The 60,948-nt window shown below is 46.9% G+C and overlaps 1 protein-coding gene across 2 annotated transcripts; it reads left to right on the top strand.

Annotated features, from left to right (window-relative positions):
- Positions 1 to 357: 357 nt before the first annotated feature.
- On the top strand, positions 358 to 58,213 carry LOC103642489 (protein FORGETTER 1). Of its 2 annotated transcripts, none has more exons than XM_020545728.1 (32): positions 358 to 1,091; positions 5,536 to 5,601; positions 5,727 to 5,900; positions 5,996 to 6,126; positions 6,236 to 6,312; positions 11,722 to 11,900; positions 12,044 to 12,121; positions 12,576 to 12,708; positions 15,912 to 15,972; positions 16,196 to 16,277; positions 28,141 to 28,269; positions 28,988 to 29,131; positions 29,261 to 29,363; positions 30,707 to 30,835; positions 34,676 to 34,746; positions 38,319 to 38,491; positions 38,587 to 38,680; positions 39,890 to 39,987; positions 40,059 to 40,194; positions 40,274 to 40,380; positions 40,770 to 40,865; positions 40,960 to 41,047; positions 41,143 to 41,260; positions 49,425 to 49,536; positions 49,620 to 49,743; positions 49,823 to 49,900; positions 54,376 to 54,494; positions 55,339 to 55,392; positions 56,107 to 56,209; positions 56,669 to 56,797; positions 57,006 to 57,117; positions 57,726 to 58,213. In XM_020545728.1, exons 1-32 carry the CDS (start codon positions 486 to 488, stop codon positions 57,755 to 57,757), a joined length of 3,936 nt encoding a protein of 1,311 aa, XP_020401317.1. In that variant the 5' UTR covers positions 358 to 485; the 3' UTR covers positions 57,758 to 58,213. The 2 variants fall into 2 exon arrangements, with proteins under 2 accessions (XP_020401317.1, XP_020401318.1); XM_020545729.2 differs by having other exon boundaries at positions 362 to 1,091; positions 34,679 to 34,746.
- Positions 58,214 to 60,948: the final 2,735 nt, after the last annotated feature.

The raw sequence follows: 60,948 nt of genomic DNA, 5'->3' as shown, positions 1-60,948 counted from the left end.
AAAGTATTATAATTTTTTTATCTCCACATTTATGGACCGTGAAAACCATATACGTATTGTAATTATATTTTTTTTTGTTTGAATTAGTAATATTATTATTTTTGTGTATGTATATGGAGAAGATCTATTCTATTCCACTCTATAACTGAACACAGAATGAGTTGTTCCATTCTACTTCACTCTAGAACCAAACAAAAAAATAGAGTGACTCTGTTTTAACTGCCAAACACAGAACGGAGCCATTCTGTTCTTAGAATCTGGAACGGAGCCATTCCATCCAAATAGACTCTGGAACCAAACACTACCTTAGTATCTTTAACCCCTCGAGTTTTGTAAACTAGCCTACGCGGAAGGGGAGACCGGATGCCGTTGCAGGTAGTCTAATGAGTAGCAAGCCAGAACCCCAGTAAACCCAAACCCAACTCCTCCCTCCCCACTTCCCCAGTCCCCAGTCCTCGCGGCCGAAACCCTTGCTCCCTTCCGCGATGGCCGGCCGGGGCGCCTCCCCGGCCGCGGCGGCCGCCGTCCAGGTGCGCTGCGCCGGCTGCCGCGGCGTGCTCGCCGTGGCTCCCGGCATGACCGAGTTCATCTGCCCCAAGTGTCGCATGGCGCAGCGCCTCCCGCCGGAGCTCATGCCGCCCTCCCCGCCCAAGGCCTCCCCGACTCCGCCTCCCTCAGGTCCAACTCCGCCTCCACCACCTCCACCTTCGCTGCCGCCTCCGCCTCCGCCTCCGCCTCAGCCAGTGCCGCACCCTCTGACCCGCCGCTCCGCTCCCCGGGCGCAGGGCGTGGACCCCACCAAGATCCAGCTCCCCTGCGCGCGCTGCAAGGCCGTCCTCAACGTGCCCCACGGCCTCGATCGCTTCCGCTGCCCGCAGTGCGGCGTCGACCTCGCTGTTGACTTGTCCAAGCTCCGCCATTTCCTTGCATCTGCTGGCCCAGGCTTTTTTCCGCCCCCACTCCCACCTCCCCCACCCCCGCAACCCCCAGTGCCAATGCCTCATCTGCCCTTTCTGCCGATGATGCCACGCCTTCCATTGCCCATGCTGCCGATGCTCTCTCCTGCTGAGCTACCGGAGGAGATCAATGAGGTACGGCTCTGCTGGTTCATCAGTATTCAGTAATTGCTGTGCTGTGAGTTAGACTACCGTGTTGCAACTCAGATGCGACAATGACTGACATGATTTAAGGTCAAATGTCAAAGTTGGTTTGATTATGAGTCAAATAGCTTCTTTCCTTTTTCAACTAGGCAATATCATATGAGAATTTGTTGCGTGCATGTTTGGATGCTATTATTCTGGTTATCAGGTAACATTTGGACTTCAAATTACCAAAATCCTTGTAAGCCCAATAGATAGTATGCCAAGGGGGAACATGGAACACACCTTCAGCACTTGTGAGCATTTCAGTTCATCAGAATCTGAACTTACATGCAAGAAGGCATGTATTCCTTTTGCTTTTCCAGTTGTCTACGGATGCAAGAATTAGCTAAGCTAACCTTTGATTTTGTTCGTCATACATCCATGATGATGGATGGTTCCCTTTGTGACCTTGACTTCTATGTAAGATTTTTTCCACAACGGACAAATCCAAATTTCATTACTTGAAAGCAATGAAATCACAAAATTTTAACCCCACATTATCACTAAGGGCCAGTTTGGTTCGTGCCTAACTGCGCCACACTTTGCCTCAGGTTAGTCGTTCAAATTGAAGACCTAACCTTAGGCAGAAAAGTTAGGTAAAGTGTGACAAGTTAGGCAGCGAACCAAACAGACCCTAAAAACATCCAAAAGCCCGCTAAGTTGGAATGAACACACAAGGTTCAACCAACAGGCAACCACTATCCTATTCAAGCTCTATGTTCCTTACCATCATCAAGTTTCAACAAACCAACCAACATTTAACTTCGCTTCGCAAAGCTACCCTTATTAGTTAGCATGCACCTAGACTAGTGGAAGCAACACTGTCTGGAATAGGGCCAAAATCATTGTCCAGCGTTCAACTTCTCTATAAGATAAGAGTTGAGCTTTTTGGTTGCACAAGAAAGTAGAGTACCTGATGGAATAAGTCTTGAGCATCTAGAGGACAACCTGCTTTTGACTGTCCTCTGTAGTCCTTTAGCATCTAGAGGACAGCTTGACTGTCCTCTGTAGTCTCTTTAGCATCTAGAGGACAGCAGTCACTTTTTGACTGTCCTCTGTAGTCGCTTTAGCATCTAGAGTACAACAGTCGCTTTTGACTGTCCTCTGTAGTCTCTTTAGCATCTAGAGGACAATCCTGTTGTGTAGTGTGTGTGAGAAGGTGTGGTAGTGCAGCCCCTAGGGCTATAAATATGTGTCCCCAACCCCTCTAAGGGTATGGCAGTGTGTAGTGTTTGAGGAAATAAACAGAAAATTGCCCCAACTCTAGTGTCATCCTCTTGATGAGAGTTAGAGTCCCTCTACTTACAATTGGTATCAGAGCCAAACTATCCTGCAGCCTAAACATCTCGTGCTCATCTCCTTCCCGCGCCTCTCCCCACACTCAGTCGGCAGCAAGAGCTCCAACTGTTCCTTCCTCCCCTGCTCAGACGAGCAGCCTTTCGTCCGAGACAGCCTCTTCCACACGCAGCGACCCCTCACTAGCCCACCATGTCCCTACGCTCGGCCACTTCGAGTGCGCGGCGCCAGCAGGAGGCCGAGGTCGCCGCGGCACAAGAACGCGAGCGAGCAGCAGCAGCGGCTGCAGCGACAGCGGCGAGGGCAGCACGGTTGGCGGCGGCGGAACTGGCGGCGGCGGAACTGGCAGCGGCGAGAGCGGAAGTAGAAGCAGCGGAGGCGGCGGATGCTGCACGTGCGGCGGCAACAGAGCTCGAGGTTCTGCACGGCAGTAGAGCTGGCAGCTCTGCTTCTGTCGACGACAACACCGACGAAGAGCTCATGCTGGCGAGGGAAGCAGCGTGAGAGCAGGCGGCACAGTGGGCAGTCGCGCATCCCCATGGGGGCGCGCGTGGCGGCAGCCCGGATAGGCGCCGACGCGCCGACGGCGCTCCAGGCGGGGGCGCACGCGGCGGCAGCCCAGACGGGCGTAGACGCGCCGGCGGTGCTCCCGGCGGCGGCGACCGAGTCGACGGAGATCGCGGCCTCTACAGGCGGCGCGGTTCTCCCTCCCCGGATCGATACCATGGTCGCCGCATGGCCCAGGCCATTGTCAGGGACATCGGTCCCGGTGGTGGGTGGCCTACCCTCACCAAGACCAACTATGTCGAGTGGGCCGCGGTGATGAGGGTACGGCTCCAGGTTCGCCACATGTGAGAAGCAGTTCGTTACGACGACGTCGACTACCACGAGGATCGGCGGGCGCTGGATGCCCTCATTGCTGCAGTCCCGCCCGAGATGCAGTTTTCGCTTTCCCAGAAGCGGACTGCCAAGGAGGCCTGGGACGCCATCGCTGCGACCCGCATCGGCAGCGATCGTGCCCGCAAGACCACACTGCAGGCACTTCGCAAGGAGTGGGAGAACCTGGCCTTCAAGCCAGGTGAGGATGTTGATGACTTTGCTCTCCGCCTCAACACTCTGTTGCAGAAGATGGTGCAGTTCGACGACGACACCTACGATGAGGAGAGAGCTGTTGAGAAGCTCTTCCGTTGCATCCCCGAGAAGTACAGGCAGATTGCTCGCTCGATCGAGTCTCTGCTAGACCTCTCCACGATGACGATCGAAGAGGCGATTGGTCGCCTCAAGGTGGTCGACGGCGACGAACCACAGGCTCTCTCTGGGCCTATCACTATCGGCGGGAAGCTACATCTCACTCGGGAGCAGTGGGAGGCCTGCCAGGGTGACAAGAAGAAGGGGGAGTCCTCCTCGACACGAGGCCGCAAACGCGGCAAGCCGCGCAAGGCGCGTGGAGGCGCCCAGGCCGGGGCGCGAGGACATGCTGAGGGTGGTGCACGCCGGCAAGTCGCGAACGAGCTTGTGGGCGGCCGTGTCAGCCTGGGATGCGATCACACCGTCCTGTGCGTCGGCGGGGAGGCTGTATGGGCGGCCATGGCCGGTAGTTGGGGCGGGCCAACTAGGAGGAGGTCGCCGGCGGGAGAGAAGGTTGGCTGGCGCTGGGGCCGGAGGAGGCGTCGGTAGGTAGACCTGGCCACCGCGGGTGTGGCGAGGACGGGCGCGGCGAGTGCATGCGCATTGGCCTCTGGAGGAGCTTCAGCAGCCAGGGCGTAGGCAGTGGAGGGAGGGTGACCAGTTGGTGGCGCAAGGTGGAGCACGGCCGCAGGCACATAGGGAGGGGCGCCGACGAGCAGCGTGACCGCGATAGAGGGAGGCAGCGGTGCAACGGCGGGCGAGGCCATGACCGCCCAGCTGCGGAAGAGGGTGGGGAGGGCCGGAGGGAAAGAGAGGAGGGAGGAAGGAGTGTCGTCCATAGCTGGGTTGTTGGTGGCGGCGAGGCGGGCGGGCGGCGGCGAGGGGCCAGGGGTGGGAGGGGCCGACGACTAGGGGTGAGGGGCCCTGCGGCTGTGGGAGGGAGGGAGAGAGGAGAGAGACCTAGCTAGATACCATGCTGGAATATGTGAAACCCTAACCCTAATCCTGGGTTGGGAGTGTATTAAATAGAAGAGTTAGGTGGGTCAAAGCCCATTACAATAGGGGACAGGGAAATACAGGTAAACCCTAACTGTAGTCTAACACTTTTTAATTAGCTTATTTGGTGGAATAATCTGCCTCAGTGCTAATCAGACAAGTCAAAAATACTTCCACACACTAGCAAATTATTTGGAGTCTTTTTATCTGTCTGAAGTTATCTAGAACCCTGACTAGCAGTTCGCTTAGCTATAGTAGCCATGTGTAGAACACATACAATTTGGTGCAGTAGTTAGAGCATCTCCAACAATGCCTCAAACTGGTGTCTCAAATTGAAATATCGGGCTTTACGCAGAAAAAATTACTCCAACGGTGCCTTATTTTAAAAAAAATTGGTCAAAAAGTTATAGAGCACCATCTCAAGTGCCTCAAATGTACTACACCTTATTGGGCTGCTCTATAATCTAGATTTGGGGCTTTACTCTTGGAACCGAATATTTTGTTGGTGCCTTAAATCCTGTAAAATATACTCATTTTTAAATTATACGGCATTTTTATAGGTCACGCTGTTGAAGTTGCTCTTAGCTTATGCATGTGCTAAACACTAATTTCACTTTGCATTTTCTTATTCATTTTAATCAAGTTCGGTTGTTGAATGGTGCATGTAAACACTGAGCAGTCAACAGTCCCAAGCATTTTATCAATTGTCTTGTCATTTAGAACCTCATGCAGCAATGGCTTCCTGTTACTCCCTTCGTCCTAGTATATGAGGCGTAACCACCTCTAGTTCAAAGACCAAGAAATGTATTTAATTCTCTCTATCAACACTAGTACTACTTCATCGATGTAGCATGTCTAGAGAGAGCATGCCTTATATTATGTGACTTGAATAAAAAGTGGTTATGTTATGCCTTATATATTAGGACGATGGGAATATGCTACTAGCTTTATAACCATAATCTGTTTTAAGTAGGTTGCAGTTGATGTTGAGCGCGACGAAGATGAAAGTGGCACTTTTGGGGAAACTTTCATTGATTATGTAAGGTTTATGTTTCATTTATTTTCATGAAAAAGGGAGAGCACCTTTGTGCTTTCCTAGATCCCTTCCTTTTTTCACCTCTATTGTTGCTTTGGGAAATTTACATATGCCTATTCTATTTCCAGAGACCTCCCAAGCTATCTTTTGGTTTTCCTCATCCTGACCCTGTAGTAGAAACATCCTCCTTGTCAGCAGTGCAACCTCCAGAACCTACTTACAAGTTGACTATCATGAAAGAATTGGATGAAACCAATGCATTATCTTCCTTACAGATTGAAACAATAGTGTATGCTTGTCAGGTCAGTTGCCTTTTCATTGTTGGACATCATCTTTTTCATGAAGTTTTGTATGTATAATGCATCATCTCATCTAAGTCTACATCCTTGTATGGCAGAGGCATCATCATCATCTTCCAACTGGAGCTAGAGCAGGTTTCTTCATCGGTGATGGGGCTGGTGTTGGTAAAGGACGTACCGTTGCTGGATTGATCTGGGAAAATTGGCAGCAGGGAAGGCATAAAGCTTTGTAAGAACTTAGCAAGGAAAAGGAATTCTCTAACCCCCTATACATTTTTTTGTTGTACTTGCATTATTTATCGCCTGTTTGCATTTTTAATGAGTTATAACTTATTCAGGTGGATATCAATTGGTTCAGACCTGAAATATGACGCTCGCAGAGATCTGGATGATGTTGGTGCAAAATGTGTGGAAGGTGCGAATCTGCAAACGCACCAGTTTTTTGGAGTCATGTGCAAAATGAAACTGCAATTCACTCACTCTGAGGCCATCTCGTGCAAATGAATGGAATTGGGACACATTTTGAGAAAGCGCAGGAGAGCTGCGATTCATTGAACAGAGAGAGAAAAAGAGCCCCCATACAACCCCAGTCTCTCATACGGGGGCAAGTATGAGGAGGGGGGGGGGGGGGAGGAGCGTTGGTTCCTAAGGTAGCTGGCCCTCGACTCCGCAACTCGTAGTCTCGGTCCGTCTTCGCCGGCAGGTTTATACCCCCTAGTCGTCGGCTTGATAGGGAAAGAGGAAGAAGACTGGATGACTAAATTCTTGCTTAATTCCCTCAAGTGCCGGTTACAGATATATATAGCCTTGGCTTGCAACAACTTCTCCTAAACTTTAGGATCTAGTTCTTTATCTTTCTATTCTAGCCACTAATCTGTTTCTGAAACAAACTCCTAAACTTTAGGATCTAACAAACTCCTCCTAAACTTTAGGATCTAATTCCTTCTCTTTCTATTCTATCCAATAATTTGTTCCTAATTTCCTTCCTGGGTGTTGGACCTGGACGTGGCGCGCTCAGCGGCTCGTCGAACGTCACTGCCGCCGTCTTCGGGTGTAGGGGAGACCCCACATGACAAACGCACACACCCAAAACTCAGGAAACTAAAAACAAAGATACCCTGACCTTTGGGCTAAAAAACTGCTCCCATGCCCAGGCCCTGGAGCTTCTTTGCTCCTGCCAGGCACCACAGGCTGTGCTCATCCCTAATAGAATTCATAATCAAGTTGACAGAGGGAGAGGCAGCGTTGAAAATACAAGCATTCCTATGCTTCCAGATAAGAAATTAGGGAGTTCATTCCCTTTCGATCCTCTTTCCTGACTCTTCTCAAATACCTTCTCCACCAATCTGCAAAATTGCTATCTTGCGGTCTGGGGGCTAAGGCTGAGAGGTTCAGAGAAGAATAAGGAGAACCAAACTTGTCTGGCGACCACATAAGAAATTAACAAGTGTTGGATTGTCTCATTTTCTTGATCACAAAGAGGGTACTTATCTGGATGAGGCAAACCCCTTCTAGCCAAACGATCAGATGTCCAGCATCTATTTCTGACAGCCAGCCACATGAACATCTTGCATTTGTTCGGTGCCCAAGATTTCCAGATCCTCTTCAATGGTTCAAAGATAGCAGACTCCTCAAAGAAGGCCCTATATGCTGATTTGGAAGAGTAGCAGCCATCTGATTCTAATCTCCAAATGTGCTGATCTTCATGTTCTGATAACACAATATCTTGAACACAATCCCATAGCTTAAGAAATTCCATGATACTCTGCCAAGAAAGCCCACCCTGAATATCATTAACCCAGCTATTGTTGGCCAGCGCCTCTGCAACAGTTCTTCTACCCCTGGTTCTGGTTGAAACACTTGCAAAAATTGAGGGAGCAAGGTAAAGGACAGAGCTGCCATTTATCCACTCATCAGACCAAAAAAGAGTGCTGTTTCCATTTCCCACTACTGTCTTGACTGCTGCTACAAAAAGAGACCATTAGGATGCGAGGGAAGCTCCAAATCTGCCCAAGGTCGATCAGCCCTGGTCTTTTTGTGCCATTGCCACCTTAATTGCAAAGCCCAAGCCATGACTTCCAGATTAGGAATTCCAAGACCCCCCAACTCCAATGGCCACGCAACCTTCTCCCAAGGCACCAGACAACAACCTCCTTTGCCCTGCTCCTTTCCTTTCCATAAAAACCCCTTTCTAATTTTATCTATCACTTTAATGAACCATTTGGGGGCAGAGATAGCAATTAACAGATAAACAGGCATGGCAGACAAAACATATCGAGCCATGGTGGCCCTCCCAGCCCTGTTCATGAGAGAAGCTTTCCAGGAAGGTAGCTTATATGCAATCTTCGCAATCCAGGGCATAAGATCAAACTTTCGAAGCTTCTTGTTAGATAGAGGCAAACCCAAATAAATACATGGAAATTCAGCCTTGTTAGGGCTTGTTCGGTTAGCTCTCAATCATGGTTTTTAAAGCGGTAAGGCGGTCCAAGGCGTTGGAGCACCGCCTGGACGCCTAGGCGGCGCCTAGGCGACACCTAGGCGAGGTAGGCGGGCAAGGTGCCTAGGCGTTAGACCACCGTCCGGACGCCTAGGCGACGCCTTAAGAACAGAGCTCTCAATCCATGTGGATTGAGTGAGATTGGATGGGTTTGAATCCCAAACAAGTCAAACTTCTCAATTTTTTCCAATCCCATCCAATCCATGTGTATTGGGAATAACCGAACAAGCTCTTACAAGGTAGGATATCATTTGACATAGCTGAAGAAACTTCCTCACAAGAGATGTAAGTGAGACTACTCTCGTGGAGGTTTGTCTGCAAGCCTGAGACTTCTCCAAAGATACTCAGAATGTCTTTAGTGATCAGCAGCTCTTCATTCACTGGTGTGATGAATAGAGCAACATCATCAGCATAGAGAGAAGGTCTCTGACCAGGAACCCCTTTGGCAAAAGGCTGCAGAAGACCTTCATTTTCTGCCTTTACAAACAAGCTGCTGAGGACATCCATAACAATTATGAATAGCATAGGGGATAAGGGGTCCCCTTGCCTAAGACCACGTTGATGGTAATTGACCTCACCTGGTTCACCATTTAAAAAAATACGAGTCTGAGGTGGCTAATAAGCTTGAAATCAGGTTACGCCAAGGAAGGCTGAAACCCAAATGTGTCAATACTTCCAACAGAAATGCCCACGAAACAGAATCAAAAGCCTTTGAGATGTCCCGTTTAAGGAAAAGGCTTGGAACCTTTCTTTTATGCAAAGTTTTCACAATCTGTTGGACTAGAATGAAATTATCATGCATACTTCTTCCCCGGATAAAAGCACTTTGATTTGTAGCAATCATAGAGTTAAGAAGGGGAGCCAAACGATTAGCTAGAATTTTGGTTATCAGTTTAGCAAAACTGTGCACTGAACTGATAGGCCTAAAATCCTTAGCCAATTCAGCATCTTTTTTCTTAGGGATCAGTGTGATATATGCTGCATTTAGAAGACCCAGCCCCTATCATTTCCTTGCTGCAAGGTGATGATATCAGCCATAAAATCAGACTTAATCACAGTCCAACATGCCTTGTAAAATCTGCCAGTAAATCCGTCAGGACCTGGCGCTCTATCCATAGGTAGAGCCTTAATAGTTGACCAAACTTCCTCATCGGTTATCGGACTGTCTAACTGAGAAAGATCCATGTCAGCCCTATGGAAATACTGTAAATCCAATGAAAAATGCCTGGTCTGAGAGGTTCCAATCAGATTATTGTAAAACTCATATTAAACATCTTGCTTATCCTCTTGAGAAGTGACAACCCGCTCACCAACTTTGAGTCTGGTGATAGTATTTATTCTCTTACGAAAGGAAGCTTGTTGTGAAAGAAGGAAGTGTTCCCATCCCCATCCTTTAGGAATCTAAATCTGGACCTTAGTCTTGCAATGGTTCTTTCAAAGGAGGCAAGTCTTAGACAAAGTTTATTCAGCTCAATTCTCAACCAAATTTCATCTTAGGAGAGCTGTCTCAAGTCCTGTGCCACTTCCAATCTGTGCAAGACCTCTCTAGCAAGAGCTAATTGAGTCTTGACGTGGCCAACATTTTTTGCACTCCAGGACTGCAGGGCTTTTGCCAACCGTTTCAACTTGATAGAGATACGCTCCAGCGGGCACACATTCCTTACAGGTTGTGACCAAGAGATGTAGACCGTGTCCATGAACCCTGGGAGTTTTGACCAGAAGCTTTCTAAATGGAACCTTCTCTTGCTCTTCATCCCATCTTTAAGACCCAGCAGCAAAGGGCAATGGTCTGAAATTTCTGAAGCATGGCTGTGGAGGAGACATTCAGGGCAGATATCCTCCCAATCACCTGTGCACAAAACTCTATCCAGTTTAACTAGAGTGGGGGATTCTCTCTCATTTGACCAAGTGTATCTGCGACCTATCAGAGGTATTTCCTTGAGCTCTAAATCATTCACAAGAGGTCGGAATCTACCCATCATTGCCCTATTCACATTGTCATTGTTTTTATCCTCAACACTATAGATCATGTTGAAGTCGCCCGCCAACATCCATGGTCCACGACAAAGACTTCTTACTTCTCTAAGCTCATTAAGGAATGCAGCCTTATCAGCCTCTTGATGAGGGCCATATATACCAGAAAACCACCAGACCTGTTCCCCCTCAGCTTGCAGCCTAATAGTGTCAGAATGACGAAGAACTCGATGGCTGTCCACATGGAAAACATTCTGTCGCCAGGCAACCAGAATCCCACCTCTCGTATCTAGAGCAGGAAGGTAAACAAAAGAGCTAAGTTCTGACCCAGAATAGATAATACATCCCAATGGGATGGATCTTTGTCATGATTCCTGTTGTCAATGTTGAAAGCTTGTATGAAAACATTTAGGCTGATACTTGTGTCAAATATTATGTGAGTGCATATAAGAAAGTATTATAAATCAAAGATAAATATCAATGATATTCAACAATCAACAGTATTGAAGCTTTGTTATTTTCCATTTTTCAGATGTCTTTATGGCAGTCTTGATGAGAAACTGTAAGATAATCTGTTGCTGTCCTTGCTTATTTTGCTGCAGCAGAAGTTAGGCAATAGGTCAACTCTGCTGTCCTTCTATCTACTATAGCAGTACGGCAATAGTGCCAAGAAGTGTCTGATCTCAGCCCAATAGTAGATGTGGTGTGTGCGCGTGCGTGCGTACCTGTTTGCTTGGCAGTAGAAGGTAGTTCAGTTAGCTGCACCTGCAGACTCGTGTGTGCTGTGGTGTGCTCTGTTCTCAATTTCAGCTCATCTTCCACGTAGCCGTCAGTTGTGAGAGTGTGTGAGCTGATTGCTCACCCTGTGCAGGTGGCTTGATTGCCAACAGAAACAAGATTAGCAATAATCATTAAATACTTCATCTGATCTGAAATATAAGATGATTCGTACCAATATGGTCTTCAGTATGACACTTTGACTGGCAATACATATAAAATCATATTATCATAAATGAAAAGAGTTCTACATTATGAAAGTGTTCAATAATGAATCTAGCAATACCAACCTTATGTTGCCAATGTGCATAGAGTTTAGATATTCATAGTCCCAGGTAAAAAGGAAAGATTACTTCTATTTCCTATCGGAGGACCAAACCAATAGACTTATATTTCATAATGGAGGGAGTGCTTAGTATATTTCATTGACCAAATGACCTGTCTGGTAGTTTAATAATCGAGTTGAAATGAAGAACTCAAATTTTAACATCTATCTGGTAAATACATCCATTTTCCATTCATGTATGTTGCTGATATTTGTGACTGACACAGTGACACCATATGCTTTTTCTGCAGTGCACGCTTTAAATAAGCTTCCATATTCTAAGCTAGACTCTAAAACCTTTGGGATCACAGATGGAGTTGTTTTTGTAACTTATAGCAGCTTGATAGCATCCTCTGAGAACCGTTCCCGTTTGCAACAGTTGGTACAGTGGTGCGGGTCTGAGTTTGATGGTCTTCTGGTGTTCGACGAGGTAAACAAGACTCGCTTGAATTGCGAGTCACCTACAAAAGGAATAATATCTATTAAATGCATTTGGCATCTCCTAGAAAACATCCATTTATTTATGCAAGCATGATGGCATTAATTAATGTCCTCAAATGATCTCTGTTGTAGTGCCACAAGGCCAAAAATCTGATTCCTGAGGCAGGGAGCCAGCCCACCCGCACTGGTAAAGCTGTTCTTGAGATTCAGGTGCATGTAGATTCATGCTTGGTGATGTTTCCTTGTTCTGTTATTGTTGTCAACATAGAACATTTCTGCTGCTATGGTGTTATGTGTCCAAGTTCTTGAACATGAGCTGTGGCTTTTAAAAGCAAACATTTTGTATATAAATTACTGCCTGCTAAAATATACGTTTAAAACCATATGCCCGAATTGTCCTGCCATGGGAGCATAAACCTTGTAAAATTTTTGTCAAGGCAGGTTAATTTTGCCACCATAGCTTAAGCTTACTATGGCAGTTGCTGTGACTTTTGTAATTTCATGAAACAATATTGATGGTCATGTCATTATACATCCCTTTCTGTGGAACAAAGATCCTTTCTAGGAGTGGTCGTATTGACTGTCAGTCTAGCTGATTTATTTGTTTGTGACAATTTACTTTTCCGACAAGGTGTTGATACACTAACGGCATGAAACATTACAGGATATGTTACCTCAAGCACGGGTTGTTTATTGTTCAGCGACTGGTGCATCTGAGCCTCGAAATTTAGGTTATATGGTTCGGCTTGGTCTCTGGGGAGATGGAACATCGTTTGAGAATTTCAACCAATTTTTAGGTTAACGTTTATCTCTCCTTTTTTCCCTGCATATTTTTTCCTTTGGCTTTGTCTGAATTCAGAAGGGCAGGCCTGGTGCAATGGTGAGAGCTGTCTCACTGAGTCACCAGGTTGCAGATTCGAAGCAGTCTCTATGCATTTGCGAGGGGAAGGCTTGTCTATGTTCATCCCTTCCCCAGACCCTACTCATGTGGGAGCTTTGTCTGAATTCACATACAAAATGATTATTGATCCATTGATCGTAACAACAATTACAATACTTTTTCTCATGGCTTCTAGCATAACTACAGATGATAAAGAGTAGTAGTTTACTTATAGCTGTCTATACTCCATATAAAAGCAAGATTTACAGTACTTGTACATTTTGTTGTGCAATATAAGGCTTGGAAGCAATCAGATAGAGAATCTCAGTATTATGTGATGTCTTTGGTGTTAGCATTTAAAGATGGCTTCTTCCCAAATTAGGAAATGAACTGGCGCTTGATCTGCACTTTTCTTTACTTGAATGATAGGACATCGCTATTTGCTTTTACTGTTCACTAGCTGAATGCCCGTGCGTTGCAACGGGAATATATAATACCAGTATACTACGATAACTTATATACAAAATGTGTGTTATACCGTTATGAGAAAATGTTTCATAATCAATTTGTGATTCTGGCCATACATAAATTTTGTTATTTATAATCTATCTGTTTCACCACTATATTGCAACCATCAGTATCATGCAGACTTCGATATATGTCATGATTTGCATGGTCTCATCATTGGAGAGCACGTTCCACACATACCGAAAGAAATTCCCTCGTACATCGTTAGTCATCAGACATGTACCACCATACGCTTTTGCTTAAACAAAAAAAGGCAAGTGTGTGTTTGCGAAGAGAATTAAACACAAGCCGGCACAAAAGTTACCCCAACGGTAGCGAGGATGACGAACTGGTCCTCCTCTGCGTCACCTCTGGCGCCAAGATGACGCCACAGTCCTCGATATAGTAGTCGTCGAACGCGCGCGACATATCGAGTACTGATGACTCTTGGCTGAGCTGTAAAACGAAGTGCACCCCGGGCTCATCAGCAAGGTAGTACCCCTGGCCGTTGCACCACCGGATGAGCTACTCCTCTATATACATCGTGTTCGAGGACACTCATACAACGTCAGCAACAGTCATCGTCTCAGCGCACAAGAATTCATGGGCAGTCAGTAGTGACTTACGTGGCAGGTTGAGCTTTAGGTGGACGATGAGCTGGACGACGTGATGACGTCTTCGTCGAATGCGGTGCCCAGAACAACCCGAGAGTTGCCGACGTTGGCGATGACTATGAGGTCCCCCTGCTTGACGATGGATAGCGCGGAGCAGCCACTCTGCACCACGTCCAAGCGGCGGCTGCGCCGGAGCTTGTCGTACATAGCAGCACATGCGACCACGTACGACTGTTTCTAGAGGTCGAACTGGCAGTCGCCAAGTTTCTTCTTGTCGTCGATGAGCGACCCCAACGCGAGTGCCTCATGCTAATGATGTTTGTTCGGGGTTTTCAAGTAAGAAACATGGATTCATGTTTGGCGTTGGTTTATAAAAATGACTCACAAGTCAGATCCATGGAAAAAATATTACGAAGAATAAATGTCACGCATGTAAAAAAAAGAATTTAAGTTGAAAACATTATTCAAACAAAAGAAATTGCATGCAAGGCTCTTCTTTAAATACTACTCCTTTCATCCAAAAATATAATTCAAGAATCTCGGTGATACTTATCTACTACTACGCATTGTGCAAGGATAGCAGGTGGGCTTGGGGAGAGATATAGTAGATGTGTTTTCTGTTATAGATATAAACATAAACACACATGTGGTGTAGTGGTAGCTACTGCTAGCATTTACTTGAGAGGTCGTGGGTTCGAATCCCCTTGGGGCCATGTGTATTTTTTTAATTTTAGCTAGGCGTCGGCTGTACGGGGGAATGAGAATAAGAATGGGCTTTGCGGGGAGGGGGAATGAGAATGATAGATATAGAATGGTGGCAGAACATGAGAATGGACTGTGCACGGGGAGGAGGGAATCGAAAAGGCAGAACACGGAATGGGCAGAACAGAGAATGACAGAACGCGGAATGGCAGACTACTATTGCAGCCTTAATAAGTAGTAGAGATTTGATTGTTCCAAAAATGTTTATAGATTACCATGTACTAGTGTAAAGCAGTCCCAAAACAAACAGCCAAAAGGACTGTGTCTCAAGCACTGCATAATGGAAGTTGGGTTCAAGATATTAAGGGAGCTCCTACAGTAGAGGTCCTGCTTGTTTACCTCCACGTTTGGGATTTTGTGGATGGATTTATTCTGCAAACTGGGGTTCCAGATAACTATAGGTCTGCCTATGCGGCCTTTTTTTGTGGGTTTCATCAAGTTTGGACTGTGGATAAGAATTTGGAAAACCTGGGCTCCACAGCGTTGTAAATTTTTCATCTGGTTAGTGTTTCATAACAGGGTTTGGACAGCTGATCAGTTAACAAAGAGGAATCTGCCCCATCCAGAGTTTTGCCCCTTTCTTGATCAGGTGGATGAAAGTATGAAACTATACACCATTTGCTAGTAGGCTGTGTCTTCTCTCGCTATGTCTGGAATCTAGTTTTGCAACAATTAGGGCAGCTGCAGTTGGCACCGCAACCTACTATAACTCGTTTTTCAGGGTGGTGGAAGAAATCTATTGCATATGCCCCCAAAGAAGCGCGTAAAGGCCGGCCTCAATTCCTTGATAATTCTGGTGGCATGGGATATTTGGAAGCATCGCAACACCTGTGTCTTTGACAATAAGAGATCAAATGTTCAGGAGGTTCTTAGGGCTGTTAGCACGGAGGGAGGCCTTTGGCGCTCGGCATGGACCTCGAAACTCCAGGAACTTGTTTAGAACTTTAGATCGCTGCCTACCGGAGCTTAAAGCTCTGAAACTTCTGGTCGTTTTTGTTCTTGCTGTGGCGTGTATGTATCTTAATGAAATGATGCGCAGTTCTCCTGCGCCGTTCGAGAAAGAAATATCCCTTTGTCTTAGCAATAATGGACCTCTCAGTTTTAGGCACATATATATTCACAATAGTAAGCATTGTATCCCATACTACTATGCTCCATTAGATTCTGTCAGAAACTTACCCTATGAATTTGAAAGAAATAACAATGATGTGCTCATGCTTCGATGGATAATTTTCAGGTGCTCTTGAGAAAGGAGGTGTGGGTGCTCTTGAACTTGTTGCTATGGACATGAAAGCCAGGTTAGTGTTTGTGGAACTGCTGAATTACCAAGTTCTGCCCAATATGTGCACAACTGCACACTAATTGATATAGACAACACAAATGCTTCGATGCCATATCTATCATCTAATGTTCCGTGTATACTGCACACATAGGCCACAAAGTTATCCTGCTGCTAAATTCCAAATCTAGTCCTTTTGCGCATCATTGTTCAGTAATACTGCTTTTGTAAATCTTTCACAGGGGAATGTATGTTTGCCGTACTCTAAGTTACAAGGGTGCTAACTTTGATATCCTAGAATCACTTCTGGAGGAAAGAATGATGGTATTGATATACTATTTTTTCCTTTTTATTTGGTGATAATATTGTTTCTCTTTGAAACATTTTGTTAGGATATTTTTGTTAGTATGATTGCTCATTGACATGAAGTAGTATTCTTTTAAATTTAATTAACTTGGCGAGAACAAAGTGGTAGAAACTGAAAGGAGACAATGTATACGTTTTTAAGGAAATGACCATCAAAGAGGGTATTTGGAAGGAAGAAGATGACACAATCAACATGTGGGAGAAGATGACAACCTGCATTTGGAAGGTGGCCTCAAAGGTGTGTTGATGGTGGTATGAGGAAGTCCAAAGGGCTATTAAGGAGAAGAAAGAATGCTACAAAGACTGTACCATGACAGGAGTGTGGACAACGTAAAGAAGTACAAGATTGCAAAGCGAGCTATAAGTGTGGCAAATGATAGAGCCTATGAGGATCTTTACAGTACAGTACGAACGGAGAGAACATATATAGGATGATTAGGGTTTGTGAGAGGAAGATAAGGGACTTTAACCAAGTTAAGGGCATTAAGGATGAAACAAAGCACCTCTTAGTGAATGAGGATGAGATCAAACATAGACGGTGAGAGTATTTTGATAAATTGTTCAAAGGGAAGAATGAAACTGTTAGAGTTTATGTGGTTGTATTGTAATGGGGTTTTGTGTAATGGGTTTAGCCCCAACAACTCTATTATAAATATATCACCCAACCTGATTAAGGTTAGGGTTTTCAGTCTAATATGGTATCTATAGCTAGGTTTAGTCTTCTTCCCCGCCCCACCCCCAGCCCCCACTGTAGCCGCCGACTACAGTAACTCGCCGGCGCTACCTCCCGCCTCGCCCGCAGGCCGCACCCCCGACGCGTCAGGCCGCTCCCTTGACGCGCCAGGTCGCTCCCCCGCCGATGTCGTCCATAGGTCGCGCCCTCGACAAGCGAGTCCGCTGGCTCCCCCCGTCGTTCGCGCCTGACCTTCGTCGTGTCCCGGTGCCATCGCGGGCAATGCCTCCTGCCACGAGTCCGCTCCCCCGCCCGTGCTCGACCTCCGCCACATCCAGGTGCCGTCGAGACATCGCGCCTGCACACCGTTGCGCCCCCGCCAGCAGCGCCCCTCCCTCTCCCATGTTGATCCCGTCCTAGACGACCATTGCTAGATGTGTCTCCACCATGAACACATTGCCGCTCGGGTTCTCTGCTCCGCAGCCGCCACCAGGCGTCTCTGTGCCACCGCTGCCGTCGGTCGCGTTTGTCGTGGATCCAGCGCCTCCGCCCACTGTCGTTGTCGGGTCTGGCGGCATAACCCTCACCGCCTCGGACCTTGTCGCAGCAGTGGCCGGCGCCACCCTTCCCTAGAGCAGTGACTCCACTCTCTCCGCGGCCCTCGGTAGCGTGCGCAACGACCTCCTCCCCTTCACCGGCATCGGTGCCTCGGTTGCGCTCGCCTCCCTCGCCGCCCTCTGCATGGCTGCGCTACGAGAGGCTGCGCCCGCGACGCATGTGCCTCTGCCCGACGCTCTGGCCATTGTGCCAAGCTTCTGGCTCCACACTTTACCCACATGGGGGGGGCTCGGCTCGCTCTCGTCACCGGTATAAAGTCACCCGTCCGTGATAACCACTTATCAGCGTCACGCCCCTATCAGTGCTACTGTCGCCCTCGTCGCCACCCGCCAGCGGGCGCAGGCGGTTGCTCGTGCCTGGGAGCAAGAGCATGCGGTTGTCGATGCCCTCGAGTGCCAGCTCGTTGCGCCCGTTCACTCGCTCGGGGGCGTGCTGATCGCTGACTTCCACTCCGTGCATGACATTGCCGCTGCCGCCACTCTTCTCTTACTTGACGCATCGGTTATCGTCAGCCTTCATGCACAAGCGACAAGACTCCCCAACATACGAGCCCTCGTCTCAGTCGTGCGCAACCTGGACTCTGCCTAGTACTCTCGTTGGCGCGACTAGGTCCTGCTGACTCTCCACCGCTACGCCCTTGACCACGCCCTCACCGATGTGGTCGTGCCGATGTAGGCCTGATGTCGGATGGACAACGTGGTCCTCTAATGGATCCTCGGCACCCTCACGTTCAAGATGCAGGACGTCGTTCGCGAGCGGGGGTGGGGGGACCGCTCGCCAGGCCTGGGTTGCTATGGAGGCGCAGTTCCTCGGAAACCGCCAGGGCCAGATCCTCCATCTGGACACCGCCTTCCGCCAGCTTGTCCAGGGAGATCTCTCCGTCACTGAGTACTGCCGGCAGATGAAGACCATGGCGGACACCCTCCACGACCTTGGCTCCCTAGTCACGGATGAGACACTCGTTCTCAACCTCTTGCGTGTGCTCAGTCCTTGCTACGCGCACCTGCGAGCCATCCTCAAATGGATCACCCCGTTCCCGTCCTTCGCTCATGTTCGCGATGATCTCCTGCTCGAGGAACTCACGTCTGCGGCTGTCACCACCGTCGACGATGCGACAACCCTCTACAATGGCAACCATGGGGGGCAGGCCTAGCAGGCCTCTCCTGCTGCCTCCAGGGGCGTGCCCTCTCGTCTGAGTGCGGCCCCACTGTCCTCTAGCGCTCCTCGCCCGGCTGCCAACTTCAGTGGTGGTCGTCGCCATCTCCAGGGCAGTTGTGGTCGTCGCCATCTCCAGGGCAGTTGTGGTCGCGGCAGTGGCCCTGGTGGGCCACGGGGCCACGGGCGGCCTGTCGCGACGGCTCATGGCCATCCTTCTACAATCCGTGGGCCGGCTCCATCTCCATGTGGCCTGGATCATCTGCGAGCACTTCTTCATCGTGTCTGGCTGTCCCAAAGCTGACCCTCTACGCGGTCCCGACCTCGTCGACTCTATCGGTGCACACGGCTCCACCTCAGCATTAGTCGAGTCTCCTGCCTCCCTCGCCCTCCCCTCCTGCGCCATCGTGGGGCCCTTGGGGTGGCGGGTGGGACACACAGTCTCTTGCTGGGTCCTTCAACACGATGACTCTAGCTCCGCCCACCTTAGTGTTGGACTGGGTGGCTGACTCCGGTGCCTCCTACCACACCACCCCTGACGCCGATACTTTATCCACCACCCTTTCCCCTCACCCCTCTCTTCCTCCATCGTCATCGGCGATGGGTCAGTCCTCCCCATCACCTTAGTAGGTGATGCGGTTCTTCTTGGCCCCTTCCGCCTCAAGAACGTCCTTGTTGCTCTTGACGTTCTTCAGTTTTCTTTCTGTACGTTAATTCACCACTGATAACTCTTGTTCTATGGAGTTTGATCCCTTTGGTTTGTCTGTGAAGGATTTTGCTACTAGGACCCTTGTGCGCTGTGACAGTTTCGAGCCGCTATACACTCTTCGCCTGCCTGCCTTCTCTTCCTCGACCTCCACCACGCATGCCCTGACCGCTGCTACCTCGTCCATCACTTGGCACCGCCGCCTCCTAGGCCATCCCAGGCGTGATGTGATGTCAAGCTGTCTAGCAGTTCTGTCATCTCATGTAGTCGGGGTTCTTTTGAGCATTTGTGTCATGCCTGTCAGTTAGGTCGTCATGTTAGACTTCCTTTTTCCTCCGCTTCTAGAGCAACAAACATTTTTGATCTTGTCCACTGTGATGTTTGGACATCCCCTGTACTCAACATTTCTGGCAATAGATATTATTTGCTCTTTCTAGATGATTACTCATTATTTTTGGACTTTTCCCTTGCGCTTGAAGTCTGATATGTTCCCCACCCTCTCTCACTTCTTCTCTTGGGTTTCCACTTAGTTTGGACGCGCCATCGGGGCTGTCCAGTGTGACAACGGGCGGGAGTTTGACAACTCCACGTCCCGTGCCTTCTTCCACTCCCACGACGCTCATTTGAGGATGTCGTGCCCTTGCACTTCTCAATACGACAGGGCTAAGCGCATGATTCACACCACAAACAACATCATGCGCTCCTTGCTGTTCTAGGCCTTCTTTCTTGCTACTGGGCCGAGGGGCTGGCCACTGCCACCTATTTGCTCAACCAGGCACCAAGGCGGTTCCTCACCCCACCCCCTACTTTGCTCTCTTCGACACCTCTCCCTCCTACGATCACCTCCACACGTTCGCATGTGCTTGCTATCCTAATCTTTCTGCCACTGCCTCTCACAAGCTTGCGCCCCGATCCACCCGTTGCGTCTTCCTTGGGTACTCCCCTGATCACAAGGGGTATCAGTGTTTGGACCTCTCCACCCACAGAGTTCTCGTCTCCCGTCACGTCGTCTTCGACGAGTATGACTTTCTCTTCTCTGTCTCTTCTTTCGCTGCCTCCTCCTCTGAGTATGACACCCTCCACGAGGCGACCTCTATGGTTTCTCCCCTTGCTTCCTCCGTCGTGCCATGCATGGCCTCGCCCCACCTCGTGCGACCCTGACGCCACCACGCGCGGCCCCAGCCTCTCCCGCGCCTGCGTCACCATGAGCGACCTCGGAGTCTTCCGCGTTGCCATGTGCGGTCCCAGTGTCTCTCGCGCTGCCACACGTGGCCTTGATCTTTTTAGTGTTCTACCACACGCGACCCCGACCTCTCCCGCACCACCATGAGCGGCTTCGCCACCTCAAGCTAATCCAGTGTCCACCGACTCGACCTCCTCGTTGCGCTTTGTGGACCCTATCCACATCTACCAGTGCCGTGTCCCGTCCGCTGCCTTACTCTCTCTCGCACGGAGCTGCTGGTGTATCACCCTATTGCTCTGTGTCAGGACCTCGGGCACATCCACCCGATGTTACGCGACGGGCCGCTGGTGCCCTCCGGCCTGTCGACCGTCTGGTCCTCTCGATGTCGTCCTCTCCGGCGCTTTCCCCTCGAGCTGTCCTCTGTTTGTAGTGCGGTCGCCGACCCCAATTGGTGGCGCGCTACGGAGGAGTACGAGGCCTTGCAGGCGAACCACACCTGGGACCTGTTGCCATGCCCCTATGGTACCAATGTGGTCATCAGGAAATAGATCTTCAAGCACAAGCTAAAGGCGGATGGCTCCTTGGATCGGTACAAGGCTCGCTGGTCCTGTAGGCTTCACCCAACGTCCCGGGGTGGACAATGACGAGACCTAAAGCACCGTGGTGAAGCCTGGTACCATCCGGACTGTTTTGACTCTGGCTCTCTCATGGGCCTGACCAGTGCATCACCTCGACGTCAAGAATGCCTTCCTCCATGGCACTCTGATGGAGACGGTGTATTGCACTCATCCGTCGACTTCGTGGACCCTTCTCACCTCGACATGGTCTGCAAGCTCAACCGTTCCCGAGCTTGGTACATTTGCTTTGCTACCTTCTTACTCTCACAGGGCTTTGTCGAGGCCAAGGCAGACACCTCCCTATTCGTCTTTGGCCGCAGCCTAGATACTGTGTATCTCCTCTACGTCGACGACATCGTTCTCATGGCCTCCTCCCTCGGCCTTCTGCGACGCATCATCTCCTCCCTGCAACAGGAGTTTGCGATGAAGGATCTGGGTGAGCTGCACCATTTCCTGGGGATCACCGTCGAGCGTTGACCCTAGGGCCTGTTCCTCCACCAGCGTCAGTACACCGTCTACATCCTCGAGCGCGCTGGCATGGCTGATTGCAATCCCTGCATGACTCTGGTGGACACTCAGGGCAAGGTTTGCTCCGACGATGGCCCTTCGGTGGCTGATCCGACCAGCTATCGGAGTCTCGCTAGGGCCTTGCAGTACCTCATCTTTACCCTCCCCAACATCGCCTACGCCGTCCAACAGATGTTCCTCCATATGCACGCCTCGCCTGAGCCACATCCTCATCGCTATGAAGCGGATCCTACGGTACCTTTGGGGCACCACCGACTTCGGCCTCCTTCGACGATCAACGACCACCGACCTCGCCGTCTACACCGACGCCGACTGCGCCGGTTGTGCAGACACACGTCAGTCCACATCCTGCTTCGCTGTGTTCCTTTTGACTGTCTTGTCTCCCGGCCTTTGAAGCGGCAGCCAGTCGTCTCCCGCTCTAGCGCCGATGTCGAGTATCACATTGTGTCTAACGGCGTCGCCGAGGCAGCGTGGCTTCGCCAGCTGCTCCAGGAGCTGCACAGCCCGTTGACGCAGAGCATCCTTGTCTGCTGTGACAATGTCAGTTCCATGTACCTCTCCACTAACCCCGTCCAGCATCAGTGCACGAAGCATGTCGAGCTCGACCTCCACTTCGTCCGCGGGCGTGTCACTGTCAGGGATGTGCAAGTTTTTCATGTCCTGACCACTTCTCAGTTCGCCGGCATCTTCACCAAGGGCCTCCCTACGTCGGTGTTTGAGGAGTTTTGGTTCAGTCTCAACATCTGTCGTGGCTAGAGTTTCGACTACAGGGTGGGGGGGTGGCGGTGTTAGAGTTACTATGGTTGTATTGTAATGGGGTTGTGTAATGGCCATAGGCCCAACAACTCTATTATAAATATATCACCCAAGTACCCAACCCTGGTTAGGGTTAGGGCTTTTTGTCTAATAGAGACAACCTTTCAGTTGGATGACTCTTTTGATGCACCACAAAAAATTGAGGTTAGATAGGCATTGAAAGGGATGAGAGGGGTAAGGCGATGGGCCTTGATGGTATCTCAATTGAGGTATGGAGATGCCTCAGGCAACCAAGTTGTTCATCTATATCTTCTGGTCGAACAAGACGTCTGATGAGCGGAGAAATATATTAGTATCGATCTATATGAATTAGGGAGATATTCAAAGATGTACTGATTATTAGGGAATTAAATTTACGAGCTGTACTATGAAGTTATGGAGAGAGTTATCAAGCATCGTCTAAGAGGAATAACGAGGATCTCTTTGAACCAATTTGGCTTCATGCCCGGAAGGTAACCATTGAAGCCATTATTTTAATAAGACAGTAATGGAGCAATATAGGGAATGGGAAAAGGATCGACCCTTGGTTTTCATTGACTTGGAGAAGGCTTATCATAAAATACTAAGGAATGTTATGTGATGGGCATGTACAACAATGTTGTGACTAATGTTCAAACAAGTGGTGGGGACACAAATGATTTCTCAATTAGAATATGACCACATCAAGGATCAGCTTTGAGCCCTTACCTTTTTGCCTTGGTGATGGATAAGGTCACAAGGGACATATAAGATGATATCCCTTGGTGTATGTTTTTTGCGGACGATGTATTACTAGTTGATGAAAGTTGGGAAGGAGTAAATAGGAAGCTAGAGTTCTGGCAGGAGACTCTAGAATCCAAAGGTTTTAGTATTAGTTGAACTAAAGCAAATTATTCGAGATGTGATTTTTGCACTACACATAAGGAAGGAGATGTTAGTTTGGAAGGTCAAGTAGTGCCTAAGAAGGACACCTTTATGTATTTAGAATCAATGCTACAGAGACACATGGATATTGATGAAGATGTTAGCCATATAATCAAAGCATGGTGGATTAAATGGCATCAATCATCTGACGTTCTATATGACAAGAGGGTACCACAGAAGCTAAAAGACACATTTTATTGGACGACGATTAGGCCTGCTATGTTGTATGGTGCAAAATGTTGGCCTACAAAAAGACAACATGTTCAACAGATAAGTGTTGCAGAAATGCTTATGCTACATTGGATTTATGGCCCTATAAAAGAGATCGAGTCCGAAACGATGATATACGTGATAGAGCAAGGGTAACATAAATTGAAGAAAAGCTTTTCGAACATCAGGGGAAATGATTTGGACATGTCCAACACTAGTGCGTAGTGGGATCCTAAGGTGTGATAGCAATGGGAAGAGTCCCTGTTTTCAAGTTGGCGACTAGTCGTCTGGTCGGTCCTGGGAGCTCGACTTGGGGGGCTGGCTCAACTTTTCTGGCAAGTCGGGCGACTTGTCAACGACCGGAAATTCTCAGTCGACTAGTCGTCGACTTGGTCTGGCAAGTCGGCCGACTTGTGCCCTAGTTCGGCCCAAGCAGCCCAAAGGCCCATTACACAACATAAACCCTAACCCCCAACACCTGAAGCCGCCTCCAGCCATTCTGCACGCCGCCCACCTCTGCACGCCGCCGGCCGCCCCTCCTCTGCACGCCACTGGCCGCCCCTCCTCTGCACGTCGCTGGCCGCCTTTGCAGTCTGGACGACCCCTCCTCTGCACGCCTCTCTAAGGCTGCCCCTCAAGCTCTGGTGACTGGTGACTTGGCGAGTCCTGCTCCGCCTCTACCGCCCTCGCAGCAAGCTCGCCCGGCCTCTGCTCACCCTCCCTCGCCCTCTCATCAATCTGCAGGAGGCCTTGAAGAGATGGAAGATGCATCTGCAGATCGACCACAAGGGGAGTCTGGAAGCCAGCAACCATACGATCCAGCTAAAGATCCTAAGAGAGGCAAAATCGAAGGATCCAGCATGGAACTATTGTTATTGGCCGGATTTGAACAAAAAAGATGTGGTGAAGTGCATCCTTTGTGGCAAAATTGTTCATGCAGGTGTTAGAAGGTTGAAGCAGCACCTTGTTGGTGGTCATGGTGATGTTGCTAAGTGCCTGAAGACAACATCGACAATCAGCAAAGAGATGAGTGATTATTTGAAGAAGAATGCTAGACAGAAGCCTATTGATTTGGATGATGGTAAAGATGGTGATAAAGATGATGAAGTTGGAGTACTTGGAGAAGGGGAAAGTAGAGCATCCCATTCAGTTGTTCAGCCCAGTTCCTGAACAGCCCAAAAGAGAAGGCTCTCAGCTGAAGCAAGCCAAAACAATCAACGCGCGTCGAAGTCTTTTAAGTCAATTGCATCCATGCTTCACAAAGCACCTGAAGATGTGGTTCGTGAGAGGCATTGCAAGGGAAACACTCAAACTACATTGCAGCGAAAGAGGAAGGAGGAGAAGGAAAGAACAGATATGTATGTTGCTGATTTTATTTATGAGTGTGGTTTACCACTTAATGTCATCAACTCAAGGGCCTTTGAGATCATGCTTGAGGCAGTTGGGCAATATGGTCCTGGGTATGTGAAACCTTCATATCATGATGTTAGGGTGCAATTGCTTGAGAAGGCAAAGAAGAGTGTAGATGAGATAAAAAAGACTCATGAGTTGGCTTGGACTGAATTTGGTTGCACACTTATATCTGATGGTTGGACAGATAGGAGGGGTTGACACGATCAATTTCCTTGTCAATAGTTCAGCTGTCACATTTTTCTTGGAGTCTGTCAATGCCTCAAGTGAGACAGCAGATGCTTAGATGTTAGCTGCACTACTGGAGAAAAGAATTGATGCCATTGGTAGAGACAAGGTAGTGCAGATTGTTACAGATAATGGGGCTAACTTCAAGGCTGCTGGAAGACTTTTAGAAAGAAAGATCCTCACTTGTTTTGGACTCCATGTGCTGCTCACTGTTTGGACCTCATGCTTGAGGACATTGGGAAAATTGGAGAGTTCAAGAAATGCATTTCCCATGCTCGCCAAGTGACAACCTTCATATATATGCATGGCAAGCTTCTTGATGCTACGAGGGAGAAGATATGGGGTGATTTAGTGAGACCTGCAGTTACAAAATTTGTTACATCTTTCCTTACTCTCCAGTCCATATATAAGCATAAGCAATCTTTGAGATGCCTCTTTGTTAGTGATGACTGGACTAGGTCCAAGCTATCAAGCATAGAAGCAGGAAAGAAGGTCACAGAGATACTTCTTTCTACAAACTTTTGGAACTCAGTCCAAGATTGTATTCGAGCATCACAACCACTCATCGTGTTGCCAGAGGTTGCCGCTGCCATGGATATGGCAAAAGCAAAGATCACTTCGGGTTTTGAAGGTAGAGAGGCAATGAAGAGGAAGTTGCTTGCCATTATTAATCGGAGGTGGCAAGATCAAATGGAGGTGAAGTTGTATGGGGCTGCATTGTTTTTAAATCCAAATAAGTTCTTTGAACTTCAAAAAAAGGATCCAACAAAAAGGGAGGTTGGTAAGCTGAGGGCAACATTCAATGAGGTGCTATGGAAGATGGTTGAAGATTATGACCTTCAAGCTATAATCAGTAAACAAGCTGATGAGTGGAAGAAGACCAAAGTTGACATGGTAAGGTGCAATAGCTAGGGGGCATGCCCTGGCATACCCGCGCACACGACGTATATACAATATGGTCTATGGCCTTGGGACCTATTCGATGAAGTCTTTAGAATTAGGATGGCCCTGCTGGACGAACGATATGATCACAAAATCGACAACCCAATGCTCGATTGCTCAAATTCTTTGACGGATGTGACTCACGATAACTGTTAGAGGCTAGATTGCTAGGTGTAGACTTAAAAAATGATGAAATAATCAAACAACTTCATGGTGGGTCTTTAGCTTTCGAGAGTCGAAAGGCAGACCACAGAGGACCTTACGCACACGTGTGGCGCCTTATCGGCCAAACAACGAAACTCGAAGTTGATCAATCAGATCACCGTGATATTCAATTTCTTTTTTTTGTATAATAAAATCATATCTACTTGAATTGCTAGAATTAATAAGGTATTCCAATTCATGCACGTATAATTTATTTAATCATTTGGTATTGTGTTTTCAAGTGAATGAAAGATAATATAATCAAGATATTATGTCTCTTAGAAAGTCTCAGCTAAAAATTCAAATGAATCTCTCTTCCACGCCTACGTTTTAACTTGATCTTTAAATTTAAGATTTTACTATGTAATTTAGTGTATATATGCTAAATTATATTAAAAAAATAAAACTGTTACTAAATTGTCAAATGGTTTAATTGAAATAGTTTGATTGAATCAATATAAAATTTTTTAGATGGCATACTCTATACTACAATTTTAGATCCGCCACTAAGTAGAAAGTGACTTGTAAGGATGAAATGTACCTAAATATTTAGCGTTGAATATGAGTACATGGAAAATAGCTATCCATGTGCTAAACCTTGACTTGTGTGTTCTGTTGGGGTTTTAACTCTAGGCTACCCTAACTTGTTTGGGACTAAAAGGCTTGGTTGTTTTTTTCTCGAACTACACAGGAGAGTTGCGTGTCATTTCATTTAAGAAAGGAAAAGACAGGGAGTAAGGTCAAAACGACCCAACCCGAGTACAAACAGCTAGGTTTTACACAAAAGAACAAAAACTGACGACCAAGGCCACCAGCACCTAGCAGGCTGGGGACAGGAGCTCAAGCAACCCTGCAGCACACCAAAGAAGACCCTCACTTCGTATCCTATGTAGGAGTTGCACATTTGGTTGGGAGCCTTCAAACACACACAAGTTCCTAAATTTCCAAATTTCCTAGGCTACCAGAATACAAAGAGCCTTCGACCCCTTTCGAATGTTCTTGGGACCCATCTTGACAGACCGCGCCCACCATGAGAAGAAACCCAACTCTGTCCCATTGGGCGTAATGGCCTCCAGATGCAAGGATTGCAAAATCAAGGCTCAGATTTGTCTAGAGAAGATAACCAATTAGAATGTGCTGAAGGGTCTCACCGGCCTGGTCACACAAGGGGCAGGAATCTGGGTGAGGAAGGCCTCGTTTGGCAAGCCGATCCACAGTCCATCATCGGTTATTTTTGGCAAGCCAAAGAAAGAACTTGCAGCGGAGAGGAGCCCAACTCCTCCAAATTAATCTCCAAGGTCTGAACTTGACAGACCCCTCAAAGAAAGCAGAGTAGGCTGATTTGCTAGTGTAGCAACCGGATTGAGTAAACTTCCACACATGCTGATCTGGCCCCCCTCCAAGGGTCACACCCTCCAAGACATCCCAAATCTGAAGGTATTCAACCAAAAGTTGTACTGTGAGAGCACCCCCAATGTCTGAGACCCACGCTTGGTTATGAAGAGCCTGAGCAACAGTTCTTCGGTTTACTGTTGTTGTTATGAAAGACTTTGTTGTTGTTGTTGTTGTTATTGTTGTAACTTTGTCTAGTACTTTTCTTAATTTGTAGTTCCAATCTCATGTTACAGAATATGTATAGAAAGGCAGCTGCACTTTGGGTTGAACTGCGTGTTGAACTCCTATCAGCCATTGAATATTATGCAGAAGATAAAGTCAATTCAGCTCAAATTTGGCGGCTATACTGGGCAAGTCATCAGGTGGTTCATTTTCATTTTATGCAACTGAAAACATACTGGTCAATAGGGGTGTTCGTAGCTTCTCCAAAAGTGTTTTTTCCCTCAAACATGTATGAGAACTGCGAGTGTTGCATTACGAAGTGGAAATAGTTTGTTACATGGAACAACTGTTTTGGTAGTTAGGCCCCGTTTGGTTTGAGGGACTAAAGATTAGTCCCTCCATTTTAGTCCTTAAATTACCAAACGGTGAGACTAAAATAGAGAGTAAACTGCTTTAGTCTCTAGTCTCTTAAGGGGTGACTAAAAGGGACTAAATCATATTAATTTCACTTTTTACTCCTCGTTTATTTCAGTTGCACTAATGGCGGGAGAATGCTAAGGGTTATTTTGAACTTGTTATGATTCATTTAATGCGTTCTGAGTATTTTTAGTCCCTAGAACAAACAGAGTAGGGATAAACTTTAGTCCTAAGTCCTAACTAAACTTTAGTCCTTGTACTAAAGGAACCAAACAGGCCCTTGCATTCTCGTTCATTTGCAAATCAAATAACAATCCGAAAGACATATAAGTTATAACTCTTTGATGTTCTCAACTCAGATATGGGATCAGAGATAATTCTGATGCATTATTCTTAATATATAATGACACAGCAGATTATGTGCTTCATATACTCTTAACTCTATGGCCTATGTGGCTAACAGTTTAATAACAGTACATTATGTTTATTCTTTTTTCACAGCGTTTCTTTAGGCATATGTGTATGTCTGCAAAGGTACCTGCTGTCGTGAGATTGGCAAAAGAAGCCTTAGCAGAAGAAAAATGTGTGGTGATTGGTCTTCAGAGCACTGGAGAAGCTCGAACAGAGGAAGCTGTTGCTAAATATGTGCGCTTGTCATCTAAGACTACTAATTCTTTTCTTCCCATCTAGTGTATTTCTGTGGCTAGGAAGGTGAACTGATGTATGGCGTTAACATTACAAAATTTTGTTTCTTAAATTAAAAGTATGTGGCAGGGCATTGAATTGGAAGATTTCGTTTCTGGTCCTAGAGAGCTTCTTCTTAAGCTGGTAGAAGATAATTATCCTTTGCCTCCAAAGCCTGATTGTTTTGAGCAAGGTTTGCATTGGCACAAACTTTATGCTCCAGTTTAAATCTGTTGTTTTGTGATAAGTTTGCCAAAGTATCTGTAGTTTTGTGATTAGTTTGCTGAAGTATCTGTAGTTTTGCAAAATTTACTCTCCCTTTTTATTTCTTCCAAAAATACATGAAAAAAAATTAATTGGTGTTTTGTTATTAGTATTAGTAATCACTTAATTTTTTCTGGGTGTTGTTAGTTTTGTGCTCAAACCATGGTGAGTTTTGTGTTTGTATATACTCAGATAATGTAGTACACTAGACAATAAATAACTAATGAACTTTGGGTTTTCTTGGTTTCTGGCTTGCTGCAGATGAAGGTGACTTTTTTATCTAGTAGTTCCAAGCCCATATTCTGCTGTGCTGATATAAGATCACATACCTTACCTCTACATCACAATTAACTGTTGTAGCACATCACATTTAAATCTACTTTTTTCCCACTGTTGGAACAGTACAATAGTGTTCCCTGTATTGGTTTCATAGCGCCCCCACTATCACAGACATATTCTCTGGGGAAAAAAATCAGGACTTGTGGTTTTTAATCTAAATTTCAATGTCTCATATGTTGTCAGCTGCTGTAACTTTTACAACAACAACAACAACAAAGCCTTTTTGTCCCAAGCACGTTGGGGTAGGCTAGAGATGAAACCCCATATGAAAACCTCAGAGCTCAACCCCCAAAGAAAAGAAAAGGGAGACAAAGGCAAATGAGAACCGAAAAACGACGAAACGGGGAAACACATAAAAAGAGATAAAACCCACAAGATCCAGCAAGATCTAAAGGGGCACAAGAAAATGTCAAACGATTAAGGAGGAAAAGCAAAACTACAAATCAGGGTTCTGGCACGTGAATTGCACACTTCCACCCCTTCCTATCCACGGCGAGCTCTTTATCAATATTCCACTCCTTCAGGTCCCTCTTCATAGCCTCTGTCCACGTCAAGGTTGGTCGACCTCTACCTCTCTTCACATTCTCGGGACGCCTAATTATTCCGATATGCACTGGTGCCTCTTCAGGTCTTCGTTGGATATGTCCAAACCATCTCAAACGATGTTGCATAAGCTTCTCCTCAATTGACGCCACTCCTACGCTCTCTCGTATATCATCATTCCGGACTCGATCTCTCCTTGTGTGGCCACATATCAAGCTACTGTAACTTTTACCAAAAAAAATCCTCTTTGAGTTTTTTAACCATTTGCATTGAAGAAAGTGACTTTTAGCACTCCGTTGACTTTGATTTAGAAGAGATATGATGATGGCATATCATTTTAGTCTATGCAATCCTGCTTGCTGACTTCTTTATTTACATATGCTGTTGCAGGTGAAGAAAAAGTCCAGGAGTTTCAGCACAAGCGGCATTATGGATCTGACATGTCCTTAAAAGGACGAGTTAGTAAACTTGGAAAAAAGGAAGACGTGAGTGAAGATGGGGGTGATGAGTATCCTCCACGTAAGTTTTCTGACAAAGTTGTTGACAGTGATTGCTAAATATGGTACTGCAGTGGTAAAAGTTATATTTTTTTATATCGGTACCACTTGGAAGCATCTTTGTAGTAGAGCAAAGTATTTTTTCTCTCGAAAAGCGCAGGAGAACTGCGCCTCATTATTATATATTAAGAAGGAAGAAACAAAGGTCTATAGAAGACCCAGATACAAGATCCTCGTGGAGGCCAGAAACAAGCATACAAAAAACCGTCCATTGGGTCAAGGATGACCGCAATCACTGTGTTTTTAATGGTGTGCAGCCTAGTTCCAGCATGGTCATCAATTGGGTCAAGGATGAGTCTCATCTCTGGTGTAGGGCTGGAGCCAGTGATTTATCTAGCATCCTTATGCTCCAGTGATCAAAGTGGTATCTTTATTTTGAGTCTCCATGGTCACGGGTCTAGATGTCTTTTGCTGTTATTTTTCTCCCTCTAACCTAGTGTATGTGGGTTGTGTGAAGTTGTACGAGGTTTCTTTTTGCCTCACATTTTCTTCTTAATATAATGATACGCAGCTCTCCTGCGTTTTCGAAAAAAAAACCCGTCCATAGAGTCACTTAGACTAACCCTCCCAACAACTGCCCTAAGCATTAGGGACAGAGCCAACCACATTCAGGGCTCTAGCTAGGTCTAGTGAACCTAGATTTTTGGCTCCAGCCATCACCAAGCAAAGTATTTTTGAAGCTGAGGATTGCAGCAACATGATCTTTAGACTTTTTTTTCTCGAACAGGTGGGAGAACCACGTATCAATATATTAAGAAGACAAGAAAAAAAGGTATAGAAAAGACCCAGTACAAAGGTGCCAAGAAAGCACCCAAGGAAAAAAAAAACCAAAAATCAAACTACAGCCAAACCTGCCTAAGAGCAGCGGCCCCACCAAGGTCCCATAACAAGGCCTCATCATGGATGGACAGCAAAATCTTCAGACTCTTGAGTTTTTAATTACTGAGGAGGAGATCTTGAACACTATCAAGCAACTCCCCTCGGACAAGGCTCCTGGCCCCGATGGGTTCACCGGGCAGTTTTATAAATGTTGCTGGCCTATTATAAAAGATGACATTCTGGCAGCTGTTTCAACTATTTGGGGGAGAGACTTCAGGAATTTCAGATTTCTTAACACAACTTTCATTACGCTGCTGCCAAAACATAACGATGCTATTGCTGCCAAGGATTTCAGACCCATTAGTTTGATCCACAGTTTCGCCAAGTTGGTGACTAAGGTTCTTGCAAATAGGTTGAGGTGCCATATGGAGGGGCTTATCTCTAAAGCTCAAAGCGCCTTCATCAAAGGTCGCTTCATACAAGACAATTTTATGCTTGTACAACAGACGACAAGATCTCTTCATGCTAAAAATCAGCCCAAAATTCTCTTGAAGCTGGACATTTCCAAGGCCTTCGACTCGGTCTCTTGGCCTTTCCTTCTTGAAGTTCTGGAAAAATTAGGCTTTGGTCCCGTGTGGAGGGATGTAATAAGTGGTTTTCTTATGACCTCTTCCACCCAGATCATGCTCAATGGGGTGCCTGGAAGGTTCATTTCTCATAGAAGGGGCTTGCGGCAAGGTGACCCCTTGTCTCCGCTGCTTTTTATAATTGTTATGGACTTCCTCACTGCGCTTTTTATCAAGGCTGAGGAGCATGGGTTGCTGCCGCCCATTTCTTCTAATTCCTTTCAGCACCGGATCTCGCTCTATGCAGACGACGTGGCTGTCTTCCTAAAACCAGAGCCCAGGGACTTAAACACTGCTGTGAGGATTTTGGATCTGTTCGGGAATGCTTCAGGGTTGAGAACTAATATAGCAAAGAGCAGTATTGTACCCATCCGTTGCGCACATGCTGATTTGAATTTGGTCCAACAACTCCTTCCCTACAAATTTGAAACTTTTCCAATTAAATACTTGGGTCTCCCTCTCTCCATGAAGAAGTTATCTAAAGCTCAGCTTCAACCTCTTATTGACAAGGTGGCTGATCTCTTACCGGCTTGGAAAGCTGACCTGATGACCCGTGCTGGCAGAGCTACCCAGGTGCAATTTGTGCTCACTGCTACTGTTATTTACCAAATGATGGCTCTGGATTTACCTAAGTGGGCTATTAAAGCAATTGATAAAATCCGCCGCGGGTTCTTGTGGAGAGGGCGTAAAGTGGCTAATGGTGGCCATTGTTTGGTGGCCTGGGGCAAGGTAACACGCCCTAAAGAGTTGGGGGGACTTGGTATCTCTGATCTTCAATGCTTAAATAGGGCCCTACGTGTAAGATGGATTTGGCTCCAAAAAACTGATTCTTCCAAACCGTGGACTGATTTGCCGTTCCAATCAAACCGGTTCTTGGATAGCTTGTGCTCCTTGGCAATGGCCTCCATAGTGGGAGATGCGCAGTCCACTCTTTTTTGGCATGACAGATGGATCTTGGGTCAGAGGATTGCAGACTTGGCCCCTCATGTTTCTAGTTTGGTTCCTAAAAGGCTGGTGAAGCGAAGGATAGTGGCTGATGCTCTGTGTAGCTCATCATGGATTGGGGATTTAAGAGGAGTGGTAACATGGGAGGTCACTGCTGACTTCATTTTGCTGGCAGATGTTGTGGCTGACGTTGATCTTCAATCGGGAGTTCCAGATAAACATTATTGGAGGTTCTCTTCCAATGGTATCTATTCGGCCAAATCTACTTATGAGATAATGTTATGTGGTTCTACCTCCCTGGCGGGCTTTGAAAGAGTGTGGAGCACCTGGGCGCCGCCTAAGTGTTAGTTTTTCCTCTGGTTGGTCCTACATAATAAATGTTGGACGGCTGATCGGCTCGCTAAGAGGGGTCTTCCCCATCCTAGTTCTTGCCCCTTATGTGACCAGGAAGGAGAGTCTATTCATCACTTGCTTGTTTCCTGTGTCCTCGCGAGGCAATTTTGGTATCTTCTCCTCCAATGTGTCGGCTTGTCCGCCCTTGCCCCCGGGATGGAAGATATCAATTTTGAAGCTTGGTGGAGTAGATCGACTGAGGTTACTTCTAAGGACCTCAGAGATGGCTTTAACTCCTTGGTGATCCTGGGGGCTTGGATTATGTGGGGACACCGCAATGACGTGTTTTCAATGGTGCTCAGCCTTCTATAGCTGGATTGCTTACCTCAGCCTTCTATAGCTGTGGGCAATGAACAGATAAACTGGGATAGCAGACATGACAGATTTGACAAGGGTGATTCTCCCAGCAAGGTTTAGAAGGCCAGCTTTCCAACCTGGAAGCTTATTAGCAATTTTCTCAATCCAAGGAGCGAGCTCTCCAGCACTAAGCTTTTTGTTGCTCAGGGGGAGACCAAGATATGATGTAGGAAAGCTTTTAGATGCACATCCCTGAGTGTGGACACTGGACAGCCAACTCAACACCAAGATATGATGTATTAGCATTTGAAAAGGTCAAATTCATAAATGTTGACTAATAGCTAGTCGGATTATGTGTACGCTTAGTGAATGAAAGTTATATCAATAGGTTAATATGACATTGATTTGTAGCGATTAGCGATATATTGTAAGAGAAACTGATGGTACACAATTTAAAGTCTTCTCTAGATCCTTAGGAACCTTAGAAAAGGAAAAATAACAGAATGAGTACATAATTGCGATGAATGTCATCGAAATAGCAAAGCATCCAATATTTTCACAGGCCTATGTAGTGTGAAAGTAATATCTTCTGATAATACTGTGCTGGTGGAAAGTTGAAACAGTTGATTGCTATTGTTGCATGGACTGCTTGAATAATAATTATGGTCTATTTCCTAATATTTTATTGACGTACTTATTTATCTATTCTATAAATGTTGCAGCAGATTCAGATCATGAATCAACAGAATCTGATGAGGACTTCTATATGTGTCAGATTTGCAACACTGAAGAGGTGACCTTTTATTTTTCAAATAAGCACTGCAAATTTTACCGAACTTTGACAACCCTCTTATCTGACGCACACACGCTGCTACCTGTTAGAGTGGGCGAAAACCCTAACCCTAATCAAGGTTGGGCATGTATTAATAGATGAGCTATGTGGGCCAAAGCCCATTACAATAGGGGCATACATGGAAACCCAGTCACAACTCTATCTTGTATAGGTGTTGAGACTGGAACGGAACTCAGTAAAATAGTAGGAGTTGGTGAAGATGTCGATGAACTGTGAAGTGGCCAGGACGCGCAGAACGCGGCCATTGCCGACAACGACACGCTCGGGCGAGGTGGCTGTGGAGCTCCTGAAGGAGCTGGCAGAGCCAGGAGGCCTCGGTCACACCATTAGCCATAACGCGATACTCGACCTTTGTGTTGGAGCGGGAGACGACGAGCTGCCACTTCGAGGACCAGGAGACAAGGTTGGCGTCCAGAAACACGACATAATTGGATGTGGACCGATGCGTGTCGGGGCAGCCACTCCAATCGGCGTTGGTTTAGACCACCAGCTCAGAAGTCGGAGAGGGCCGAAGGAGGCCGAAGTCGAGGGAGCCGCGAAGGTAGTGAAGGACCCGCTTGAGAGCGGTGAGGTGGCCAGGTCGGGCTCTCGTGGGGTGTGCATGTGAAGGCACACCTGCTGAACCGCATAGGCAATGTCGGGCCGGGTGAACGTGAGGTACTGGAGAGCCCCGATGAGGCTCCGATACCATGTTAGAGTGAGAGAAAACCCTAACCTAATCAGGGTTGGACATGTATTAATAATGAGTTATGTGGGCCAAAGCCCATTACAATAGGGGTATACATGGAAACCCTAACAGTTACGCTAACACCACAAATATGAGCACACACTTTCTTCTTCCTCAAGAGCCCCAGACGGCCAGCCCTGCCCCTGCCCGTCTCGACCACCGCCCTGGCTGCCGGCGACCATGCGAGCCACTTACCACCCTTGTTGGTGGCCAGACGAACCCATCCTTCCCTAATCCAATCAAGGAGTTCGCTGACCAGCCCCGCCCCTGCCCGCCTTGATCGACGACAAGGCTGCTGGCGATCTAACCTCCCACCCTGCCTGACGAACCTGCCCTTCCCTAATCCCAATCCTGGAGTTTGGTGTTGACTTCTCACCCCACCACTACCACCTCGCTCACCGCCCTAAACACGTCACCACCGCTGGCCTAGGCCTCTCCTAAGCCTGCCAGCCATGGATGGTCGCAAAATCCGAAACCCTAACTGCCACCAGCGCCTCTGCTGCTGCCTTGTCCAGTGCCCTGGCCGCGACAACCTCACTGCTGGCTGTTCCGTCCATCGCCCGCCCTCTTATTCTTCAGTTCCGGCGACGTGTGTGCCGCTTCAGTTAGCAGCGCACGCGCGCCCAATAAGAATTTGGTACTTCTGATGTAATTGGCCCCAACACTTTTACCTACCATGGTGATATTTTATTATCACACCAGAAGTTTAAAATTGTTCTTTTGAAAAACAATATCCCTGCACATGTGAGTATCAGTTTACTGGCAATCTCCAAATCTAACTGAACTTCTAAAACAATGTTATCTGACCAGGTAGTCAAACCTAGCAAGACACTGGAGATTAAAAAGTGATCCACGTTCTCACTTTCCTGATCACAAAGTGGGCACTTTTCAGGATGATCTAAGCTCCCTTTCTCGAGTCTATCTGCTGTCCAGCATCTCTTTAGAGCAGCGAGCCAAATGAAATATCGACACTTTGGGGGAGCCCAGGATTTCCATGTATGCTCATGAGGTTCAAATTGAACTGAGCTAGTAAATAGACCTTCAGTAGTCTGCCTTAGCCGAATATGTCCCGTTCACAGCTAGGCTAAAAACATGAGTATCTTCCATCTCTGGCTGTAACTGAGTCCCTGCAATCACCTCCGAAAGATGAAGAAAGTCTGCAAGAACTCCCACCGAGAGAGTGCTCCTCAGATGTCAGAAATCCACAAATTGTCCCGAATAGCTTCCTGAACAGTTCTTTTATTAGTTCTTCACATAGGAATGGCTTCCATTAAATTGGGAGCTATGTCAACCAACCCTCTTCTTTCCCAGCCATCTATCTTTCCAGAAAAGAGTGGTTGAACCATTTCAAACTACTGTTTGTGTTAGACTATGTGTGTGTGTTGGCTGAGCGGGGCCTCAGGCCTTGTATAGGATGTGGCCCATGGCCCAGTAGGAGTGCTGCCCCATATAAATGTATTCACATACTATCAATACAGCTATTCTATTGTGCACTCTTATCTTACATGGAATCAGAAGTCTTCTACTGAAAACACTAACCCTAAACCCACCTGGGCAGCCACCACCACCATGGCCACTGACCCACCCCTGCTTCATGGTACACGCGCGCGTGCCGGAGCCGCCGCGGGCACAGGCACGAGAGCCGCTGTCGCGGGCGCCGCTGCTGCAGGCGTGTGTGGGTGCAGTTGTGCACTAACCTTCAGAGGATGAGGAATTACTCTTGGTCATCTTGAGGTTGAGGATGAGGTTCAGGTGGTGCCAAGGTGCTCCAGGTTCAGGCAGCAGCGCAGCTGCCAGCAGCTCCAGGCAGCAGCGCAGCAGGCACTAGGCTACACCGCTACAGGCGAGTAGGCGACTCCTCTGTCCTCTCACGACAACGCAGGTCCTCTCCAGGTGGCACAGCTCGTCTCTATTCTCCAGTCTCCAGGCAGAGGTGCAGCGCAGCTCCCGCGTGCGACGACGGAGGCGCAGCGTAGCTCCCCCGTGCGACAACAGAGGCGCACGAGAATTTTTCTCGCGGCTGTTGTGCGGAACAGAGAAAGGCTGCTTGGTAGCACTGGAGGAAAATTTCTTCTATATACTAAGACCTAATACACCAAACAAAGAGCCTAATTGCCAAGGCCCTGGCCCAAGTCTGGCACTGCAAGTTGGGCCGGCCAACCAATCACACATACAGCCTAATCGACTAATTAATCGAATACTAATCTTGATTAATCAATTGATCAGAAAATTAATTGATCTAATCATAACGAAGGGTCCTAACCGAGGATAATTGTCCGATAAGGTCGATTAATCATGATTAATTTCCCGATCAGATAACATTGTTCTAAAAGTTAGCCGGACACCAATAGGGTGTTTGGTTTGAGTAATGAGCTAGTCCATCATCTTCTCACTCATTTTTGGTTTGTTTGGTTTGTGGAATGGAATGAGTTGATCCATCACCACATCATTCTTCATAATTAGTTAGTTAGTACTAATATGAGGAATGAGGTCATCCCACCAAATTTGAGCAATGGACTCATGATGCACCACTTTATTTTGGATGGAGTGATTCTTCAAACTAAACACCCCCCAATTGTTGAAATCAGTGCTACTGGCCCACTGTTCAATATGGCCCAGAAATTTGTTAATACAGTCCTACTGCTTCAGGTCCTGTTGCACTTCACAAAAAGTCAACATTGCTTTGCAATAGCATACTGCAACAACACTGAGCTCTTGGAATTTGATGACTATATCTGCTTATTTTTTTAGTTTGTCTAACCTTTTAATTTGCATGTCATTTCAGGAGAAAAACTCATTGTTTTGTTGCTGTATTTGTGCTTCACGGGTTCACCCTGGTTGCCTCACTCCACCTTCGACTGACATCGTGAATGATGATTGGTCATGTTATGGTTGCAAGGAGAAAGTAAAAAGCTACTTAAAAGAAAGAGATGCTTACTTGACTGAACTCTCAAAGAGGTGCCTGTTATATGAAGTTATGAACCAATAATCATTCACTAATTTGACATGCTCGTATGGCACATTTCATGAACTTGTTGAAAAATCATTGTCAGGTATGATGCTGCATTGGACAGAAAGTCAAAAATTCTTGACATAATCCGTTCCTTGGATTTACCTAGTAATCCTTTAGATGATATCATCGATCAGGTAATCGAACTTTCAAGTTGAAAATGTTGAACTACCCTCATGGATTTTTCATTGAGCTTTGACCAACAGTTGATATTCATAAGTCATAACCTCACACTACAAGAGGACGATGTGAACCCAAATCTCGTTAAGACATGTTCCAGGCCCAGGACTCTTAAGTAGATTATACTTCAGAGGAACATATGGGTAAATGTTGAATTTGAATATTTTTTGTGTGACTTTGCACAGTGGTGAGAGCTGTCTCACTGACTTACCAGGTTACGGGTTCGAAGCAGCCTCTCCGCATTTGCGGAGGGAAAACTTGCCTCAGTTTATCCTATTCCTAGACCTTACTCATGTGGGAGCCTCTGACACAACTACACAAGGTCTGCCCTGTGTTGGAGGGATCAGTGGTTTTTAATGTATGATCTAAGATATCCAAATTCAATCCAGCCAGTCCTACTTGTGAACTGGAAATATAGAATGGGATATTAATAGCAGAACTGCATATATATAGCTTAGTGGAACACAGTGTTTTTAAGGCGTCGCCTAGGCGATGCCTAGGCATCCAGGCGCTCGGATAATTCTAGGCGCCTTTCTCGCCTTGCCCGCCTAGGCGTTAAGGCGGTGGTCATGTTTACTTGCTCGCCTTACCGCCGATAGAACATAACTAAACCTTCATGTGTGCAGGAATTGCACCCCTCTAACGGCTTTTGGCTACTGATTTGCATTGTTCATCTATGTTTAGTAATATAATTAAATTGAATTTTTCAATACATAATGAAGACCAATGGTGCATGCGATGTGGTCTTCGTGCATTAAAAAATGATCACACCAGTGCCCTTGCCTCAAAAGGAGAGTTCAATCTTACGTACAAAAAAATCAGCCCAACATGTCATTTTCCTGGCTCGATGTCTTTGTCGCCCCCAGTCCATGGATTCGTTCATACGTCACCCTTATATGGGTAAATTTTAAATAGTTTTAGGTGCTTAGGAAGGTGTCATTGGTTTTTAATGTATAAGACATCCATGGTCGATCCTGTCCTATTGTTTTAACATCATTGTCCTATTGTTTTAGGTGCTTAGGAAGGTGTGGTGTGGTAATGTAATGGGGTTATCTTCCCCTTATCTCTTTTTAATAGAATTATACACAGCTCACCTGCATGTTTGAGAAAAAAACCTGGTCATCAACAATGCCTCCAGACATTTCATTTGTTTTTGTATTCTGTAGCTTGGTGGTCCTGACAATGTTGCAGAAATAACTGGACGACGTGGTATGCTAATAAGAGCATCAGATGGAAAAGGTGTTATTTACCAGGCGCGAAACACGTGAGTGAACTTTCTTGTGATGTGATCTTCTTTGGTTCAGTGATTCTCATTCAAATATATGCCCTTTCTAGGAAAGAAGTTGCATTGGACATGATCAATATGCATGAAAAGCAGCAATTCATGGATGGAGAAAAGAATGTTGCCATAATATCAGAAGCAGGATCAGCTGGCGTTTCTCTACATGCTGATCGAAGGGCAAAAAATCAGGTCTGTTTTTCCTCATCCATGCAGTTCAAGACGGTTGTCTGTAGGAATGCGCCTTATCCTGCTTAACTGCACATGCCAGAGGAGAAGAGTGCACATAACACTAGAGCTTCCTTGGAGTGCAGACCGTGCGATTCAGCAGTTTGGGAGAACCCATCGTTCTAATCAAACTTCTGCACCTGAATATAGGTATTATATGAAGACACAAATTTACAATTTGCTCATCTATACTGTTCGTTATTTTACATTTTTATTCATCTATACTGTAACTGTTTGTTATTTTACTTGTAGATATGTGAGTGCATCAAGTTCGTGTTATTTTGTGGGGTTTTGTATGGGCTATTTTAACCTTTGTCCCTCTTAATATAAAGATACACAGCTATCCTGCATATTTGAGACAAAAATGCAACTTTTGTTTGTTCCTGAAAGTATTCTTATTCTCATGTAGCACAAGAACACTCATTAGCTTATGCTCAGCCAAGCGGGTTGCTCAGGGATAGAAGGGAAACGACCCTGTTTTTAAGTTACCTATATCTGACTCTGAATCATAAGTTAAAATTCTTGAAACACCAATCCAGGCTTCTTTTCACAAACCTTGGTGGTGAAAAGCGATTTGCATCAATCGTGGCAAAGAGACTGGAGTCTCTTGGAGCTTTAACGCAAGGAGATCGAAGGTTCTTATATCTACTGATATCAGTCAGCTTTTTTCTGTGATAAGTGTAACCTTGGAATGCCTTTAGTTTATATCATGTGATCCAACTTTTGTAGGGCTGGACCATCACTTAGCGCCTTCAACTATGACAGTAATTATGGAAAGAAAGCCCTGACAATGATGTACAGAGGAATAATGGAACAGGTTAATAGTTAATATTTGATTTTCATTTGGAAGGAAGACAGGGTCATTTCAAAATGCATGCATTGTTCTAAAGCATTTTATTTCAAGGTTACCAGGATGCCTTTCCTGTTGTGCCTTTCGAATGCTCTGAGAATCAAGCTACCCTTGAAGAGTTCATCACTAAAGCAAAAGCTGCTTTAGTGTCAGTTGGAATTATTAGGGACCCTATAATGTGTAAGTTTGTTTCACAAACTTATTTGTATTGTCTCAAAATTAGAAATATGGACTTTAGAAAGTTCTGTTTTGATTGTTCTGCTTCTAAATATTGCGTTTTACTATTCAAAAGTTAAAACTAGTGACACATTTTATCATCCTTGTCCAAGTGCCACTTTTGAACTTAACATGTTTCAGTTATTCTAGTCTTCTGTTTCTAGTAAAACCTGTTCTTATCTTAAACAAACAAAAACATCACATGGGTACACTTCTTAAAGCTATATATTCTACTTAGCCACAAACTTTATGTTTTTGGCTAATTTATCATAAAAACTTCACCTCTCAGTTCATAATCATGGGTGTGCAAACTTCATGTTTTCGGTCAATGTCTCATTTCTAATTTGTTTGAAGCAGTACTTCGGCAGTAGTCTTGAGTTATTTTTTTGAACAAACACTGGAGAGTTGTGTGTCATTTTTTTATGGTGAAAAGCTGTAGGGTAAACCCCTACAACACAATTTTATTTAATCAAAAAGATGGTAACATAAGCGACAAAATAACGAAGCATAGAAAAACCGGAAGGGCGTGGGGGTGGAAAGCTATCGAGAGTTTAGCCATAAAGCCACCCTGAATTTAAGAGAGGAGCTAAATCTAAGCATTTGCAGCTTCAGTATGTCGTTGAAGCAACACTGCCAAGATGAATAAGATGGAGCAATATTCCAGAAGATGTAAACATTTCTCTGCTTCTAGATGCACCAGACCACAAAGGCCAAGATATACATGAAGAAACTGTGACCGAAAGAACCCTTAGTAGCCTCAATCGTCAAGAAGAAATCCAGATCATGATTCCACTGAATTCCCACATAATTCCAGCATTCTGAGCTGAAGGGACAATCAAACAAAAGGTGGTAGGTTGTCTCTTCGTAGTTTAGGTCACAGAGAATGCAATTGAGGTTACTGCCAGTTGTCAGGAAACCCTTTCTTTTGAGAAGATTCTGAGTTAATTCTGTCTCTGAAAACCAGCCAGACAAAGTCTTCATTTTCTTACAAATTTTGGATTGCCAGATCCAATTGAAAGCTGATGGTGGTTGGATTGATTTGAAAGTTAAATTATAGAACTTGGAGGAACTTAAATTGGCATAGAACTGGGGGAAACAGTGGGCCCAGTAATCGTAGGCGGTGGACATTTCAGGCGGAGAGGGCGAGAAGTTGGTGAGGTTTTCTCAGAGGGGAGAACTGAACAGATGGCAACATCAGAATGCAAAAAGTCACTTTTACAGGTGGATTGCGTGGGGCCGGTTGCTGGAGGCATAGCTGGCTGTTCAAACGCACAGGGAACAACTTTTAAAGCAACTTGAGCACCGTCACTGTTTGCCGCTGATTCATTAATGTGATGTACCTTAGGTCTCCCGTGTAGTCGTGTCATAGGTTGCGTGCGCATATTGTTACAATATTTTTCATAGTGGCATAGCAAAAGACAACAGTGACATATGACCAGACTTGAGCATGTCCTGATGAGGTGGGAGCTCGAAAAACATCGGTACCAGAATTTGTTGAGTGACTCTAATCCCAAGACTAGAGGCCACAACAACCGAGGAATGCGATTGCGACGTGAGAACACGCCTTGCAGACGAAGGAAGGGTTTTGCTTGGAACCCCAAGGGATGTAACCGTGTCCAAATCACGTGAAATCCGAGAGAAGATAGCTAGAACAGGAACCAAAGCTTCTGCATGAGCACCGTTGTTCACAACTGAGTTGAACCGAAGACTCAAATTTGAATTTGACAAAGATGAGAAATCAGAGTTTGTAACTAAGCATTTGAAATCCCCAATTTGCACAAAATCAACGTTGCAATTATCATCAGAAATGCCACAGAGAGTCGGCTTCTTTATAGCCGAATTGAGACCAACCTCCTAAGATGATCTGAAGGATGATGCTTCTTGATTGGTGATTTTTGCACCAAATTCTTAGCAAACGAGACTAGTTTCAAAGGATTGGACTTCCTGCACTTAACAACAATCCATTGATCATCCTCTTCTCTACACCAAAGAGCATACTCCTTCCTCCAATTAGGCCAGCCATTCCTCCAAAGGTGGAAATAGACATCAAAGTTCTCAGAGATGATGTGCTTTAGATCCAGCACCATGAAACCCACTTTCTTAGAGGCCACTGAGAAACGAAAGTGGTGCTCTTATTCTTCAACAACATGAAACCATCGGAGAATCACCGAAAACCGAGTGTAAAGCAAGACTAACAGATTCAGCAGAAAGGCGAAAGGTAAAACGATGGAACACCGCGAACAGAAGAAAGGGCCCCAAAGGCGATGAAGAAACATGATGAACCGAGGAGTCAAATCTCTTTAGAACATAAAGTTGGAGAGCTTTACCAGAAGAACAATCCAAGGCACTCGCCAACAATCTGCCCCGGTCATCCCACTTAAATGGGTAAGCCATCGAGCAGGAACCCCGACGAGAGCCCCCCACCGTCCTAGGGAAGAGGACAAGGGACACCGTGGAGCTTGGGGCAAGAGGATCTAAGCCGATGAGGACGTCGGAGGCATGGTGGGTGCATGACGACGAGTGGAGGAGCGGGGATCAGAGGCAGGAGCGGTGGCGGGGGCGAGAGCGGGAGCCATTTTCTTTGGAGCTTTGTTTCACAAGTTTTCTGGCCTGTAAATTCTTCAACCTAAAGGAGAAAATTACAATCGGGGTGAAGGAAGGAGAGAATGCGTATAATGTGTGGGTCGATTATTGCTTGAGCCATCAGGCTGTTTATATAAGAGTACATGGCTGGGAGGGCAAGGCGCCTCTCCTAGAGATAAGGAATGCTATCATGGGATTACAATCAATCCTAAACTATCCATATCCGGTGTTGCCTAATATACTCTAACATCCCCTGCAGTCACAGCGGGAGCGGCGCAGACGATGAGATTGTAGAAGAAGCAGTCGAGCTGACATCCCCCCGCAGACGTAATGGTCGATGCGATGCAGATGCTGTGGTTGGAGTGGAAGCTGACAAGGTTGCCCAAGCAAGGCGGTAGCCCTTTGTGCCAATGTCGAGGTAGCCAAGGACGAGGACGCGGAGTCGTTGTCGAAGTGCCGTGCGTAGGGTAGCCGTGGTCGAGGATGCCAGAGAAGACAAGCCGCACAAGTCGCGCGTAGCACGCCAGAGGATGTCGTGGTGACGGTGCCGCTGAGAAGCAGCCGTAGATGAAGGCGCGATGCGTCGAGGCAGATGAGGGTGTCAATGCCGGGGGCAACGCGTCAAGTAGCCATGGACGATGCGCGTTCCAGGTTTCCCAAGCCTAGAGACACGTCATGGATGAATGCACGTGCCGGTGGTGCTAGTACCGGACGTACTAGGTAGAGGTCCCCAACCATATGTGCTAGCATCTCAAGGGACCAGCAGAGAAGGCCTCCGTGATGGTTGTGGTGCAGCACGACGGGAGTGACGGCGCAACACACGGTTGTCAGAGCGGAGTAGACGAAGTAGTCGAGGACGAGACGATGATGCTGGTAACGAGGTTGTGCTGGACGAAGTGAAGAGGTAGGCGTGGTGACACATTGAGGTTCCTGGAGTCGCGGCAACGATAGCCACGTTGCATAGGAAATGAGCCTCAATGGCGCCAGTGGAGCGAGATGGCGGTGTTTGTCGGCGAAAAACTCGATGACAAATGCGGTGCAGACCAGCGACGGTGGTTGGCACACCTAGGACAGGCACAACACCAGCGCAAGGTGTTGACACAGCATGCAGGATGACCCGCAACGCAGAACGACGGGTGTGCTGGCGCAATTGGCATGTGTCGAACAACTTGCTCAAACCGTGCACGGGAGACGCACCGACGAAGTCGACGACGATGTAGATGCAACGATGTTGGTCGACGACAGATGATGATGCTGCTGCCTGAGCATGCGATGCAGCGAACCCTCTTGCTTGGCGAAGCATCGCGTGATGGACGACAATTGTCTCAGGACGGTGGTTCGCCCGCGATCGGTTGATCAGGCCGACGGCGTGCGAGGCGGAGAAGACGATGGTGATGTGTCAATGGTGGAGACTTCCGATCGGTGGTGGCGACGACGAGCCGACATAGATGGACGTGCATACGAAGAGGCGCGACACAAGCAAGCGTTTTGGTTATGCCGTAGGCCACACCAGTTGCACTGTCGAAGAAGATGAGGAAGCTGGTGTTGTTGAAGTCGATGTCGAGGACGCGCGAGTCGATTGGCGGTGGGCGACGCAAACCCGATCACTGACCGAAAAAACAAAAAAGATGCAGCAGCAACAAATCTGGGGACATCATCCGGGGTACCGATAGCCCATTCCACCAATCCTTTGTTCCCCTAGCGTAGAGAATCAAGTCACAGAGAAAGATAGCAGAGTTGGTGACCAGCCCCCATCCTTGTCTCGTCGTTCTCTAGAACAGGGAAGAGAGAAAAGGCAGATCCAGATCATCACCGTAGCGACCAAGGGGGCGACGCGGCTCGGCCCGACTGTGGAGAGGTTCGACCGCGAGGAGCCGCGGCATAGCTTCGAGGCTTGGGGAGGCTCAACGGCGCGGCCCAGTTCGTGGCTTGACCAGCCGAGTCCGCGCGGGTGAAGACCTAGCCAACGGTGCGGAGGGGCGGTGTGGCTTGACCTGGTGGTGGAGAGGCCCGACGATGGAGGTCGTAGCCCACGCCCTTCCGGTGTGCGGAGGGGCCCATGCGAGGGCACGACTTGGTCGTGCAGCTACGGCGGGGCCCGATTGGCGAGCTGATGCCCCGGGGATGTAACCGGCGGTGAACCGGTCGGCAGCGAGAGTCGGAGCCACCACCATGGCGGCGCATGACCTAGCCAACGACGGGATTCGACCTGGTCCCAACCGTCACCACGACGACGTGTGGAGGTGCCGGATCCAGCCGGTACAGGTCGACGGGGGCCGATCTGAGCAGCGCCGACGGTGATTTTCCAATCTGCTGCTACTTCGACTTAACGCGATGACGACGATGGCCACGACAGATCAGAGGGACCGGCCGCGCATCCTACGAGGGCGCTGCCCCCGGTGGAGATGGATCTCCCCGGAGGCGGCGCAGCGACGGTAGCGGAAGACTAGGCTAGGATAGAAACCCTAACTCGTGATACCATGAAGGAAGGAGAGAATGCGTATAATGTGTGGGATGATTATTGCTTGAGCCCTCGGGCTCTTTATATAAGAGTACATGGCTTGGAGGGCAATGCACCTCTCCTAGAGATAAGGAAGGCTATCATGGGATTACAATCAATACTAAACTATCCATATCCGGTGTTGCCTAATATACTCTAACAAGGGGAGACAAGACTTGTCTGTCCCCATTACAGTCCAGGGTTAAGGTAACATCGCGCCACACACACAAGGAAAAAAACGATCATCGGGTATTCACTGAAACTGCGGTGAAGTCCCTGATGCGAGCTGACGCAGTAGGTCTTGAAGGGCTGATGCTCCAGCAAAGCACCAAGCGCTTCCTTCCTCTACTACTGCCAGCACCACATTTTGAACACAAGGCCTAGAACCTTCAAAAACACAAGAATTACGGTGCTTCCATATCTGCCAAGCCACTAGGATGATTAGGGAGTTAAGCCCTTTCCTCATGTCTTTACCAACACCTTTGATGCTTTGGCGCCACCAACTTGAAAACGGGTGCAATTCGGCTGAGGGGGCAATGGAGACCAGACCAAGCTTGCTTAGAGTCCAAGTCCAGACTTCAAGGGCGAAAACACAAGAGACAAGGATATGTTGGATGGTCTTGTCGGACTGATCACAAATAGTGCATGCATCAGGATGAGGCAGCCCACTTTTAGTAAGTCTTTCGGCTGTCCAAACCCTGTTCTTGATTGCCAACCAGATGAAAAATTTGCATCTAGAAGGTTCCCAGGTCTTCCAAACCCCCTTCAAAGGGGCAAATGCCACAGACCCAAAGACGAAGGCGTCATAGGCAAGTTTGCTGGAATAAACACCATGATTAGAAATGCGCCAAATGTGATGATCTGGAGTGTCATCAAGCAGCTCAATATTTTCGATGTGGTTCCAAAGCTGCAAGTATTCCATGAGTACTTGTACAGACAAGGTGCCCCTAATGTACTGGACCCAATTCCGATCCTGCAGCCCTTGCACCACTGTCCTCAGTTTTCTAGTTTTCTGGGGGATCAAGAGTAACAGATTTGGAGCCAAATTAGCGACAGCTTGCCCTTGCAGCCAATAGTCTGTCCAGAACTTAGTTGATTTGCCATTACCCACCGTGGAAACAACAGCCATGAGCCATGTCAAATAGGGCCTGAACAAGTGAACATTGGCCGACACTCGGATGGGAAGGCCAGCCCAAGGGCGAGAGGCGTCCGTCTTCTGCAACCACAACCAGCGAGCACACAAAGCCCAGCCGAATAATTCCAAATTAAGAACACCAAGGCCTCTGAACTGCAAAGGTCGCTGAACACAATCCTGGTCTTCTGTGTTTTCTCAAGGATGTTCTGGTTTCAGCTGCTGAGGACTTTCGACCTTCAAATGCTAGCCCCTCAACTTGGTTTGTCCTCCTTCATGAGCTGGTGGGAAGAAGCCTCTTCTTTGGTCAGAGGTCTTGTTAGAAAGGGCTAATGTGTCTTTAGCCATCAGGATGGCTTTGGAGGAAAGATGGATGTGGGAAATGACTGGGGCTAGAGGCCTTTCCTACCTGTCTGCCCCTCTCCTTGAGGGCTAGTCTCGGAGGGGGTTTAGACCAGTAGTAGGTTGCTCTTCTCGGATGGATTATTTTGGTTTTCTGGTTTTTCGACCTCCGTAAGGAAGTATGTCTTGTTGTACCTGGTCTTCTTAGACCTTTTTCTCCTTAATATAATGAGACGCAGTTCTCCTGCGTTTTTCGAAAAAAAGACAACTTCCTCCATTCGCCTTCTCATGCCCTTTCCATAGAAAACCTCTTCTACTTTTATCGATTGCTTTAATCACCCATTCGGGGAGGTCCAAGGCAAGCATAGAATGGATGGAAGATATTACCACCTTGACCGTCACAAGCCGGCCAGCCGTGCTCATGAGAGAAGCTTTCCAGGCCGGCAGCTTGCTTGCCACCTTATAGATGAGAGGCAGCAGGTCAGATTTTGCAGGCTTCCGAAGTGTCAGGGGAAGGCCTAGATAGTCACAAGGGAACTCCTTGAGCTCACATGGCAGCAGCTCAGAGATGGCAGCCAAATCACCCCCCTCCCCCCGCATTGAATCGGTGTCACCGAGCTTTTGTTAATATTGGTATTGGATCCTGGTGACATGACCGAAGATATCAAGGAGCTGTGTGATCAGAAGGAGATCAGATTTAAGAGGCCGATTTTTTACCAGAAAACTGTAGGGGAGGCCCCTACAGTGGTATTGTCAGGGCCTAAGGAGGCCTATGGAGGGGCTGCGGCAGCAGCAGCCATGGGCCCTCCAAGGGGGATTAGATAAGGATAGAGATAAGATTAGAAGATTAGTTGAGATTATTTAGGAAATTAGTTGAGGTTATCTAGTAAGGTTATCAGTTAGTAGTTTGTTGAGAGTTTTTAGGAGAGTTTTAAGGAGATAAGAATTTCTAGCTAGACAGGGGCGGCCACCTATATATGTAATTAATGTATGAGAAATAAAGTAGGCAAGAATTAGAAAGGATAAACCCTTCTCTTGCTCGGCCGTGGGCAGAGGCCCCCGGCCGGCGCCCTGTGAACAGTAAACGCGAGTACCACACCACCTCCACCATCAGCTCCAACCATCGAATTCCCTCTCCAATTCCTCACCGATCTAGCGACCATAACAGGTATATATTTATAAATATATATAAAAAATGAAAGAAAGGGGAAGCCAATTGGGGCTGTACAGGAAGAAGAAAACAAACCAAAAAAGAAAGAGCTACAAAAGAAAGGAAAATAGAAAGAAGAAAAAGAAAAGGAAGGGGGACAATATTAAAAATTCAAAACAGAATATTTTTGTCTTGAGTTCATAAGCCAACATTCGAAACTTGGTCAATATTAAAAATGTGTGCACTCATTTAGTTCATAATGTTATAGAAGTTGGACTTAGGACATAAGCCAAAATGAACTATAATTTGGAACTGAGGGAGTACCATGCAGTGCACAACAGAAATGTTCTGCTATTTTTGAATCAAATCTATACTATTTAGTCTCAAAATTGGAGCTTGTGATTGGCAACTGTCGTTGCAGGCAATGGTAAAAATGGTGGAAAGCTTACTGGTAGGATTATTGATTCTGATATGCATGATGTTGCCCGTTTCCTTAATCGTATTCTGGGATTGTTTCCAGACATTCAGAATAGGCAAGTTTTATCTGAACACAAGTTCTTTTAATTACATTTGTACCTGGTTAGAGGATAGCTCATGGACATACTTAATTTAACAGATTATTTGACCTTTTCACAAGCATACTTGATATAGTCATTCAGAATGCACGAATTGAAGGACAACTTGATTCTGGTATTGTTGATATCAAAGCTAAAAGTGTCGAAATGAAAGAATCACCAAAGGTAGTGTTTCTTTCAGATAAAAGTTTGCTGTAGCTCTACTTCTAGTTCTAGTAACTACAATTGAATTATATTTGTGCAGACTGTTCATGTTGATACTGTGTCCGGTGCTAGTACAATATTATATACTTTTACAGTTGACCGTGGAGTTTCTTGGGAGGTAACTTTCATATTGAAGCCATTATCTGTTTCTCCTAAGAACTTGTGTGACATGAAATGTATTTATATTTCAGTTTTGTTCTACATTACCTTTTTTTCTCGAAACGCAGGAGAGCTGTGCATCATATTATAAAAGAGGAAAATTAGGGGAAAAGAATCCCTTACAATTGTAGAACATGAAGGTGCTTGATATATTTGATAGATGGGGTACAATATATAGACTCACAACCCTAACCCTAATGGGCCGGCAGCCCAACAGTGGTGCCGGCCCACGCACACACACACAATCTAACATCTCCCCGCAGTCGCAACGGGGGCACCACACATGATGAGACTAGAGTAGAAGCAGAAGGTAGGAGCCAACGGGTTGAAATCCCCTTGTAGTCACAACGTCGTAAGGGTGCGAATGTTGCGGCTGGAGTAGAGACCGGTGTGTGCTCCAAGGAGACGATAGCCCGTAGATGCCAAGGTAGTTGAAGTCGAGGTGGCCGCAGTCGGGAGACACGTAGCATGAGCCTGTTCGTTGGGAGGGGTCGACGTTCGAGCGTCAACGAATGGTGAGGGCGACACAACAAAAGAGCACCAGCAACCTCAGAGCCTTCTTACTTCGTTCCACGATCGATCGTCGAGGAGCCTCGCCAGGGAGGCCGGCGACAGCGCACGCATCTGCGCCAGTCAGGGTGGGTCGCGCCCGCGGCAGAAAAGAAGGGGTATCGGCGGATCCGGTCGGAAAAGCCACGACAGCGATGGATCCAGCCATGAAGACGACGATCTAGACAAAGGGATGGCGGATCTAGTCGGGATGGCCGCAGCAACGTGGGTTCGGCCGGGAAGGCCGCGGCAGCGACAGAACCAACGAAGGCGGCGAAGAATTGAGGCGCGCGGCAGGGCGGGTCTAGCCGGGCAGGGGCCTGCACCGGACCTGGAAGGGGAGTTTGACGCTGCATAGTGCTGAAGCGGAAGGAGAGGGAGCGGGGTGGCCGACAGGGAGGGGAGGAGGGCCGGCAGGGAGGGCTGTCACGCCGCAACCGGGGAAGCGCGCCAGTGCCGATTAGGACCGGGGTCGACCGCGACGGCCAAAGGGAAGAGGCTGGCGGCTGGGCGGGCGCCTGTGCGCGTGACGATGGCTAGCAGAGGGGAGCAGGAGAGGGAGCCGACGGCTAGATCCACGACCATGGCGGGGAAGAGCTCGGCCTGCCTCGGCGGCTGAGCGCAGCGGCGCTGGAGGGCGGACGTGAGCCGCAGGCAGGCGAGCCCGGCCGCCGCCGCCGCTGCTCCATTGGAGGGTGCGCAGGCAGGCGAGCCCGGCGGCTGTCGCCGCTACTCCAAGGGAGGGCACGAAGGCAGGCGGGCCCGACCGCCGCCGCCGCCGCTCCACTGGAGGACGGAGGGGGACGGCTTGGCTGCTAGGGGCGGGGAAGGGCGGCGGGCGGCGGGGGAGGCTAGGGCCACGCCCAACCAGAGGCCGCCGCCGGCTGCTAGGGGCGGGGAAGGGCCGCTGATGCCTGCTCCGACGAGGAGGGCGACACGCAGGAAGGTCGGCGGCGCGGCGGTTGGGCTGGGGCCAGCAGCCGCCGGAGCCAGAGGGAGGGGAGGGTTGCCGGCGGTGAGGGAGAAGGGCCGCCCTCGGGAGGGGAGGAGCCTCCCGGGGCGGCAGTGCGGAAGCTGGTGGGCAGCCGCTGGCGACGACTGTGGGGTGGGTGGCGGCTGTGGGTGGAGAGGGAGAAACCCTAATCCTCTGATACCATGTAGAATATGAAGGTGCTTGATATATTGATAGGAGATGGGGTACAATATATAGACTCACAACCCTAACCCTAATGGGCCGACAGCCCAACAGTGGTGCCGGCACACTCACACACACAGTCTAACAACAATAAACCCACTTCAATCCCCAACTTGGGAGGAAAGGAGTTGAGAAAAAACAAAGACGAATCCGCGCCTGACACAAACAAGAGGGACCTCTAGAAAGGAGAGAGTTAAGCCATCCCTCCATGACCAAAAATCACCCACCCACTCACTAAAACCTGGAGCTTAGCAGCTCCAGCCAAACACCACAATCTAACTTCTTCTCTGCTGAAGTTTTGGGCTACCGAAAGGGAAGGAGAGGCACCCTCAAAAACATAAATATTTCTCTTATTCCAAAGGGTCCAAGCACCAAAAATAACGAAAGAATGAAAACCTTCCCTTCTATCTTTCTTCACTCGCCGGCTTGATTTCCTCCACCATTCCGCGAAACAGACCTCGTTCTGTCTAGGAGAAATACCACCCAACCCCAGTGGGGCAACAAATGGTGCCAAAATTGCCTTGTAAAAACGCAGGTCGTGAGAATGTTTTTTTCTCTCGAACGCGCAGGAGAGCTGCGCATCATTATATTAAGATAGGAAAAAAATGTCCAAAATGGACCAGAGTACAAAACCCATAGGGTGAAAACAACTGGACCAAGGCAATACTAAACTAGCACCCCTGCCTCCTCTACAGCAACACAAGAGAAGAAACGGAAGCATGGGTGCAGGCAGGCCTGACTAGACTAGACTGCAGCACTAGTGTTAGCCAAGACCCTATTTAAAGCAGCTGCGAGTCCAAGATTTTCAAGATATTTAGCACCAGCCTTCTCCCAACAGATCAACTCATCAAAAAACAGTCTTTTAACTCGAACACGTGGGAGAACCACGTATCAATATATTAAGAAGACAAGAAAAAAAAAGTCTAGAAAAGACCCCGTACAAAGGTGCCAAGAAAGCACCCAAGGGAAAAAACAAAAATCAAACTACAGCCAAACCTGCCTAAGAGCAGCGGCCCCACCAAGGCCCCATAACAAAGCCTCATCATGGATGGACAGCAAAATTGCGTGGATGTTTGGGGAAGCATTGTCAAACACACACGCATTTCTATGCTTCCAAATCTGCCAAGCTACTAAAATTACAATAGAGTTGAAACTTTTTTTCTTATGCTTAGACACAAATCTTTCTGCCTCACTCCACCATTCCTGAAACCCTGTAGCATCAGACGTGGGAGCAAGATGTTGTAGTCCCAGCCTGCTTAGCATTCTAAATCATACTTCCCTCGTAAAGACACAAGCCACCAGCATGTGATGCACTGTCTCGTCCTGCTGGTCACACAAGGGACAACTATCTGGGTGATCCATGCCATGACGCGCTAGTCGATCAGCCGTCCAACATCGGTTGAGAGATGCAAGCCAAATGAAATACTTGCAACGCGGGGGCCCCAAGTCTTCTAGATTCTTTTAGCAGGCTCAAAGGTTGTTGCACCACCATGGAAGCGCATATAAGCAGAACTGGCCGAATACAGCCCCGAGGAAGATGGCATCCACCGATGCTGGTCCTCAACATTAGGAATTTAGGATGCAGCTGCACCTCTTGGAGTAAATCCCAGACCAACAAAAACTCAAACAGCACTTTTTTGACAGGGATCTCTCTGGAAGCCTTCCGGCGCAGGTGCTGTTTGAGTTAGGGTGGCCTCTCAAAGCTAGACGATCTGCTGTCCAACACTTGTTCCGGATAGCCAACCAAAGGAAACTTTTGCATTTGGACGTAGCCCAAGATTTCCAAAGTCGTTTCCAAGGCTCAAAAGATATGGCCCCAAAAAGAGGGCTTTGTAGCAGGATTTGGATGAATAATATCCGCTTGCATCAAGCTTTCAGAGGTGATGGTCAGGTTCTTGAGATAGGATACTGCTTTCTACCACATCCCAGATCTGTAAATACTGCAACAGGCCATCCATAGATAGGGCCCTAATAATATCTCTCACCCAACTCCTGTCGACCATAGCCTCAGCCACTGTCCGTCTACTCTGTAACCTTTTAGGTACACAAGCAACAACTGCAGGCATGAGATCAGCTAAAGCGCATCCATGCACCCAGCGATCTGTCCAAAAGAATGTATTCAAGCTATAGCCCACTTGGCTGATCAAAGAGATGGAGAACAATGCACGTGAATTAGGATGGACAGGGATCTCAATTCCGGCCCAAGGTTGCACCCATCTATTTTTTTTCAGCCAAAGCCATCGTATTTGGAGAGCCCATCCAGCAACCTGAAGGTTTGGAGTACCAAGCCCGCCCAGATTGATAGGTCTGGTCACCTCCCCAAGCTACCAAACAAATGCCCCTGTAACCCTGTTTGTCTCTTTTCTTCCTGTCCACAAGAAAGCTCTTCTGATTTTATCAATCTTCTTGATCACCCATTTAGGCACGTTCAATGCAATAAGAAGATAAACCGGGATAGCTGACAACACAAATCGAACCATGGCAGTCCTTCCTGCCAAGTTTAATAAGTGTGCCTTCCAACCGGGGAGTGGATCCACTATCTTATCAATCCATTGCATGAGATCACTTTTCCTCAATTTTTTGTTTGAAAGTGGCAGTCCCAGATAATTGCATGGAAAAATAGAAATTTGGCAACTCTGCACCTCTTGATAAGCACATTGTTCTCTATGTTTTCAATTGCAAATGTTCAGTTAGCAAATTCAATACTTGAAGAAAGGCTGAAAGATAAAGCAGGTTCTTCTAGTGATGGATTCTATGAGTCCAGAAAAGAATGGGCGGGGAGAAGACACTTTCTGCTAGCTTTCGAAGGGTAAGATATGATTGATGAGCATCCTTTATTTATTTTTTATTTTCTGTAAGATGTTTAGGCTTGTAAATTTCTTTCTTAGAACATGGGTAAGAACGAACCTTGTTAGAAACTTCCATAAGTAAAAGAAGATGGTGCAATTATTGTGGCATCTGAATATCTGATGACAAATGAAGCATTTCAGCAAGAGATCCCTACTTTGATGGGAATCCTTGGCACATGTGATATATTTTTCTATAGTATTGGATAGTTTCGTTAGAGTGGACGCACTAACCAGTTCAACCCAAAAACTTAAGCTGATGGGAGAAGACAGCCAATCCACTTATATACTTCAACACCGCAGAGAAAGGCTCAAACGCAGGCAGAGAAAAAGGCACAAACGTGGAAATAAATGGGTGTATGTAGTGATGTACAAATAAAGCCTCTGCCAGGATTCAAACTCGAGACCTTTGGCTTTGATATCATGTTAGAGTGGACGTACTAACCAGTTCAACCCAAAAGCTTAAGCTGATGGGACAAGGTAGCCAATCCACTTATGCACTTCAACAAGTTTAACACATTGTCAACTTGCAGTGTTTTCATGAATTCTAGAACGAATTCAATGAAGAATTTTACATATATAAGAAAAATATCTCTATTATTGCCATGAAAGATGAAATATGTCTTAACAATACTTGGTACATGGATATTGAGATATTTGTTGTAATAGAAGATGCTCGGTATGCATCTATCATGACTACAATGTTTTCTTGGCTGCTAAAAGAATATAGTGCCACATTGTAATTGGTATTGTGCTTTTTTTCGACCTGAATCCTTATTGTATTTGTTCTCGCTTTTGCTGTGCCAGTTCAGCTGAAGGATTGTACATAGTAATTCGGCCAGCTGTTGGGGAGGCTTCGAGGTACTTGCTTCATCATTTTCCTAGTAATTTTATTTTGTATTACTGCTTTCAGAATACCTAAAATCTTGACAGAATTGATTTCTTCTATTCATATTGAGTACTCTAATCGTACATAAATGCATGACAGTCTTCGGTGTGCAACTTTGACCAGAACATTCTATATGAACATGAGAATAGAAACATGTAAACTATTATATTATGAAAGTATATTTTCATTCTATACCTTACGATCAATCTAAATTCTAAATTGGTCTTGAAAGGGCTTCTAGCCGATTTGGTTATATGGTCTTAGTAGCACTCCTCAAGTCCTGGGTTCGACTCCCCGTGGGAGCGAATTTTAGCCTGTGGTTAAAAAAATCCCTCGTCTGTCCCACGCCAAAGCACAAGTCTAAGGTCCGGTCCCGGTCGTGGTCATTTCTCATATGGGCTACGGTGCCGCTGTGTATGGGTGGGGCATAGGTTCAGAGGTTTTTTTGACTTGCGTGAAAAGGTCTTATTATAATGCCCGGGGGCTGTCTTATTACCCCTTCAGGTCGAGTTTTTTTTTTAAAAAAATCTAAACTGGTCGAAGTTAGAATATTTGACTGCATGCATTCTGGTATATGTCACAGACAGAGGTAGTAAAGCACAGATGTTACTTGTGTTCTCTTATGTCATGGTGCTTAGTTTACGTTTTCAGACTCAACTTTTTTCTTATCCCTGTCTTGTTTTAAGGGAAATGTCTTTGGTTGAGCTTAAAAGCAAGTACAGGAAGGTCTCATCTGTTGACAAAATTAGTAAAGGCTGGCAAGAAGAGTACGACTCTTCATCCAAGCAGGTAAATGCTCTAGCTAGATAACTTCATTCAACTTTCACCGTGATGCTTGTCAAACTACCTGTAAACTTATGTGAAGCTGGATTACTTATTTTTAAAGCTTACAGTGATCTGTTATTGCCAATGAGGGTACAAATTAGAAAAGGAAGGCAAGTAAGTTTTTACCATTAGAAAAAAGGGATAATATAATAATGCTTGGACGTAAGTCGTTGAATTTAGTTGCTTTTAGCTGTTTCTTTTTTATGAAGTTGCTTTTAGTTGTTGTTTTGTCTCTACCCCAACTTGCTTGGGGGCAAAAAGTCATGATAGTGTATAGTTTCAGGATTAATCTTCACTTCGTATGCTGCTTTTACCTGAACCTAACTGCTTGTTTTTTAGGAAGACATGGTCGGCTATATTATCTGTACTCACAACCAACTTGGGTTAGTTTCATCCATTAATCTGGTGTCTTTTGACTTACAGTGTATGCACGGGCCAAAATGCAAACTCGGAAGCAATTGCACAGTGGGTAGAAGGTTGCAGGAGATTAATATATTGGGTGGTCTAATACTTCCTGTATGGGGTGCAGTAGCAAAGGCACTGGCTAAGCAGGTTTGTTTTTCTAATATTAAAAACGATGCTTTCTCTTACTAGAAGCACATGCCACCTGTCGCAATTACCAGTTCATTATGTGAAAGTATTTATATTGTATAGCACGGTAAAATTTGTTAATAGAATAGGGATGTACATGTACTAGAGCTGTGGAGGGTATTTAATCTAGGGTTCCCTAACTGGCAGTTATTTTACTTATGCAAATTAGGCACGGCAGATTCACAGGAGAATACGTGTGGTCCGCTTGGAGACCACGACTGAGAACAAACGGTTTGTTGGGCTTATCATTCCAAATTCTGCAGTGGAGTCTGTACTCGAAGGTCAGTTGTAGCGTTACCTTTTTCAAAGAAGAATTCCCATCTGCTGCTTGCACTTTTATCTGCACTCCTAACAACCGGTGTTGAATTTGCATGCATGGCTAGAAAATAATGTCAGCAGACTATAGATGCTACTAGCTGTTGCTCCCTCCAGTCACAAATTAGTGTCATTGTATGAAAAACAGAGTAAATAACCCACCCTCTTTAGTATTGAGTCTCGGCGTCTGGGGCAGGCGGCCTAACCCTAGTGCCACCACCCCTCTCATCACTCCACTCCACCTCACTGCTGCTGGAAGCAGTTGGGGTCTCATTCGCTGGTGGAAAGTGCAATGGTGTACGGCAGGCAAGTCCTGTATGGATGTTGTTTGTGCCGGCGACATTGGTGGTCTAGCACTGCACCGGGCGTCCGCATGAGTCAAAACACCCAAAGTTTATTTATAATTTTGCTTTCTGAGGTTATGATGACATCCAGGTTATAATGAGATTCCCTTTTTGGGTGAGCTCAGTTTCACGCAATTTTGTGTAACATAACAGTTGATGTGTTCGGAGAATTATGATCCCCCCCCCCCCCTAATGTTGCTTACTCGCACGCGTTTGTTGTGCCATGGCAGGTTTGCAATGGGTCCAAGATATTGACGAATGATTTGGCAAGAAGCTACTCCTTTGGCAGTCCTTCCTTTGCTTTGGACCAAATCTTTGTCGCTGAGGCAACTTGTGCATTTCGCTTGTGAAACGGTTGTGGTTGTACGCAGTCAGGAAAAGTATACGACAACGGCTGGGCCACTTTTGTGTTATATATATGAAAGTTACGTAAACGTTTATATCAGACCGGGGTGCTGTTGTAAGTTAGCCTGTTGTTGGAGGCTACATGCCTAAATGCTGCACGATGTAGTGGTGTGGAGATGTGGTGGCTGTGGCTCTTATGGGCCTGTGTTGTTTCCCTGACAAGGGTGGCTCATATGGCTGGCCTGAGACCGATTGGGTTGGGGTTTGTTTTCTATAAACAAAACGAGGTTGAGGATTGGTCATTGTTTGGTAGGCTGTACAAACGAATCTGGTTACCGTGCATCAGCTCATGGGTAGAGTTACCCGTTTCTTCTTCCTGGCACCTGCCGCCTTGCTTTACATGGTAGAGACAATGGGCCTGACAAGACCTATCTCATCCAAGCAATCAAACAGCTCCTATACCATGTTTGGCATCTCCGAGGGAGGGCTGAGGCTGTACTGTCGTGCTGGATTAAGCAACAGAAGTTGGAGCCAAATAAAGCAGAGTCTGCTATCTAGCAGGCTGTGGTGGGCACAGTCTGACGCACTTGCAGCCACCTTTCCTTAAAATAAAGGTGTCGTCTCCAACATTTTTTTTTGCCACGTTCGTTTTTGGATTAAACCCAGTTGCTCCAACTGATACAACTACAATTTGTAGAAATAGTAGAAACTGTTTTGATTAAAGTTACCTGGTAGGACTGAAGGAAACAGATGACGTCTAATAGGGGTGAATTAGGACTTCTAAAACTTTCTCTAAACTAAGCCACAGATAAATCACTAGAGCAAAACCTATGTAAATAATCAAACTAGAATGTGCAAACTAGGTTTTGTCTAAGTGTTGTTATCTCTATCGTAATGGCTAAGTTTTAATCCTAAACAATATAAGTGTAAAGACGAGATTGTAACTTAAATGTTTAATATAAATGTGGACGCTAAATAGCAAGTTAGAGATGTAAACTCTTTTGGATGATGTTGGTATTTTTACTGAGGTACCTAGAACCACGCAAGGTACTGACTAATTCTCGTTGGTGCCCCTATGCAAAGGGAAGCCCATGTGAGGGACAAGCACCACGGTCGAATAACTCCGTAAAGAGTCGCGGGTCTTCTCCACGCGCAAGTGGTGCTCCGCTTTCGGCTCCTCTTGGACGCTCCCCGCTGTCTCCACTGTCGAGCTTTTGGCCGAAAACTTCGCGAGCCTCGTTTCCTCCGGTACACGGTGGCGGTCGTGACACAAACTCGGTTATCATGGTCTCGCAAGACTCACGCCCCACTCGGTACAATTACAACGGCTCACGCAAGAGACGAGGGGTTATGTGGTTTTTCTAAATTCACTCAACTAACTAGAATTTACCTAAAGCAAGCGCTAAAGCGGTCTAACTAATCTAAGCACTTCGCAAAGCACATACGCTAATCACCGAGTGATTCTATTAAGCACTTGGGTGTATGAGCACTTGGAAAATTTTATACTATGCCTTGGTATGTTGCTTGGGCTCCCACACCTTGAAATGGCCAGTTGGGGTGGTATTTATGGACCCTAACACAAAACTAGCCGTTGGAGAAAAGTTGCTGCTCTCTGCGGCACACCGGACAGTCCGGTGGGGTAATCGGACAGTCCGTTGCCCCTGTCCGGTGCGCCTAGCTATTGGACTGACACCGCAGGTGACCGTTGGCGTTGCGGGCTTTTACACCGGACAGTCCGGTGGCTTTTTCCACCAGTGCCACCTGGAACTAGCCATTAGGCTACTGTTCCCTGGTGCACCGGACAGTCCGGCGTGTGGCACCGGACAGTCCGGTGCTCTCAGTCGGATAGTCCGTCAGTGGCAACACTTGTCTTCGTTTCTTGGACTTGCTTGATACTTGTTGATCTTCACTTGTGATCTTCATAATGTCTTCTTTTGAGGTGTTTCTTTCCTCATTGCCTTAGTCCAAGTAACCTTAGCATTGTGTGAACTACAAGCATAAACACTAGCAAACGCATTAGTCCATAGGTTGTGTTAATCATCAAACACCAAAACCTATTGAGCCAAATGGCCCAGGGTTCAATTTTCCTTACAAGGACGATGCCTACGTAACTATAAAGACTCTCCAACAATTTATATATTCTATCTCTGATTACATCTGTTATTTTAAACTTCACTCTTTAAATAATATTCTCTCCGTCCCAATTTATAATTCATTTGACTACCTTCCTTAGGATCATTAAGGACCGCTAGACATATTCGAAGATGTCGGACCTTAGTGTTAGCCGCCTCCAAAGTTGTGCAAGCTGTGCCCAAATCCCTTAGAAGGTTATCCGTTGTTCGCCCTGAAAGGGCCGGTGAGGAGGGCGGCTAGGGCATGAGGCCATGACACCTTCGCTCCTTGGAAGAGGCGACCACCGCCCTGAGGAGGAAACCGAGAATTAACCAGAAGAGGGATAGGAGGAAACCTCAAGATAAGCTTGGGTCAGTCGAACCATTTCCTCGAGCAATCGCCCCTTGGAGGTCTGCTTCGATCCATGGGTGAAAGGAGGCGCCGTCTAGTAAGGAGACCCGCGGACAAGATCGCCCACACTTCCCCCCTTTGTTGCCTTTAAAAGAGGCAAGGTACTCGAAAGGTTCACACCGAAAAAAGGGAGGGGGAGAGGAGAGAATCAAGGGTCCTATGATACGACAAGACAGGGAATGAAGTTCACTTTATTACTTTAGGGAAGCAGCTGTTGGGGCGAAGGCGAAGACACTACCCTTCGCGCGAAGTCTTCGTCGCCTCGCTACACCAACGAATGCGAGACGATCGGCGCGGCTGCCCTTCGTCTTCTCCATTGCAAGGTGAAGGCCAGACTCCGATGAAGTCTGCTAGTCCCGCGTCCCCATCTCGCCCGGAGGCCCACGTGGAATTCGGCCCACTGTAACAGCCCCCGCGTGGGCAAGCATATTACGGGCCTCATCTGTAATAACTTTTCTGTAATGACGGTCTGTAACCTCCCTTTATGGGAATATTCTGGGGACGATCCGGGTACCCAAGGGCATAAACATCCTTGTCTTGGGACGATAGACACTCGGGTACCTATAAATACCCCCGTACAGTGCC

This window comes from Zea mays, chromosome 10, assembly GCF_902167145.1.
Source record: "Zea mays cultivar B73 chromosome 10, Zm-B73-REFERENCE-NAM-5.0, whole genome shotgun sequence".
Classification (NCBI taxonomy): Eukaryota; Viridiplantae; Streptophyta; class Magnoliopsida; order Poales; family Poaceae; genus Zea; species Zea mays.
This window is presented reverse-complemented; position numbering and strand designations above follow the sequence as displayed.

Coding starts and splice junctions, on each gene's coding strand:
- LOC103642489 (XM_020545728.1), top strand. CDS start 486: ATGGCCGGCCGGGGCGCCTCCCCGGCCGCGGCGGCCGCCGTCCAGGTG. Junction 12,709..15,911: donor GAATTTCAACCAATTTTTAG/GTTAACGTTTAT, acceptor GATAATTTTCAG/GTGCTCTTGAGAAAGGAGGT. Junction 40,195..40,273: donor ATCGAAGGGCAAAAAATCAG/GTCTGTTTTTCC, acceptor TGCACATGCCAG/AGGAGAAGAGTGCACATAAC.